Genomic DNA, 71,141 nt, shown 5'->3' with positions numbered 1-71,141 from the left:
CGTAAGAAGTGCGCTATTTCTTACACACCAGAATGCGTGAAGCTCCATCCGTATGCCCGCCACGGTCATGAAGGAAACTGGAAACACTCAAGGTAAGTTTCGGTATTTACTCAGCCTGTGCACTCAGCTCTTGGCTGCACTCCTAGTCTCCCGATTGGATCAGGAGGCGTGGTGTTTTGTTTTATTATTTTTTTTTGCGGTACGCGGGCCTCTCACTGTTGCGGCCTCTCCCGTTGCGGAGCACAGGCTCCGGACGCGCAGGCTCAGCGGCCATGGCTCACGGGCCCAGCCGCTCCGCGGCACGTGGGATCTTCCCAGACCGGGGCACGAACCCGCGTCCCCTGCATCGGCAGGCGGACTCTCTGGAGGCGTGGTGTTCTCGTAACGTACAGAAACAAGGGAGCAGTGTGCCGTGCGGGTTCTCACCGGCTCCACAAGATGATGCTCGTTCCTTACTCCCGGTCAGGAACGGAGACCACGATGCTTCTCTCCTGGTGTTTAGCATTATTCTAAGTCTAAGGTCAAATGCACGATGTAGCGTGCGCCCAGAATAAATGGTACTTTCTCACCTTTTGCCTCTAATGATTTACTACAACCATCCTCCGGCTCAGAGGTCAAAGAATCAAGGAAAGGAGACCTCCCTCTTCAACTTTTAAATGAAAATCTACCAAAAATATGTCAAGGTGAGAAAAGACATAAAACCACATCAATATATAAAGTACAAGATAAACGAACATTGTTGAATGCTCTTAATAAAAAACTGTCCATGCAGGGGGAGGCAGCCTCCTTATTCTAACCCCTTACGGACCGGAAAGAGAGGAAGTAAAGCTGTACTATTGGTGGCAGGGCAGGGAAAACCAGAAAAATTCTCACAATTATTTCCTATGAATAGCGTCATGGAACAAAACAAAGCTTTGAATACAGTGTGAAGTTTGAAAAGGAGGATGTCTCAAGGAACTCATAAGGCCCTGACCTAATGTCCCCACACAAGGGAGTAATGTTCACTGCAGGTCACGTTCAGCACGCAGTTTGTAGAACATCTCCCTAGCGGGAGTCAGAAGGTCACCTTGACCACTCATCTGACTCGGGGCATGACTGTGCGGGTGGGCCTTGGTGAAAGCCCGTGGGGTTGCTAAGTAGCTACTACTGTGTCACCCAGAGCAACCACACACAACCCCATTTCTGGAAGTACAGCCGCATCTCCAGGGGCAGTGGAAGACAGAAGACAGTTTCCCTTTACCTGCCTGATGTGACCACCGCAGAGATGCCTACGAGAAGTTCTGCACCAGCGATGGTGAGACACATGCATAACAAAGCCAATAAGGTAAAAACGTGGCCTTGAAAATACTGTTCACAAGAGCGAAGGCATATCGCTTTGAGGAAAAGAAAGATTTGAGATAGATGGCAGAGAAAAACGTTGGCCAGAGTTTGTAACTGATGAGAACCCTGTTTCTCAAAGAGAATAGCCATTACAAGGAGCAAGATCACCTGGGCCACCTGCTAAAACCGGAAGATTCCTTGGCCCAGAAGCACAAAAATCAGAATTGTGGGGGAGGGGAAGTGAATCAAGGAAATCTGCGTTTTTAACTGGTTTCCCAAGTGCTTCTTGAAGGAATACATAGTATGGGAAGGGGAGAAAGATGGTGTGGTCAGTCTTTATAAGTTTGGAGGACCACAGAGCACCCAAAAGGAAGGCTCTGAATGCAACCATAAAGACAGGATTCAAAAGGAGGAAAAGGTCAGGGCTAGAGTTACAGATCTAGGATGAATCTGAATTTCCTAATAAAATACAGGCAGATAATAACACGCAGAGGGCAAGTTTCTTTATATAGTCAATGTCCAGATACCTTCCTCTTTTGGAAGAACGCTTACTGTGTGGATTTTGGTGGAAGGAGGGCTCTACTTCTCGCTATCAGAACCTAGAAACCAGCTATTCCTGCCTCTACCCGTCAGTGGCTGGAGTGTGAGGATGTATCAAGACCACGTCATTAAGGTGCTTCTACAGAGGACTTTGAGTCTTAAAGGAGAGTCTCAAAGATGCAAGAAAGACTGAATAAATAATTCACAGCACTGACCTCCCTAGTGTCAAGGTGCCCATGGTGATACCCATTCCAGACTCTTCTTTGGGTGGGAACTTGACTTCTGCTGAGTCATTTTTCCATGTATGACATTTCAGCCTCACCCCAGCCCTGAAGCTATGAACTACTCATATCTTTTTCAATAAATTCCTTTTCTGCCTAAGTTTGTAAGATTTGGAGAACACTACAGGACAAAAATAGAACCTATGCTAACTTCCTCCGGACACTGGAGAGAAAGAAATACAAAGATATGAGACAGAGAAAGCATGCTCAGAGAGCAAAGGGTCAAAGGATTGCTTAAGATAAGGATTGAGGAATGAGCAATACCACAGAAATTAAGGCAGAGTTTACTGAAGAAAGGGTTTGCGAGGACTGACTCCAATTTTGCAAGAAGTTCTACCGTGGGTAAAATGCTATCGAACAGCACTGCATACTACAGAGATATCGCTCACGAAAGGAAGAGTCAGTCGCTGTGGCAAACTTCATGGCTGTCTTACTTTAAGAAATGGCCACAGCCACCCAAGTTTCAGCAACCACCACCCTGATCAGCCAGCAGCCGTGAACATCGAGCAAGAGCCTCCACCAGCAAAAAGATTACGACTCACTGAAGGCTCAGATGATGGCTAGCATTTTTTTTAACCAATAGTTTTTAAATTAAGGTATGTACATTTTTAAAATACATAATGCTACTGCACACTTGATATACTACAGTATAGTGTAAACAAAACTTTTATTTTTTTAGCAGGAATCTATGTATTTTTTAAAAATTTATTTTTTTCATTTTTCAAAATTTTTGGCTGCATTGGGTCTTCATTGCTGTGCATGGGATTTCTCTAGTTGCGGCGAGCGAGCGGGGGCTCCTCTTCGTTGCAGTGCATGGGCTTCTCATTGCAGTGGCTTCTCTTGCTGCGGAGCACAGGCTCTAGGCACGCAGGCTTCAGTAGTTGCAGCATGCGGGCTCATTAGTTGCGGCGCGCTGGCCCTAGAGTGTGCAGGCTTCAGTAATTGTGGCATGTGGGCTCAGTAGTTGTGGCACGCGGGCTTAGCTGCTCTGCGGCATGTGGGATCTTCCCAGACCAGGGATCAAACCGTGTCCCCTGCATTGGCAGGCAGATTCTTAACCACTGCACCACCAGGGAAGTCCCAACATAACTTTTAGATGCACTGGGAAACCAAAAAATTCATGCGACTCGCTTTATTGTGATATTCACTTTACTGCAAGGGTCTGGAATCGAGCCTGCAATACCTCCAAGGCATGCCTGTGCAAATTAGTATCTCAAAAAGTTATCTTGCACTATCTCTCTCCCACCTACTTCCATGAGATCATGAGCACCACTGAGCATCAAGAGTCTTCTTCATCTGTTACTCTACAACCTGAGCATCCTGCTTTGCACACAGAATGTGCTTCACACACATAGAAATAAAATTCATTCAAGTAGAAGGGAAGAAATCAATTGGGGGTAGTGGGGAGACTTAAGAATACAAATAGGTGGGTAGAAGTTCCTAGAGAAACTGGAAGAACTGGACTAATTATGTAGTGAGAGAGCCTATATTTAGAAATGTCAGACCCCTCTCAGATACCAGGGAAAGTCCAGAAAGTGGAAGAAAAGGCCCTTCTTATTGGTGAGAGGAGGCCATAGAGAAGAGTGACTATACAGAACCCCCATTCATGACCTTATAGAAGGGGAGTGTTTATTGTAGCTAACCTGTTCTTGTTCTACCTTCATGTACTAGTTTGTGGGCAGCAGGTAACCTGTCTTCTTACCTCTTGTATCTCCAGACTGAGAAATGGAATATTTCCTGCCATAAAAGGATGTCACAGTCATCAGCTATCGCAGCCACCACCTGACGTGAGCTGGTGAGCCCTGAGGGAACTCAGGAAGGAAAGAATACCTGTCATCTAGCAGCCATCGGACTGCAGTCATTCCCCATGGTGAGCCCTGAGGAAGTTCAGGATATGAAAACACAGGATACTGACCCTAGATAGCTGAGGTGCATTTCAAAGAAATGATTTCAGTGAGCCCAGACTCTTGCATCTTCCCATACATAGAAAAGCGCTAAATGCCTTAACTTGGGATATCTGGTTTTCTTTCATTAACAATAATCTTTTGTCGTTCAGACTACCCGCCCTTCATTGCAAACCTTCTATATATCCTGGCTCCCCCCTCACCTCCTTGGAGCAGTTCTCTCAGGGTTGCTTGAGATGCTGCCTCCTGGGCTTGAAGTCCTAAAAATTCCTGCCAAATAAAACATAATTCTCAACTTTTACGTTGTGAATTTTTTTTTTTAGTTGACAAGACCAAGAGGGGCCATGACCTAACCTGATGCTGTGACTGGTGAATAGCGCTCAGGGATCCTGGAATTGGGGCCAGATGCACTGATCAAATAGAACTTTTAGATTGTCTCTAGAAACTGGGAGGAAGGAAGCAAATAGATATTTGGTGACGAGAAGAACAGTCTAAGACAGAGACAATCATGCTCCCCCCCCCCCCCACCGTATTGCAGCTTCTCACACATTTCCCAGTGCCCTTGCAATTAATCAGGGCCATACAACTGGTTCCGGCAATGACTGGTTCCGGGCAATAAAATATAAGCAGAAGGGATGGGAGTCAATTCCAAGATGAGGCAGTTGAAAGGCCCTCACTTCCCCTGCGGGCAGTTCTGAGAAACAGGATGTGGTTTCCAGACAATGGGTCAATACAATGGTCAACTTGGGTCCCTGAGTATATAGAGCAGATGCCCCACTGACTAATGCTAGACATGTAATCTGAGTAACAACTAAGTCTTGTTGTTTCAAATCACTGGAATTTCAGGGTTGTTTTTAAAATACTGCAGCATAATTGATCCTATCCTAATCTGTCACATCTACCTTGCAATCTTCTTTTTCCCCTTTGATAAGATTGAAACAGAGCAGGACCCTGTGGGTCCCCTGGGCACAAAAGCCTTTCTGTGTCTGTGTCCCCCATTTCTTGATTATAAGAAATAGGCTTCATTCAACCTCCATGAGCTTCCCTGAGCTCCGAGGAGCAGGTTCAAACAGTTGCTAATCAGGGAAGGGAGGGGATGTGGAGACAAGGGAGGAACAGTCAAGAAACAATAGTACAGCCTTAGGGCAGGGTCCTGGTTCCCCTTAAGGGATACACAGTATCTTTGAGCTGTTTTGCAGATACTGAAACCTGACCAGGTGGGAGAAGTTAACAGCATGCTGCCCACAAGCACACAGACCCCAGACTAGTTGGAACCAGAAGGTTGATGACGCTGACTCCCAATTACCTCCCCACGAAGAACCGATCAGAAGAATGTCCACGAGCTGACCACGCCCTCTTTGAACCATCACTAGAAAACTCCTCATGACCCCCTCCAGGTTGGGACACACAGTTTTGAGGGCATTGGCCTGCTGTGCCCCCCCTTTGCCTGGCAAAGCAATAAAGCTATTCTTTTCTATTCCACCCAAAACTCTGTCTCCGAGATTTAATTCAGTATCGGGGTACAGAGGCCAGATTTGGCTTCAAGATTCACACTGTCCACATCTTTCATGGATGGCCCTCTACCTACAATCAACATTAGAGTCTCAAACTTGCCTAAAAAAGCTGCAAAGTAACACAGTGGTCATTCTAAGTCACTACCTACCATGCACTTGTGTCACCCCTCTAGAAAAGTTCTTCCAATAACAAAGAGAAAGCTTCAAACTCGGTATGGTAGGACAATGGCAGAGAAAGTTGAGAGCTCCTCTCAGGTTTTAGGGCCAGTAATCCAGGAGTCTCCTAAATTTTCAAACACATATAATTTCTTTTGATATAACAAGGTACCCAGTTCTCTACCTTGTTCTATAGGAACTTGGGCGTCTGTTAGTTTATAATCCCACTAATTCCTCTGTCTCCTAGAATCCCCACACCTTGCCCATTTTCTCCTGTGATCACAAAGAATGACAGATCACCCAGCCTCACTCAATGACTGTCAAATATTTCAGGGTGTTCTAGCCTAGTCACAGAAGGTCTTTGCCGCTTGAGGAAAATTAGGATTATGCTATAGGCTATGTAGGGCTCTGTATTTGGGATGAGGGATAAAGGGAGACATACCTACTGGTTCTGGGCATCTAAGATGCTGGTTCTCTGGCGTTCCCAAATCTAAAATTCCTTTGTAGTTGCATTTGACTATTTGCCTTCCCCAAAGCAGCTCCATTCCCAACACTAAGCCTTTAGAATCTTATAACAAAGAAGAATTCTGTACTGAAGTTATGTCTAACTTATTAATGAAGGGTATGGATAAAGGTCAGCTTTTGGACCTGCAAATGGTATTTTGAGTACTGAAAGGCGAAGGGAGAAATAAAAGGGGATAAACATGGAAAATGGGAAGGGGGCAAATATGGGAAGGGCATGTTCAGAAGGAGACCAGGAGTCCAGGGTGGATGGAGGGACAGTTGAGGCTCCATATATGAGGGTGCATGTGGGTGAGAGTTTGCAGGGCAGGAAAGCCATCAGCTATTTGCTGTTTATCACGTAAAGAGCAGGTAGGCGACTGTGGGACTTGGTTTACATATATCATCTCACTTAATCTTCCCATTAACTGATATGAGACTGATACCGTTACCTCTGCTTTACATGAAAAAACTGAGACGTAGGTGAATTTATCAAGCTAAGCAAAACCAACCCTTCCCTTCTCCAAAGTCTTTGCTTCAGCATTTGATAAAGTTTATTTGGTAGAAGTCCTAGGTGTGTAACATCGTTAATCTTCTCCTACCAATACAAAGCCCACGCCGTACCCTTCTCTAAGCTAAATCAGGTGTGTTCTTCCAAACTTCTTCATGGGAAAAATCACATTATCACACCTACAAAAGAAAATCTTCCACTTACAGCTACACGTGCCTAGCAGAGATCAAAACTGAAAGCTGGGATTCACCAAAACTGTTTCCAACCAGGTGATATCATTAAACCACCACAAACTTTCAGCAAATCATTATCCAAACCGAGCTGATAAAGGACTTAGAATTTTGAGTCATGTGGTATGGCAGCCCCTCATGGGATCAAGCCACAGACACTTTTCTGACAAATGGACTTGTTTTAGTCAATCATGTATAGACTGATGGAGTCATTCTGTGCCATTCAGAGAGGAAGCAGTTTTCAGTCATTGCTCAGCATAACCACCATGAAGCCCTCATTCTAGCAGATAAAGCCCCTTGATCCCTGCTCCCACCACCCGCCAAGTTAATTATTTAGTGAATTTTTTCAGTGCTGTGTCTTCTCTTGTCTGGCAAGCAAGTAAATAAACTTAGGAGGTTTTTCTTCCTTTATCGTTCTGGTGGACTTTGTTTTATTTGGTGACACACCTGATCACCCTTCCCCATCTTGATTATGGAGACAGGCTTCCAAAAGGCTTGCTGTTTTCTAAATTGTCAGCTTTCAAGAACAGTCAAGAATCTTGAATTTCCAATATGCATCATCCTGACTGCACATGTCCAGGGCAATTCAGGGGCTATCTCAGTCAGAAGTCTCTAAGATCCTGGCCTTCAGTCAGCCCAGAAGTATCCTGATTCCAATCATCTCTGAGAGTTGAAGCTGATGCTTTGACAATGATTACGTTAACTCCAAGAACTCCCAAGGACTAACTTTTCCTGCACTTACTTCTTACAGAGATCAGCCACAGAACTGCACCATCTGTTAAGAAGAGAGAAAAAACTCTTGGCTATGAACTGCTTTAATGGTGGGATGATATCCTGGAAGGGAACAGCACCTGCCCAGCACCCTCACTGATAAGCACAGTGTGGAACACCTGGTAGAGGATGGCAGGTATTCTAGCGCAAGTTTTATTCTGTTTTTCTTATTGATAATTTCCAAGTTCTTCAAGTGGGCAAGTCAATACTACCTGCAGAAAGCAAGAGTATACACTGTGACAGGACATTCATTCATTACGCAAACACTTGCCGAGGATCTACTACAAGATGGGTCCTGGGCTAGGCTGAGGGATGAAAATGTAAATAAAACGTAGAGGTTATTACCCTTAAGAAGATTAGAAGACCTCAGTCAGGTGTAGAAGCCTAACTAAGGATCTCCACAGAAGAGTCTTAAGTACACGACAGAGGTATAGCCTGAGTGCTGTTGGAACACAGCAGTAGCAACAAACACTGAGGTATGGAAACATTTAACAGAGCAATTCATAATTGAGTTGGGTCCTAAAGAACAAGTAGAGTTTGGCTAGATGGGGGATGCACGGGAAGAAGGTCTTGCTAGGTGGAGAGAAGAGCATGTGCAATGCTCTCGAGGATCAAAAAGTTTGGACACGATCAAGATTTGGCAAATTGTTTTGATTTACTGAAAGTGGGTGGGCTGGGGATTGGGGTTGTCATGAGGTCAGCTTATAAAGGGCTCAGAATGCTAAACTAAGGGGTTTGAACTTTATCCTGTAGGCAGGGGAGAGCTAACTGAAATTCATCAAGTAGTCTGTGGGCACTTCCAGCCAATATGAAGTAACAAACACCATCACATTTACCCTACCATCTTAAACAAGTAAAAACTATACAAAATCTAGGAAACAGTTATTTTCAGACATTGGACAACAGCCAATGCACAACAGTCATTCCTGAGAAAAGAGAAACAAATGAGCTGAGCCCTACAATAACCCCAGCATACTGTCTGGAGGAAATTCCCAGGTTGCAGGGCAGGGTTGAGGATACAGAACTGAGAATTCAGGGAGACTAAGGTGGCTGGCAGTCACAGGATGGAGTGCTGGAAAGGAAGCACTACACAGAGAGAAGAGAGCTGCATTGAGAGGAGAACACTGCAGAAGAGATTTCAGGGGGTTCCCCTCAAATCTTCAGCTGAGTACTGGTCGCTGCATGTGTGTGGAGAAACTACCCTAGTTGGGAAAAGAATGAAAAGGAAAAATAATCACTGAAGTTCACACAGTGCCAGGGATAGTCTGTATTCCTATAGCCAGAGTGGAAGCACTTTGCAATACATGATGCACTGAGTAGAGTACTCAGAAGGATATTGCCTCAGGAATAGGGAAACTTAGCGTCAGAATGAAGGCTTCTCTGGTTCTAGGGAACACAACTTAGAAGTCAGTCTTTAAAGGATTAACGTGTTTCCAAGTAACAGAACACAGAGCAAGGCTCAACAATATATATATACACACACACATATCCGTATATATGTATTTATGTGTGTGTGTATACACACACACACATATACATGCATACATACACACCTTGTTGTATATATAGGAGATACAGATATAGATATATCTATCTATATGCACATCACCTACATATACACAACAAGGTAAGATGTCTGACATTGAATAACAACATTTCAGGACATGCAAAGAAGCAGGAAAATATGACTCATAATTAGGACGAAAGCATCTTGATAGAAACAGACCCAAAAATAGTAGACAAGAACGTTCAAACAGTGATGTAAATATATTCCATATATTCAAGAAGGTAAAGAAAAATATGTGCGTGATAAGTAAAGATGTGGAGGATATAAATGAGACCCAAGTGAAATTACAGTACTATAAATGAAAAAAAATCAATGTCTTAGATGACAAATAAACTGAATGGAATTAACTACAGACACTGAAGAAGACTAGAAAACTTTAAGACACAGCAATAGAAACTCTCCTAAATGACACACAGAGAAGAAGAAGCCTGTTGAAAAAGAAAAGCAGCCTAATAAAGCATCAGTGAACCATAAGACAGTTTCAAAAGGCTAAGTATAATTTGAGTCCCCAAAGAAGGGAAGAGAAAAAAGGGGAGATGGAAAAAATATTTGAAGAAATAATGGATGAAAAATCTCCCAATTTGATGGAAGTTATGAACACACAAATCCAAGAAGCTATATGAACCCCAAGCACAAAACACATTAAAATAACTACACTAAGGTACATGATAGTCAATCTGCTTAAAACCAGTGATCAAGAGAAAAATCTTAAAATCAACTAAAGATACAGGTGCAGAGAAACAAAGTTAAGAATGATAGCAGGCTTCTCTTCAGGAACAATGAAGGACAAAAGATAGTGGACCCACATCTTTAAAGCACCAAAAGGAAGAAAAACTGTCAGCCTAAAAGTCTATATATCCAGCTTTCAAAAATAAAAGGAAAATAATGACTACTCAGACATATAAATGCTGAAAACTCCATTACCAGATTTTTACCGCAAGAAATGTAAAAGGAATTCCTTTAACATGGAAAATGATAGCAGATGGAAATCTCTTATTTCCAAAGGAATGAATGCTTACTAATGGTAAATATGTAAGTAAATATAAAATACTATTTTTTTATTTTAAATATTTTTTTAAGAAATAATTGTTGAAAGCAAAAATAATAACAATGTATCATGGGTTTTATAACATGTAGAAGGGTACAAAGAATGGGAAGGAAAACCGAAATAAACTGTTGTAAGATTCTTATATTTTTGTGAAATGGTATGATGTCACTTGAAGGTAAATTGTGATACATTAGACATGTATCCCCAAAGTCCTAAAGCAATCACTAAAAAAGTCAATAAACGTTATAAATCAATGTTATTGTTCATAAGCCAACAAATGAGAAAAAACTGAATCATAAAAATACCCGATTACTCAAAAATAAGGCATAAAAAGAGGAAAAGAGGAACCAAGAACACAGGTGATGAATAGAAAACAGTGGCAAGAGGATAGATTGAAACCCAACCATATCAATAATCATGATATATTATGTGCGAGTGGTCTGAACACTTAAACAATTTAAGGCAGAGACTCATATTGGATTAAAAAATCCAAGATCCACCTATATGCTGTCTACAAGAAACCCGCTCTAAATGTAAGGTTGTTTGTGCTCATCTCTGAAGACTGCACCAGCCCTAAAAAGCTGCAGCTCTGAAAAGTCACGCTTTTCCTCTGAAAAGTCATGGCCTCTGGTGAATATGGACTTTACCAAAGAGGCATGCCAAGTTTCACTGTGTTCTTTACAGCAAGCACTAAAATGCCACATTTTATCCCTGGCTTCTGGCTTCCTCGGTTCTCAAAACAGTCAACACTGGGACTTCCCTGGTGGCGCAGTGGTTAAGAATCCGCCTGCCAATGCAGGGGACACGGGTTTGAGCCCTGGTCCGGGAAGATCCCACATGCCACGGAGCAACTAAGCCCGTGAGCCACAACTACCGAGCCTGTGCTCTAGAGCCCACAAGCCACAACTACTGAAGCCTGTGCGCCTAGAGCCCGTGCTCTGCACCAAGAGAAGCCACCACAGTGAGAAGCCCACACACAGCAACAAAGACACAGCACAGCCAAAAAATAATAAATAAATACATTTAAACAAACAAACAAAACAAAAACAGGGGGTGATACTATATTACCCCTTTATTAAAAGAAAAAAAAAACGGTCAACACTTTCAGGAAGCATTCCAACTTAACGGCCTTATCAAATCCTGTTAGACATCAGGTTATGAATTACCAGAAACCGTAATTTGTGCCATGAATCTGATAATCCTTTTCTTCCCCCTTCCAACTAAAACATCCATATTTTTATTCATTCATTCATCAGCCAAATAGTTAACATGTATAAGGCAGCCACTTTGCCAGATCTGTAGACACAGGTATATATTGGTGAAACAAACCGCTGTAGTTTCAGTACCCATGGAGCTTAACATATAGTAGAGGAGACAGTCTGTAAATGAAAATATAAGTGCATGTTGTGTTAAGAGTAGTAATAAAAACAAAGAGAAAATATTAGGAGGCGGGTGTTAAGTAGAAAATGTGGCCAGAGGACTCGTCCTTGAGAAATAACACTTAAACCAAGAGCTGGGTAGGAGCTAGCCATAAGAACCACTGAGAGAGAGGTTCCGGGCACAGGAATAGCATATGTAAAGACCCTGAGGCAGAAGAATGGAATATGTTCAAGATGCTTGAAGGACAAGAACAGTCACCTGAGATGAAGCAGAAATGGTGGAACCAGATCATGCAGGGCTACGGTAAGATGTTTTCATTTTCCTCTAAGTACAATGGACAGTCATTAAAGCATGTTAATAGCAGGGTGACACACATGACAATTTCCATTTTAAAACTGTCTCCCTAGCCAGCCTGTGGAGAACCGATTATAATGGGACAGGAGTGGAAACAGGGCGAGAAGTTTAGGAAGCGGTCACTAAAGAAGAGGCAGGAGAGGAGAGGGGCTTGGGCCAGAGTGGTGATGACCGAGGGAAGTTAAAGGATTGGAGATGCGTTTCGGAGGCTGAACTGGCTGGAATATTCTGGCACCTTATATGTAAGCTGTGAGGGAGAGTGCAGAGTCAAGGATGATTCCAACTGGGTGGCTGAAACAAAAAGAGGGAGGCCTGGGGGTGTTACAAGTTTTGGGGTGGGAATCAGAAGTTCAGTTTGAGAATGAGGTTAAGTTTAAAAACTCTGAAAGCCATCAGTGCTTGCCCTTGCTCATGAGCCCAAACCAACTGGGCCTTTGAGCAGCATCTCTGAGAGTTCAGATCAGAAATTATATCTCCCAACTAAAGAACATGGATCTGATACTGCCTGGTGCATCTCTAATTCCAAATATGGCTTTCCCCACCTCTGTTGCTTTTTCCTCCCTCTCCTTGGGACTGCTCTGAATGACAGCCTGACTGAATTCAGGTGGCCCAGGCAAGGCCCACACTTCCTTGGGTCAATTTAATAACGCACACAGCACCCCAGTTATAAGATAGAGACAATCAAAAGCCTTCTGCAGGGTTTCCCTGGTGGTGCAGTGGTTGAGAGTCCGCCTGCCGATGCAGGGGACACGGGTTCATGCCCCGGTCCGGGAGGATCCCACGTGCCACGGAGCGGCTGGGCCCGTGAGCCATGGCCGCTGAGCCCGTGAGCCATGGCCGCTGAGCCTGTGCTCCGCAGCGGGAGAGGCCACAGCAGTGAGAGGCCCGTGTACTGCAAAAAAAAAACAAAACAAAAAAAAAAGTCTTTTGCAAGCTGAAGAGTGGGTCTAGCAGCCCATACGGTTGCTCCTTTGTCTTTCCAGCAAGCTGCATGACAGGTTTTACCAGCCTGATTATTTCTCGGTTAATCAATCTATCATTTCATCTCTCTGCCCCATTTAAACGCATGCCTTATATTCCACCATCCCCTCCTGCACGCAGAGGAAGCTGCTGCTAGCTTCTTCCCTGTACTACTGAACTTGCCCTTGACGGATATCAGGAGAAAGGAGACATTTCGAGACAAGGGCAGCCCATCTTCAATTCCAAAGAGCTGGAACTGTCACTCTAATGTGGGTGGACTTTAAAGTTTGGTGCCCCAAAGCACAGAGGAGCCTGCCGACCACGACACAGCCCCACCTTTCACACTATTCACTGGACCTGGAGGGGATGGTACCTGGGTCACAGGGTACCAGACGCACAGGCTCAAAGGCTTCAAAGCCCACGAGGACATGAGTCCATGGCCTAAAAGCACCAATAGAACGGTCAGGACCACACCCTGGCCAGAAAGCAGAGCTCTCTTCCTGCACCATGAGGGCTCCTGGCAGAGCACTTTCTCCTGGGAGCCACGACCCTACACCTGAACACCAGAAAAGTCAGTCAAGCCACTGGCAGAGGTGTAGACCTGGGCCAGCAAAGGAGGAAAAACACCTTGTTCTGGGGATCTTCTAACTCTCACTAGACCTGCCCGGTTGGCCCGTCTAGCTTAGGCCCCTCCTTGATGAAGCACTTTCATTGTACACTTGCCAGCCTGGCTGCCTATTTCTGTACAGTGAACAACTTTGTGGCTCCTCATGGGTTTGGGACTAAAAAAAACCATAGGTCAGATCAATCACCAAGAGATTTTTTTTTAAAGTCTGTAAGAGGAAAAAAAAAAAGAATTAGAAGCTTTATTTCAAGTTTGCTTTTTAATTTAAAAAAAATGTAGACCTTCAAATTAAAAGTTTTTGCCAACAGGTGGAGAATAGTTAAATTACAGTATGGTCACGCAATAAGTTCCTAAGATGGAAAAAAAATAAAGGACTCTGCTTTTCACAGTACGTTTTGCAGGGAGGAATGCTCAAAATTATATATATATATAATTAATTACAATCATGTAGAACATATATGAAACACGGTAATGGCAGAAATACTGTAAGGAAGGGTACCAAACTGTCTACAACTGATACCGTTTGACGGAAAATTGTATTGTTTTCTTTTCTAATCATTTCTACTATTTACCAATATTTTCCTGATAAATTTGCATTCCTATTAAGAGAGACAGAGTTATTTTACTTTTAAAACAAATTAGACATAAATTCTTCTGCTTGCCTGTCAACAGCCCACTTAAAGAAACAGATATAATTTAAATCTAAGTGTTTTAAAATCACGGTCAACAAAAGGTTAAGAGTGCTGCGCTACATGAAATCTTATTTCTGTCAATTACACTTAACTGAATCCAGGAAAACTAAACTTGTGGTCAAAACACTGGGATTAATATATAGATATATATATATGTATACACGTCTATGTATATATGTACGTGTAGGTATGTACACATGTATTTTTTACTTTTAATTTTGAGATAATTGTAGTTTCACGTGAAGTGTTAAGAAATCATACAGAGAGATCTCGTATCTGCTTCCCCCAGTGGAAACATCTTGTATCACACCAGGAAACTGATATTGGCACAATCCCCAGACCTTATTCAGATTTCACCAGTTTCACACACACTCATTTGTGTGTGTACACGTATATACACTTGACCCTTGAACAACGCAGAGGTCGGGGCACCAGCCCTCTGCACAGTCGAAAATCCATGTATAACTCACAGTTGGCCTCTGTATCCGTGGCTCTTCCCTACCTGAGATTTCACCTCTGCGGATTCAACCAACTACGGATCATGCGGTCCTATGGTATTTACTATTTTAAAACATCTGCACATATGTGGACCTGTGCGGTTCAAACCCGTGTTGTTCAAGGGTCAACTCTGTTTAGTCCTATGCAATTTTATCTTACGTGTAGACTCATGCGATCACTCCCACGGTCAAGGCTCAGAACGGCTCCATCACTGTTGCTCCCTTGTACAGCCATAGCCACCTACTCCCCACGCTACCCTCTAATTCCCGGCAATGGTGATCAACTTCTGGTCAACGAACAATCATTGATCCCCATGTGCAAACCACCATGCCAAGCCCTGGAGGATCTTTTTTTTTTTTTTACTTTTTAAAACTACTTTGTTGAGTTCTGACTGACATTTGAAACATCATACGTATGGGATGTATACAACTCTATGATTGGGGATAAATACATGACCATGAAACCATCACTATCATCAAGTCCGTTAACATTTCCATCACCTCCCAAAGTTCCCTCGCACCCCTTTATCATTATTATTGTGTGTGGGATAAGAACACTTAATATAAGATCTACCCTGTAGCCAATTTTATATATACAATACATACTGTTAGCTCCAGGCACCATGGTGTACATTAGATCTCCAGAACTTATCCTGTATAACTGAAACTTTGTACCTTTTTTTCACACACACACACACACACACACACACACACACACAATATATTTTATTTTTACAAGAGATAAATAGACTGACACCAAGCACTGTAAACGGATGACCACAACAAAAGCAACAATGATTGCAGTTACCACACACGCAACACACTCACACTATGTCATAATATTGACATTCAGTTCCCTAGAGGATCTTGATGCAAATATAAATGACATAAACAGGAAAGCCTAGTGGTTAGGAGTATGGCCGGGAACCAGACCAACCGGGTTCAGATCTTGGGCGTGCCACCTAGCAGCTGTGTGATCTGCGGCAAAGCACTTAAGCTCCCTGTGTCACAGCTCCTTCTTCGATAAAATGGGGCTAACCATAGAACCTTAGAGGGCTGTCGTGAGCATTCAATGAGTTGATATCTGTAGAGCAAGTAGAAAGCGCCTGGCGTGAACAGATGTATGTTAACACATGTAAGAGCTCACCACCCGGTGGAGAACATACAGAGCTCTCATCAGGTCAGCCTGTGTTAGGTGATGTAATATCAAGGTAAGCACGGCACAGTGGGAGGATACAGGAAGGAGCAGTTCCTCCTGGCGGTGGAAAGCTAAGATAGGCTTCACGGGAAAGAGATTATTTGGGTTGGGCTTTCAAGTATGAGTCAGACTTTAACAGAAATAAAAGGGAAGGGACGATGTTCCAGGCCTATAAAACGATGTGCTCTGTGGTCCCGAGGCATGAGAAGGCGGGGGCCATTCTGAGAGAGGCCCACAAGATTGGAACGAGAGGACACCATGAGGAGACTAGACGAGGGTCTGTGAGTGGGGTGAGAGGAGAAGGGAAGGACAGCAGCCACAGATGCAGAATGAGGGAAGGCCGGGGCTGGGTTTGGAGCGGGTCTTGAATGCCAGGCTATAGTTAGCATTACAGCTTTGCAATCCTGGAGAAGGCCAGAACAGAGCAGAAAGAAGACAGTCTGTCTCCAGAACATGGGTACATCAGGAGGGGATTAGAACGCAAGGGAAAGTACTTTGTAAATTACAAAACACACAAGCAATAGTGATTTATTAGGAGGACGGCCTGATTAAAAACTAGCAGCAGCCACGTTGCTTAGACAGTCACTATTCTTGTTAGATGCATAAAAACTTGGGAGTCTGGGGCACAGGGATTACAAGTGCTCAGGCTCACTCATGCCAGAACCTGTTTTCTCCCCGCCAGGGCAGTTTCTGCTCCAGCCAGGTGTTCTCAATGCCCGTCACCTCCAACCAGCCTTTCCCGGGGTTTCCAAAGGAAGCAGCTGTGCAGAGACTTCGGCAACTCCCAGTGTCTCCCCCGTCACTGGCACCCTCAGCTCTGTCATGGTGAGCCCACGGCGTTTATCTGATCATCCGGCCAAGGACCTCCTTCGGGCTCAGGACGTCCTGGTCCCCGAACCTGTGATGAGCTCCGGTTTCCCTTTGCCCTCCCCTGCCTTGGATGGAGCTTCGCCTCCTGGTTGTTTCCTGGGGCCTTTACCTCCCGTGTTTGCTGGGACTGTGATCTCCCGACCCAGGGCCCGTTCAGATTTCTGCCTTTTCACAACCGTATTCTTGCCTCTGGTCCCAGGATTTCCAATGACCTGTTGCTGCCTACTCCCAGGAGTGGCATGCAGGACAAGAATGTGTCTCCTCTTTGAAAAATTTTCTTAGTCAACCACCTTCTACTGGTTATTTTTCTCATTATAGAGAGGGAGGGAGGAAGGACAAAGAATCTATTTCACTTGCTTAAACTCATTGTACGGTTGGTTAACTCTACATAGAATGGGAAAAACAAAAGATTAATTATACCCTTTGGTAGCATCAGACCTGTTCCTCTTTGTTGTCATTCTATCCATGAGAAGAAAAAGATGTTGGAATAACTGGCGCTTGCTAAGAGGGTGGAAGTGGTGGTTTATAGTTTGGCTCTGAAAACTAAGGACAACCTCCTCCCCTCCACGCACTGCCCCCCCAAAATAATCCTTCCCTCTAAACAAGGTTGGTCTATGAACATGCCTTAAGATCACGAAGATGCCATGGACCAAGTCGTAGAAATAAATATTTCCAAGTACCCCTAAAACAGTATCTTTTTGTCCTCCCAATAAAGAGCAGTCCCCCTTCCCTATCTGAAAGATAGCACTCTGCACAGCATATATCATAAGTACAATCCCTTTTCAACCAAACACGTCAAGACGCTATCCCAAGCCTTCTTAGACCAAATTCACTTGCAGCCGCTAAATCAAATTTTCATGTAAATAAAGAAAACGATATCATTTGTAAAAAAAAAAAACACACACACACACACAAAACGACAAGGCAAGAATATCAAGACTGAGGAAGGGAGGAAAGAAACAGAGAAACAAAGAGGAGGAAAGCTTCGATTTCTCTCATGTCAGAGCCCAGGCCCAACAAATTCAATTATTTATGTGTTTAGAAAATGCCAACATCTTCAATTCCTTAAGTCTCAGAGCAAACCATTTTATACAGTCAGACTCTGTATCTTTCAGAGTTTTATGTAAGGGTGGCGTCCAGTCTATGGGTGATTTGAGCCTTTGCTTTTCTGACCTTCACCCAGGCAGAGGGCAAAGAGACGGCGAGAGGAAATTCAACATAAATGATGGCAGGGAAGGATGATTTATTCTTAATTTAATGAGATAGGATAACCTATTAAGAAATTAATTGTGACCCACTTTCACTGCAGCAGACACCTCAGTAAAGGACAACAGGTCATCTCCTTCCCCGACAAAGTCCCCCACCATCCACTTGCCCTATCTCCATCCCCGGGGATGGTTTTAGTTGACTTTGTTTCTGCACGAACCCGTGTTGGTTTTAGTTGACTTTGTTTCTGCACGAACCCGTGTCCCCTGCATCGGCAGGCAGACTCCCAACCACTGCGCCACCAGGGAAGCCCAGCAAGCCACATTTTAAACAAATTCCCTAAGAAATTCTAATCCAGGGTGTCAACACTCCTTGAAAAACACTAGGTCAAAAGAGACATTAAAACTGGAATACTTGGGTGTGGGAAGCAGGAGAGCTGAGGCTTCAGAGGAAAGAACCAGACCTCAGAAGCCTCCTCTCCTGGTTAGGGAGGTTGGTTTTTATCACACAGGCAGGCAAGGGCCACTTCAGGGTTTAAGCAGGGCTGTGACATGGTAAGAATGCCTCTCCCTTAAACTTCAGCTCAAAGCTCATGTGTCACCCTCTCCAAGAAAGCCTTTCCTGCCCCACCCCCAATCCGAGTCCAGCAGAGCTTCCTGCTCCTCTATGCATCCTTCTAACTCACCACCGACCTCCTCGTATGGACACTGTCCATTTACTTGTGTCACTGTTCTAACCCGCGCTCTGCCAGTAAACTTGTGCAGGCAGGAAGTGACCTGCACACAGTACCCAGCACACAGTAGGTGTCCTGTAAATGTTTAAGCAAGCAGACGATTGCATTCCATTTACCGCCACGTCACCACCAAATGATGATGTTCCACAAAGAAAGCGACTTCACTGCCCCCCATTCCTTGCTCACATGGCCTAGAATGCTTCCTTTCTAGCTGAAACTGGGCCCTATTTTTAAACCCCTCATTTATTAGAGGATATTAGTCTTATAGGAGTCAGAATGAAACACCAGGTGCCTGGAATTTTGGTCATGTTGTCACGGAGTTAACTCGTTTATAATTTTTATATTTCAGAAAGAACTGGTAATATCTTCAAAGTTCATGTGTGTAGGCCAAGCCCCTGAAAGGCATTTAAGGCACAGGGAAACTTACCAATAGGTGATTACAGCGGGAAAGCACGTGGCGTCCAGAGTCTTTTAAATCCTAAAAGCAAAACACCTGATTTCTATTCTGACCAACCCCCACCCCCACCCCCAAACAGCACCAAGCACCTGTTTCCATCTGGCCAGCGCCTCCCACTCAAGGGCAGATGGAAGGAAGAGGCCATGAGGATTTTAAATCCTGAAATTATGTTATAAAACAGACAAGTAACATTCCAGGAACTGGGAGTCGTAAAGATCACACCTGTGAGATCGCCCTTACGCGACACTCCTTCATTCTCGGCCAGAAAAACTGATATCAAGTGGGTGGAAACATGAGACAAAACTTTGACGAGCTAGTGCTTTCTCCCGGCTTACCTGCGGCCTCCCGTGCGCGTACAATTGCGTCCCATTCAAGAGGTGTCCACTTCACCCCGCAGCCTGGGTTCTTCCAGCTCGCTTTCATCCTCAGGACAGCTCCGTGCTCTACGGACCTTCCAATCAGCATGGCGTCTTGGGGGCTCATTAATCCTGAGGCCTGGGGAAACCTCAATGATGCAGCTGGGAGACAGGGAACCCTTGTTAAGGGTTTGGAGCTCCCTTGATAAGTGGCTCCCCAAGTCGCCTTCCACGGGAAGGACTCTGTCTCCAAGGCCAACGGCGCCACCAAGTCCGGCCCAGGGAGCCGGCCACCCTCCCCCAGCCGAACGCCCTGGCCCTCTAGGGCAGGCTTCCCGACCGCGACCCAGTAGGCGGGCTCTCGCCCACGCCCCGCGTGCAACCCCCACCCACCGGGGAGGGGCCGCAGCGGAGCCGCACCTGCCCCGGCTTGGGCCTCGGCGGGGGCGGGAAGCGGCGTGGCCCCCGGGCCTCGGCAGCCCGCAGCTGCCCCAGGCACCGCCCTCCCGAGTGGGCCTCGCCGGCGGCGGGGTGAGGGCGCGGGCACCCCACGCTCACAGCTTCGCACACCTGCCCGAGCGCGAGGCTTCATTAGGCGGCGCGCAAAAGCAGTCCGACGGCCGCGTGCTGGAGTCCAGGCAATGGAGCTCAGCTCGGAGCGCGGCCCGGAGCCGCGGGGTGAGTGCGCGGGGGCCTGAGGGGCTGGGGCCCAGCGGCAGGCCGAGGGTAGGGGGTTGGAGGGGAGTTGAGAGGGGCTGGACGGGGCGGGGGGGCCAGGGAGCCCACCACGCCGCGCCCCCCATCCTTGGCGTTCGGATCTCTGAGGATGAAGGGAAGAAAAGCAGGGCCGTGATTCTTCTGCTCTAGGTTCCCACACCCATCACCTTTCTTACCGGGGCCTATCACCCGGATACGTCGCATTTATTGAGCACCTACTGTGTACCGGGTTTGCTAGGCTACGAGCGCCCCTAAAATGCTGTAAAACCGGTGTGTCCCTCCTTCCCCATTTCACCATCCAGCCTCAGCGCCATAAAGGCCTGCAAACCCCCTTCACCAGCTTGTACCCTAGGAAACAATCTGACAAAGCGCCTTAGCCCATGACCTACAGCTTTCTTACACATCGTTAGAAAGTCATTCCTTAAGACAGCCTATCTCATGCAACTTTCATTAAAAAAAACAAAACTCGCTCTTAGTAGTGAGCATCCTCTTAAAAATGTTCCAATTTAGTTAGAAATGATAAAGCAGCTCCTTGAGCTGAGACGGTTTGGGATCTGGAGGTTATGAGTAAGTTGGGAGAGGAATGGGGGCGGGGTTGGTGACCCCAGGAAGGACTCTGTCTAGTGGTCAAGAGCACGGCGCTGTGTGAGCTTGGGCAAACCGCTCAACTTTGTCATCCACGTTTCTCCATATTAGAATGAGCTATACATATGCCTTCCTCACAAGGATTAAATGCATGCTGGACTAATCTTTGAAAGGTGCCTAGCGCAATGCCTGGGACATGGTAAACTGATGAATCAGTCATAGCTCAGAGAAGGACAGACAAGCTTGGAGGATGAGTGCCAGCCAGGTCACTCTTCCTTACCTGTAAAAGGAGGGCGCTCACCTGGGCCCGAGGCCCCTGAGTGAGGTTCTGCTTTGCAGGGAGGGGACGGGGGTGTGCATGAGGGAGAGGAGGGCGGCCGAGGACACAGTGAGTTCTGTGGGAGGTCAGGGTGGACATTCCTGTTAGCTCCTTTGATGTCCTCGCCTGGGCTCCTGGAGACCACTCCGTCCCGCCGCGTCCCTGCTCTGAGCACTGATGCCTGTGTCTGCCGCAGGAACGAGATCCAGTCTGAGAAACAGCAGTCTGCATCGATTCCTCTCCCTCTTCCCAGAGTCCACGCCAACATGTGTCCCCTAGAAACCCCTGAATAGATGCCTGTCCCTCAAACTCACATTCCAGGTCTCGGGGAGAAAACAGGGAACTCACAGAGAGTAAGTTCCCCCCAAATTAGGACTGCACGCCGTCTAGGTGCGCGAGCTCAGGCTCCTCGTGGCTGCATCCATTTGCTTTTGCGTTTGCAAGCTGTGGGATCATCTAATTTGACCCTCACAGTAGCAGAGTTAGGAAGATACGCCTGGAATGATTACCCCATTTGATAAGCGGACAAATTAAAGCTTCAGATCAAACAGAACACCCGTCGCAGACCAGGAAGCAGCACGCCCTCCTGGTCCAGGCTGTTCGTTCTCCTGAGCTAAGGTCAGCGGGTGCTGGCTCTCCACAGGTCAGGAGGGCGGAGACAAGCCCCCGGCTGCCAGGCTAGAGGAGGAGGAACCCCTGCAGAGTTCAGCCCCCCACACTCAGGAAGCCCCAAGTGAGGACGTGCCCCTCTCCTGCGCTGCTCCCGGGGAGAAGCAGCCATCAGAGGCCCCTGGAGAAGTAGCTGGGGCCGGTGCTGGGAGAGCCTGCCAGCGCCAGGGCTCGGGGGCTCTCCGCAAAGACAGAGCCCTGGGCCCGCCTAGACCCCAGCCTCAGGGGGAAGGGCATCCTCTCCCGGTGAGAGAGGGGAAGCTGGGGAAGAGACCCTACTCTCCAGCCACCGGTAAGCAGAAAAAGCCTAACGCCGTGGGTCTGGACTCCACGGCATCTCCCAGTGTCGCTAACCCAGCCCGGGCCACGTACAACCCAGTGCCTTGTGGGTCAGGCCGGGGCTCCTGCCATCTGGCCAACCTCCTCAGCACGTTGGCCCAGAACAGCCAAAACACAGACCAGAAGAAGTCCCCGGATGTGACCTGCCAAGGCCGGAAAAAGACGCGGACTCTATACCGCTCGGGTAAGTCCCTGAAGGCGAGCGGAAACCTAGGGGACCTGGCCTCATCTCTAGGAAAGCTGGGCTCAACAGAGCAGGCAGCAGCCCCAGGAGAGAGGAGTGTGGTTGGTTTGTACATCACCTTGGCCGGGTCCTCTCTTGACCTGTGCAGGCCATGACCTCTGACCTCAGAGGGAAAGGTTGGGTTTTCTCATCAGAACATGAAATTGGGCCCAGGGTAGAAGGGGCAGGAAAGTAAACACCACACAGTTCCCTGCCACAAAGCCTGAGAGACAGGAGGCCCCAGCCCAATGGGGAGCTTAGTCGCAGGGCTCTGGGGAGGCCCTCGGGTTGGGGACAGCGGTCCCCTCTGGAGGGTATCTGTTTTTCTCCTCTGCTTCCGCATCACTGGTGTTCATGCTCAAGCCAGTGTTTTCTTCTTCCAGACCAGCTGGAGGAGCTAGAAAAGCTCTTCCAAGAAGACCACTATCCAGACAGCGATAAGCGCCGGGAGATTGCCCAGACGGTGGGAGTCACCCCCCAGCGCATCATGGTAAGGGTACTTGCCCTCAGTCTTGGGGTGGGGGAGAACCCACGCGCCGGCACTCTGGGAGAGCCAAACAAGTACTCAGCTCCCGGACAGGGGCTGGGGTGAGGCCTCAGATGGGGCTGTGTTCTTGCCTGTTTCCACGCTGCCACAGCCTTAGAATATGGGAAGAGCAAAGTGCCTCAGAGGCCATCTCGATGAACCTCTCCCTGCCAGCCTGAGCGCTGCAGTGACCTCCTACAGTCACGGAGACATCATGGGACAGCAGGACTGAGCCTCAGGCTCTACCCTGTTTCTCAAGCTCCTCGGGTGTCTCTCCCCTACAGGTGTGGTTCCAGAACCGCCGGGCAAAGTGGCGAAAAGTGGAGAAAATGACCGGGAAGGAGAGCATGGACGCTGCTGCTGGCCCTGCCCTCAGCCCCGCCAGCAACCAGTGCAGGTAAGCCTTTCTCTTCTTCCGGGCCCATCCCCGTGGGCAGGAATTGGGGGCTAAGCTGGGATTCTGGGCTCTAGGGGGAGAAGGGACTGGAAGGCTGGGCGTAGGGAGTTGTTGGCTAATAGAGGGATTTTGACTGCATGAGGTTGGGAAGTTGCCCAGTGCCTTGTAGGAGGCACAGTTTGGAAATCTGGGTCCCTTTCCCTACACTGAAGCCCCAGTCTGAATCCAGGGACTGCCCGAGCTACAGTCTTCGCTCGTCTCCCTCTAGTTCTGCAGCCGGACCGCCACCTGCTGTGCCCGCGGACCGGGAGCCTGGGACCTTCGCTCAGGAGTCCCCGCTGGATCCCCTTCCAGGTGAGCTGACCACCTTCCAAGGGTTGTCTGGGAAATACAGCGGCGCGGGAGACAGCAGAGTCAAAGGGCTGTTTCCTGAAAGACCTGGGAGTGGCCAGAGCTCCCCACGGTTTCGTTCAGGGGGACCCGGGCTTTGTGCACTTGGACCAGCGCTGCCAAGGTTGCCCCCCACTTTCGTACTCTTACAACCCCCCTTTGACCTCTGTTCCTAGAGCCCCCCATGCTGCTGACATCTGACCAGACTCTGGCCCCGACCCAACAGAGTGAGGGTGCCCAGAAGGTGGAAGTGACCCCACCACTCTTCAGCCCCCCACCTGTCCGAAGAGCCAACCTTCCTTTCCCCCTCGGCCCCATGCACACCTCCCAGCTGATGTCTTTGCTGCTGGATACCCCAGGCAACGAGAGCAGCCGCAAGGATGGCCCTTGTGGGTCGTGGGGGACAAGGTACGCAACCTAATGGCGGTGGTACTTGACTTATCCTGGGGGAGGTACGGGAGGAGGAAAGATAGATGGAGCTTGGGAGGGGGGAGGGTGAGTGAGAGAAGCAAGGAGTAGTAAATGTGGTGAGGATTAAAAGGGTAAGTGGATTGGGGTGCGAAGGATCTAGGACATCACAGCAGTAGCACAGGAACGAGGATGAGAAGCTAGAGCAGGAGAGAGAACAGGAGGTGGCAGGTCTGGGGTCGTGGGGATGGGGGAGGGGAGCCTCGCTGCGCAGTAGGAATGGGGCTGCCCCCCGAGCCGCACAAAATACTCCTCTGGGGGCTTCCCTGGTGGCGCAGTGGTTGGGAGTCCGCCTGCTGATGCAGGGGACACGGGTTCGTGCCCCGGTCCGGGAAGATCCCACATGCCGCGGGGCGGCTGGGCCCGTGAGCCATGGCCGCTGAGCCTGCGCGTCCGGAGCCTGTGCTCCGCAACGGGAGAGGCCACAACAGTGAGAGGCCCGCGTACTGCAAAAAAAATAAAAATAAAAAAAAATACTCCTCTGTCTCTCTCAGCGTCACGCCACCCCCCGCCTGCTCGTACTTGGAGGAGCTGGAACCCCAGGAATATCAACCCAGCAGCCAGCCAGGACCGTTCCAGTTCTCCCAGGCTCCACAGAGCCAGCTTTTCCAACACCCCCAGCCCCAGTTTCCATACCTGCACCCCTTCCCCTTCCACATGCCCAGCTCCCTGACCCCTCCACTGCTGGAAGACTCTCTGTCTGCGTTGTCCTATGGCCCCAGCGGGGGCACATCCCAGGGCTACTTCCCGGGCCCTCCCTCAGGGCAGATCCTGCTGCAGCCACCCGCTGGGAACATGGGTGAGTCCGGGCTGGCACAGAAAGGGGCCTCTGGTGACTGAGGACGGTGAGAAGGGAGAGAGCCTCGTGAGCTGGAGGGAAGGCGTGGGGTGAGTGAATCACTGTTACTTACAGAAAGCCCGCTTGTCCTTATGAAGCTCTCCTTCCTCCAGTTTCTCGGAGGTTTCAGAGCAGAGTAAGACTCAGCAAGAGAGCTTTGGAGTGAGGAAACGCAAAGTTTAAAGTCCAGCTCAGCTCTGGGCTCTCCTGAGGTTCCTGGATTCTGAAACGGGGATAATATTCCCGTATCTTAGAGGGCTTGCTGAAGATTAGGAACCACAGGTGTGGAATACTTGGCACGGGATAGGTGGGAGCTGATGTGAGTATCCGATGGGCCACCTGGACCCTGAAATCCTGGAAGTGACCATCTTAGGAGGACTCAGTTCCAGCAGAAGGGGAAGAAAGATGCTGGTTCCCAGCCTCCTGCCTGCGCGAGAGGGCACTCACTCGGCCTGACCCACGGTCCCCTTTGTGTCACTGTTACCCAGACGTAGGACCTCGAGACAGGAGCCTGCCTGCTGCTGAGGGGAGACTCGCTCCAGGGTCCTAACCCGTGTTTCTGTGGAGCAGGGAGGGGACTCTGTCACAGAACACGTTGAACGTGGTTGGTACCCATCATCCTACTTACTCTTTGTTTTGCTCTTTGATCCCACAGGTACAGTCCCCTGGAATGACCCCTGCTTGCCAGACCTGCCCTTCCCCAGTTCCTTCTGTCCACCAGCTCTGGGGGGCCCCCCGGGAGGGGACGGCTACTTCCTGGATCTGTTTGCAGCCCCTTGTGCTCAGGCTTCGAGCAGACAGTCTTCTCCAGGCCTCACCCGGCTTCCTGAAGGGACCAGGCCCAGCGCGGAGCCCCTACTCAGCAAGGCCCAAGAGGAGCTGCCCACCGCCGCTGTGGAGCTGCCCTCAGCCCCCGAGGAGGGCCGAGAGGAAGACCAGACCGGCCATGGCCCCTAGTGCCGGGGCCGAGGAGTGAAGAGGCCCCCCTGCTGGGGAGGGTTGGGACGCCCCAGAGTAGACGGCGGGTGAAGTGCTAGGAAAGCCTGGAGTCTATGGATGGGGGTGGAAGTAGGGCATTTCCCCCTCTGTGGACTCATCTTTCCGGACACTGATTTGGGAAGGAAGAGGCCTGGCCCTGCCCTTTTCCCCACACCTCTGGATGGTGGCCCTGAAGAAAGAGGGTGGCCTGTGTCACCTCCGAAGTTTGTATCCGTTTGTTTTCTTGCCTCGCTACGCAGACGAGCCACAGTGTCCACTGGAAGCAGTAAACTAGTCTACCCTTGGGTTTCTCTCTGTAATGATGTGTCTCCCCGCTCACGCCAGTGAAGAGCGCCGGGCTCGTCTCTGCTTTCCACTCGGCTGACCAGCTGTGTCCCGGGCGGCCCGCGTGAGGTCCCCCCCATGGGGCAGGATCCGGTGGAGGCTGGCATCCTCCCGTCTCCTGCTGGGGGAGGAACTGGGCCTCTTGGACTGCGTCTTTGCTCCTGCCATGAAACCATGTTCTAGCCCCAAACCCAGAACTGAGCCTGAGCACACCTGCGCCGCGGCCCTTCTCTGGAATTAGGGCCCTGCAGGGATAGGATTACCGAGAGAAGCCCCGGGCTATTTAGGTTAAGCCTCTAGAATTGTGAACCATGACTGATATTTCCAGTGGTCTTTCTTTCTGGAGTGGGGGGGGGGCGGGGGAGGGAATGAGGGGCCATGGCTGGTCTGGTCTTCCTCTCGGACCACCTTACCGTGCATTTGACGAGTGTACATCGGGTACCATCCTGGACCTCCAATGCTACGATCATTGGAAAATACACACTTTTTTTTTTAAAACATGTATTACAAGCAATTATTAACTTAAATCCATCGTACTAGTTCTAGCGTCATGGCTCACGAGAACCGAAAAGGAAAAGTATTTAGAAATGGAGAGGAAGTGTCTTAGCTACACAAACGCATGTCCGGGTATCTGTGTAGGGTTTTAAAGACCAACAGTATTTAGTAGCTTTGCACTACTATTCTACAGCCACACAAGGATCCTAGTAGCCTTAATTTAGGGATTGCAACATATACGCTGAAATAGTGTCTTATATTGTGATGTAGCTAGGTCTTTTAAAATATACGTCTCTCTTTTGTTTTCACATTTTGTCTCATGACGCCCATGAAATTAGCAGCCTAAAAACAGACGTAAGGGGAAAAGATTCTTCTATGTAAGGGGTAAAAACAACAAGTGTTCAGTTCCGTGCTGTTCCTCCTCTCTTGCCATCAGTCACCACGGCATACTGCTGCTTTCAAGGCCCTACAAGGAGGCTGGATATTTTCTCCTCCAGATCTTAACTGATTTGGGTTCCTGCCACTCCGATAAGTAACGCCTGGTATGGATAGCAAAACAGTAGATATCTAAAGCCAAGAATTTAAGGGTGAAGGGCTTTAAGATCTGTGCTTATATGCAACAATTAGGTTTAAAGTGTTAGGCAATCTAATAGTATACTGAAAACAAAATAAGTTCATTGAGAATGAATGATAGACCAAGCAAACAGAAAATGGTGAAAACTTCTTAGAAGCGTAGACTCCTAGGCTGACAAGTCCAACCACCTGGCAAATGCAGGAATGATCTCTGTACCACCACTGATAGAGGATCACTCAGTCTTGATTTTCTGGGGGGGGCTGCAAAGGAGGGGGCGGCTAGCTCCTTTACACAAGAGCCTACAGAATGTTTGAGAGCTTTAATTATTATGAAGTTCTCTCTTCTACTAGGAGGAAGTCAATATTGTTTAACTGATATGAGTTTTGCTTTCCACGTGCTACAAAGAATAAACCTAATATCACGAAATCTGAGCACTGTGTGTCGTTCCTCAGAGCCTTGTCTCAAGTGGCCCCGTCTCACTCTTTACCACCTTAAATTCCTCTCTTCAAATGAGTATGAGTTTGTGGATGTTCCTTTTAAGAGTGGTGCCAATGGGACAGGATCGAAAACTCAGAGATAAACTCACGCACCTATAGTCAATTAACCTACGACAAAGGAGGCAAGAATATACAATGGAGAAAAGACAGCCTCTTCAATAAGTGGTTCTGGGAAAACTGGACAGCTACGTGTAAAAGAATGAAATCTGAACACTCCCTAACACCATACACAAAAATAAACTCAAAATGGGGACTTCCCTGGTGGTCCAGTGGTTAAGAATCTAACTTCCAATGCAGGGGACGTGGGTTTGATTCCTGGTCAGGGAACTGAGATCCCACATGCCATGGGGCAACTAAGCCCACGTGCTCTAGAGCCTGTGCACCACAACTAGAGGGCCCGAGTGCCACAACTACTGAGCCCCTGTGCTCTGGAGCCCACGTGCCACAACTAGAGAGAAGCTCGTGCTGTGCAAAAAAGATCCTGCATGCCGCAGCAAAGACCCAATGCAGCCAAATAAATAAATTTTAAAAAATAAACTCAAAATGGATTTAAGACCTAAATGTAAGGCCGAATACTGTAAAACTCTTAGAGGAAAACAGGCAGAACACTGACATAAAAAGCAATATCTTTCTGAATCCACCTCCTAGAGTGATGAAAATAAAAACAAAAATAAAACGGAACCTAATTAAACTCAAAAGCTTTTGCACAGCAAAGGAAACCATAAACAAAACGAAAAGGCAACACACAGAATGGGAGAAAATATTTGCAAACAAAGCAACTGACAAGGGGCTAATCTGTAAAACATACAAACAGCTCATGCAGCTCTATATCAAAAAAACAAACAACCCAATCAGAAAATGGGCAGTGGGAATGTAAATTGATACAGCCACTATGGAGAACAGTGTGGAGGTTCCTTAAAAAACTAAAAATAGAATTACCATATGACCCAGCAATTCCACTACTGGGCATATGTCCTGAGAAAACCATAATTCAAAAAGAGTCATGTACCACAATGTTCACTGCAGCTCTATTTACAATAGCCAGGACATGGAAGCAACCTAAGTGTCCATCGACAGATGAATGGATAAAGAAGATGTGGCACATATATACGATGGAATATTACTCAGCCATAAAAAGAAATGAAATTGAGTTATTTGTAGTGAGATGGATAAACCTAGAGTCTGTCATAGAGAGTGAAGTCAGAAAGAGAAAAACAAATACCGTATGCTAACAGATATATATGAAATCTAAAAAAAAAAAAAAAAAATGTCATGAAGAACTTAGGGGCAGGACGGGAATAAAGATGCAGACCTACTAGAGAATGGACTTGAGGACACGGGGAGGGGGAAGGGTAAGCTGGGACAAAGTGAGAGAGTGGCATGGACATATATACACTACCAAATGTAAAACAGATAGCTAGTGGGAAGCAGCTGCATAGCATAGGGAGATCAGCTTGGTGTTTTTGACCACCTAGAGGGGTGGGATAGGGAGGGTGGGAGGGAGGGAGATGCAAGAGGGAAGAGATATGGGGACATATGTATATGTATAACTGATTCACTTTGTTAAAAAGCAGAAACTAACACACTATTGTAAAGCAATTATACTCCAATAAAGATGTTAAAAAAAAAAAAAGGGCAGAGGATCTAAATAGACATTTCTCCAAAGAAGACTTACAGGTGGCCAAAAAGTACGTGAAAAGATGCTCAACATCACTAATTATTAGAGAAATGCAAATCAAAACTACAATGAGGTATCACCTTACACCAGTCAGAATGGCCATCATTAAAAAGTCTACAAACAACAAATGCTGGAGAGGGTGTGGAGAAAAGGGAACCCTCTTGCACTGTTGGTGGGAATGTGATTGATACAGCCACTATGGAGAACAGTATGGAGGTTCTAGCAATCCCACTCCTGGGCATATATCTGGAGAAAACCATAACGTGAAAAGATACATGCACCCCAGCGTTCACTGCAGCACTATTTACAATAGCCAAGACATGGAAGCAACCTAAATGTCCATCAACAGAGGAACGGATAAAGATGTGGTACCTATATACAATGGTGTATTACTCAGCCATAAAAAAGAATGAAACAATGCCATTTGCAGCAACATGGATGGACCGAGAGATTGTCATACAAAGTAAGTCAGAGAAAGACAAATATATGATATCACTTACAGGTAGAATCTAAAAAAAATGATACAAATGAACTCATTTACAAAACAGACTCACAGACTTTAAAAACAAACATGGTTACGAAAGGGGAAAGATGGGGGGGAGTGATAAATTAGGAGTTTGGGATTAACGTATGCACATTACTATATATAAAATAGGTAATCAACAAGGACCTACTGTATAGCACAGGGAACTCTACTCAGTATTCTGTAATAACCTATATGGGAAATGAATATGAAAAAGAATGGATATGTGTATAACTGAGTCATGTAGCTGTACACCTAAAACTAACACAACATTGCAAATCAACCGTACTCCAATATGATTAAAAAACAAAAGAATGGAGCCAGAACTGAACCTTACTTGGAGTTCTCATCAATTGCACTGTGCAGTATGACTGTTTACCTCCATCACATAGGACTTTCTCTTCAATTAATGTTGTCTGGAGAGAAATGGGCCTTTATTTTTTTAGCCAGTTCATATTCTTGATCCAAGACAAACTTTTTGTCAACTATGACCCCCTAGGTCATTTTAATAGAAGCTGTTTTAAAGCCGTTCTCTCTCATTTTGTATTTGTAGAATTGACATTTTGAATCTAAATGTACAAACATTTATGTTGCTTGTTTAGTTTCATTTGGTTAATTTTAACCCATTATTGACACTGTTAAGATGGTTTGGAGTCCTTATATAGATTAGCCATATTTTTGCAATTTTTTTCTCCCTGTAAGTTTGTTCAGTATGTTTTAGGAATTTTATGACCAAGTCATTCAAAATTAGTAAACAGGATACAAGCAAGTACAGAACATTTTGACGTAACTCCTTGAAAATATTAATGAGCACTTTTTTGAGTAGAGAGTTAAACTAGCTAAAATCCTCTTTCACTATATTATCATCCAGGGCCATCCTTTGCCGTTTACAGGATTTTAGAAAAGGATTTTGAGAAAAAAAAAAAAAAAAACTTTGCTGTATGACTCACTAAAATCAAAACATATTCTCTTTATAGCACTCTAATAATTTAATATTCTTGGAAACCTAACAACATAATAAATAAGACTAGTTTGGCATGGCTCATTCATAAGGAACACCTATTGTCTTTTATGATTATTTTAATCTAAATGTTCAGAAACCATCTTTCAATACTCTCTTCCAGTAATTTATGAGAATTTTACATTATTCTCCTTTAGTTTCTACAAATCATCTCTTTGAAAGTTAGGACAATTGCCTCTTTTAAATCTTAGAGAAAATCTTTTAAATCTTAGAGATCTTCTCCTGTTCTGCTCTGGAAGAAATATATAATTAAATATAATCTATAATTAAATATAAATCAGCTATAAGACTCTTGTTTGGGTTTTGAGACCATCCTGTGTTTTTTTGCCCAACGCTTTTAATTTCTAGAATGTTGTCCTTTCTGGAGAAGACAAAAATAAGAGCCATATGTTCTCGGTATTATATGTTGACGTTATAATGTGCTCCTTGAGAAGTACATTTATCTTTTCCGTGCTCTTCCTGTTCCAAGTTTGGTTTTATTATTGTCATTGCTAGTCTTACTGTTAGTATTGGTCTTTAGCATGTTTTGCAGCACTGAGTTTCTGGGGTCCACACCTTGAGATATTACCCTTGAAATTCCAGGATGTGCCTCCTTTTAACTTGTACATCTTTTCAGCCCTTTTAAAATCTGAGCTTGTAGCCACAGTGTTACCTTTTGGATGACTTCTTCCATTGCTCATAATAATCACCTGGGATTAGACCCGCAGAATGTCATAGTTCCACATGCCTCTGAGCCAACCCCATCTGGAAGGATCTTGAGCTAGAGTTAGCTATAGCTTTTGTTTTGGATTTGGTGGGAGTGAGGGAGCAGACACTGCATGCTGGAGGGCCATGGTCAGGCGACTTCTCTCTTTAAATCACAGGGCACGCACATTTCAGCACTCCTCCTCCATCACCCTCCCCCCGTGCCCCCTCCCCACAGTCCCCATCCTCTTGATGTGATCACCCTCCCACAGTGCAACAGTGTGCAGTTGGCGGGAGTAGAATCCTTCCTTGCAGACTCCAGAAAAAACCCTTTCTACGCCTCCAACTTAAGCGTGCACTCTCACAATTTTTCCACTAGATGGCGGTCCACCACCACTTTAACTGTGGCCTTAAAGTATTCTGGTTGTTTACGATAAGAAAGCCCATAATAATTCTTTCTCTCAAACGCCCTAGAGCCACTGAGATCAGGTTCAAAGATATTAAAGTCCCTTGGGTTGCTGCTTAGTTTGCCAGATAAAATATAGAGCGTTCAGTTAAATTTGAACTGCAGATAAACAACAAATAATGTCTTTAGTATAAGTATGCTTCCTGCAGTATGGGGGTGCCCTGTATTTTAATTTGCTAACTTTGGTAGCCCTAGTTGCAGCACTTTGCTGGGGACAGCTACATCCACCATAGCTTCGCACTTCAAATAGATTGTCCAGGAGCCAGGAATTGGGCTCTGCATCTCTACTCAACTTTCTTGCATTTCAGGCTCTGAACAGTCCTGTTCACTTAGTATTTTCCTCCCTCCTGCCATTATTCAGGCTCCACACTTGTCTAAAAAAACGCTCTAAAATCTGTTGGAATCCTATTATATTTTCTGTTCCTGTTAGCCACATTATTAATTAGTTACTTATATATTTCTGAGATAGTCCATTAGAATGTATTTTGAAATGCATATTTTAACGTCATTTGCGCCGACAGAACACAGGAAAACAGGCTGCAAAAGACAATTTGGCTTTTGTTGATTCCACTCCAAGTCTGAAATGGTCTTGATTAAGAATAAGTCTGATTTCCGGGAAGTGAAGAATCTCCTTCATTCACCCAGAAGCGGTGTCATTTTAGGGCCCAGGGAAAGTCTGGGTTATTTAGGGTTCTTATATTTGTAGTTTAGTTTATAATGTTCTTTCAAAAATACCCTCTCATTTGAGTCCCGAGAAATGAAAGCAGACACTCCTTCCATCATTCAGTGGCAGCAATAGCAATAAAATGTCCTTCCAGGCTTCAGGGAACTCACAGTCTTGCTGGGGAGTCAGACAACACAAATGACCAGTTACACTGCAGGAGGGTGATGGTGTGCAGGACCAGCCATGAGAACAAGGTGTGACACACGTCTAAAAGTTGCGGCAGCCATGTCTGCTGGCGCTAAGAAAGCTTCAGAGTCCAGGGCATTACTCATAAAGGAGAGTAGAATTTGGATAAGCAGAGAAGGGAGGAAAGGGTATTTCAGGCAAAAGGCATAGTGAGTGGAAAGCCATTGAGACTGGAAAGATGATTAGGGAGAAGGTCGGAGTGGCTGGATTTGTACGTAGAGAGGCCAATGGAGGGACTGTCGTCACTGAGGCCAGTAAGGGACAGAGGGAAAGGCCCCATATCCCATACTAAGATGCTCGAGCTGTATTCTTTGGGTGATTAGAGAGGCACTGGCATTTTTCACTCAAGCATATGACTTGACATAATTCAGGTTTCAGAAAGACAAATGGAGCACAAGATTGGAGGGCTTAGAGAGGAGATGCAGGGAGACCAGACAGGGCTATTGAGTTAGTCTAAGTGAGAGGTGATGAGAGGCTAGAGAAAAGTAAAGAATGAAGAGGGACAGATCTGAGAACTATTTAAGAATCAGAATCACTATGAGAAAAAACTAGCTGAAAGGAATCAAAGAGTAAGGGAAGTAGACAAAGATGTCGGTAATTAAAAAATGCTGTTAATTGAGAAAGGAAATAATGGGGACGCAGCAAATATGGGGAAAGGGAGGCCATTTAGTTTGTGTGTGTTGAGGCTTTAGTTCCTGTGTTCATCTGGGTGGACATGTCTAGGGAGACAAATATGGAGCTAGGGTCTGTGAGAGAGGTTAGGACTAGAGGTCACTCCTGGGCTTCTTCAGCATAGAAAATACGAGTTGAGGTCAAGAGACCATACAAAGTGGCTCAGAGAGCACGTAGAACAAAGGAAGTGATCTTAGGATGGACTCAGGGAAACACCAACAAAGGAAAGAAGTGTGAGGCAAAAGAAAAGGCGGCATTGAGATTGGTAAGGGATGGCTGAGCAGAGGTGGAAAGAGCTGGAAGAGGTGCTGGATGGGGAAAGATCAAAAGTCCAGTTGGGTCAGTAGGCCTGGAGAGGAGCTTGGACAAATAATTGTGCACATGAGGTCTCATGATCTGAATTTATGAGGTTTCAATGATTTCCTAAGGATGCCGTAACCGAGAGGTCTTTTGAGTTTATTTTCCACTTCACCAAATGCAGATAGAGGAGTCTTGCTTCCTGGATGTCCATATATCACGTAAAAAGCTGAAAGATCCTTAATAGGTAAGAGGCTATCAATGATAGCCAGTTTTGTGTATGTTTTATGAGACCACAGGAGGCACTGAAATAGCTTACTTACTTTACTCAGAAATTAGTCCTTAGACAAAATATTAATGATGGTGATAACCATTTACTTAGCATTTATTGTGTGTCTAGCTCTTTAATAGGGAATTTCATTTCACAACAACCCTATAAGGTATTATTCATTTGACAGGTGGAAATCTGAGACACAAGAGAGGTTTACAAATTTGCCCGAAGTCGCAAAATAAATAAATTTTGGACAGGATGCCAAGTATGTCAGGAGGTGCCAATTTCAAGAAGCAAAGTGTTTTGCTTTAGAGGAGACAAGAAAGAAGGTCAGAAGGAGGGGGTCAGTGTGTGATCTCGATTAGATCTAGAATAAAATCCCTCCAGAGACCCTCAGTCTGTGCTTAAATAACTTCAACACTCAATACTGTTTGATTTAAAAAAGAAGGAGGGACATCGTTGTGAGACGTAAGAGGGAGAAGAGAACACTGGTAAGAGGGAAGCGGAAGCTGCAACTTCCAAAGATGGAAAGGGAATCGGAATGCATGAAAGGAACAGGCCTGGAGGGGAGGAAAGTGGCTACAAGGGGCCACGTGAGAAGAGGGAGGTGAGGCTGGATGGCTAAGGTGGGTCCAGGCTTATTACCTGGTAGCTAATGAGAGGGGTAAAGAGAATACAGTCAAATCTGAGATTGTTATAATGCACTCTTCCAAAAAGATGCAGGTGAAAAGACTGGGAGTACAGAGACCCGTGGGGACATCATGCCAGTGTCCCCGAATGAGGTGTTGAGACTAAAATGGTGGTAGGGGAACAAGAGTGATGCTAGGAGGAAAACAACAGAATGTGACTGTCTGGGTAGGAAGGAGAGAATGGCAAACTGACCTCAGGTTATAGAGCCCAGGCCTCTAGGACAATGATTTATAAAATACGGAGCTGGCTTCTGCCTCCGCCTTATAGCTTCTGCATCTTCATGTGTAGCTTTCACACGTTGTCTCTTAGTCTCATTACTCTGGTCAAGTTGCCTCAGGTACATTCATCCATGCACAGTTTTGTTGTCTGAGAATGGAATTTCCAGCCACACAGATTCCACGGTCCTTTCTGGCGTACTTTCGCCCCACGGCTGCTGTGTCATCCTTTCCGTCTAATTCTATCCAGGGTACCCTTCTCTCCAGCTTGGCACCCTTGTCCCAATCCGTATTCCTGTAGCCACCAGGGGTGCAATCTGTTATTCAGAGCCCCCCTCCGAGCCACAACAAGCATTGCATCTTCCCAAGTGTCCCAATTTGCCCACTTCTTTACCTTCCTGCCCATTATTCATTTTGGTTTGACTTTTCTGCCACTTACTATAACTCTTTGTTATTTGCATCAGTGAAATCAGGTACATTTTCATACCCAGTGAACTAAAAGGTCTCCCCAGAATCAATTCAAAGGACTTAACTGTCAAATGTTTGAAAAATATTTTATACATCATTTTCTTTGATTCCCAACTGGAAACTCCTTCATCTTTTTTTCCCCTTTTATTTGTTAATGCCAGTATCATTTGATTTCAAGGAGGAAGCCCAGTCTCTCTGCATAGATTCCAACTTCTATTAAAGATCCTCTTGTCCTTTCCTCCCCTAAAGCTGAACACACAGATAGATACACGCACGCACGCATGTACGCACGCACGCACGCACGCACTCCTGAGACTCTCCAGTTCTTAGGGCCCTGCTGCGTAAGGATGACGAATGGCCGCAAAAACCACTCCTTATCTTTCTTTCCAGTCTGTTGCCTGGCCAGGCTCAATCCAATCCCTAAAACCTGCCTCTTAATCATTCCACAAGTCTGACCACCAGCTCCTCTCACTTTCTCAGAAATCATCTGCCTGCACATGTTCTGTTTACTCAATCTCCGCATTTCATGGCAAGTCACCCTCAGCCCTTTGTGAGCAGCACACACTCAGCAGATCACGTGCTTACATCCTAAAGAGCAGGCAGTTCTGATTTGCAGTTTACAACTCACGGGCCGCGTGGCCTTCTGCAAATCATGTCCCCTCACCAGGCTCCACTGTGACAGTGAAGGGGTTAGACACAAAGATCTTTAGGGCTCTTTCCGCTCCAACAGTGGACGACTGTCTCAGCCCCACGGGGTTGACCTCGGTAAGGAAACGCTCTAGAACTGGCTGGAAGAGCCTCACCCACGGATCCCTCTTTTCCTTCTGCATTTGCCTTTTCTCCCGGAGACGGCTTCTGTGATGGCTGAAGTCTCTTGCTGGATTCGTGACTCTCGTGGACTCTCCCATGGTCTCCCACGGTCAGTCGCCCTCAGCCACTTTTCCCAGCAGAGTCCGAACTTTCTCCCTGGAGCCCTGTGGCCTGTGAACAGATTCAGAACCTCCATCTCACTCGGTGCAAACTGACTGACGCAGCCCCTGCTCTACTCCTGGCTTTCCATTTGCATTGTTCACAGACAACTGCCTCTCTGAATCGCTCAGGTAAACTGCCAGGAGAATATCTGTCTGCCCATTGGTGCCTGGGGAACTCTGCGGGCCAGGCTCAGGCCCCTCCCTGCAGCAGGCTCTAGCCCTCAGGGCCAGTGACTCATGCACCAGGCAGCCGGGATCTGTAGTCACTCCCTCTGAGCTCCCTCACCAGTTTGGAAAAAGCTTCCAGCTCACACCGACACAGCTCCTTTCCTTCACAAGCTCCGACTCACCTGTACTCCCCGAGTCTTCTTTGTGCCGCAGCCTCGCTTAGGGGACCTTCCCTGAGAATTCTGCAGACTGAAGGCATGCTTTGCTTCTTCCTCTTCCAAGGAAGAGGAGAGTGAAATTTCCACTCCGTAATTGTCATTGAAAATGGGTGGGTTGGAAGAAATCCGTCAACAGCCATTAAGTATAGAGAATGTTCTCAGTCTATTTGAATCAAGACTGAGTCTGGCACCTGCTTCCCTTTAGCTCATTTGCTTGTAACCTTTGGCCCCCTGGCACACCTGATTGAAGAGTTAGAAGATTACATTGAACAACAGGCTTTGAGCTGCTATAATCATGCAGCTCCTGAGTCATGTTAACAGCAAATGCGGCTCTAAGGTAACTGAACTGTGAGTGATAGGGCAGTCACCACCACCAAAAGGTATTTACGCAGAGGTTTGGAAAACCGTGTACAAACACGCACAAGTCTCAGTGATGTGTCTCGGGGTAGGTGGTAGGTGGGTGAGGAACGATCGTGTCTATAAAGGGCTCCCGTACCAAAATATTGCATTTCTAATTTGACCTCATCAACGAGAAGAGGTTATGATAAGGGCACTAAATACCTTAAAGCACGCAGACAATTATGGGTAGAGCAACATGGGGTCCAAAAGGATATATCAGGGGGATAAATATGTGTATAAAAGAAGGAGAGCCAGTGAATGTAATTTCTTTACATTTTCAAAGACTTTTAAACAACTTCTATCCCAAAGGCTAATTAAAAAAAGAAAAAAATCAGTCATCCTAGGACCAAAATCCTCGTGTCGTGGATACAGAAGTTGTTTAAGAGAAAACAAAATTAGGGAGAATAAACACATCTCAAACTGTGAGCCTTCCGGATACTAACGTGCAAGCTGATCTCATTAAAGTCATTATAAATGACTGACAGAGCAACTACTGCACAATAAAAAGCTTAAGATCACAGTTAACTCTACGTGAAAAGTTGATGGTGAAAATAAACTTTACAAAGTAGTACTCTAAGTTGTGAGTAGGTAGAAGTGACAGAAGGAAATTCAATGTGGTCAAGGGCCCAAAGGAAGTGATTCAGCATAGATCTATAGGATTGTAAGCTCCAAGCTTGTTACAATTCAGCAAAGGAGCAATGAAAAGGACTGTGGTTTATGTCTCCTGAAGACATTATTCCTACCTGGTTTAGCTCAAAAAATCCCAACAAAATACTGTATATTCATATATGCCTCAAATACAGTCTGTCCAAAAAGTGTTAGTTAATGGTTGTTTTCAGAATTTCTCATAAGAAATTGCTAAGTTTCTAACACACTGATGCCAAGCAGGATTAAAGAAAAAATTGAATTAAATTCTGGAACTCTGAAGAAGGAAGGGACAATAAGTAGAACTGTGCCCAACTTTCTGAAACCTAAAGTATAAAAAAATTAGTAATTCAATTCAGGAAAGATTACTCATACCTAAGCTGTCATTGTTTGTTTTTAAAACCAAGGATCTAAAGACAAGTTGAAGCCAATTGTCTCTTAATTTCCCAGATTAGGTGAGAATAACCTGATTAAACAAATATATATTAAATCCCTAAAGACAGTTTCGGTCTTATAGAAGTCAGCTCTGAAGGTGCTCAGAAAGTCTTAGCAACTTCAAGCAAGGAAGCAGTCATTCAACTAAAAACATTTTTTTACATGTGTATCATTCAGACGTTGGTACGTTACCTCTCTGGGAAAATAAGGGAGAGTTTGCCTGGAAAATATAAGGCTGGATATGGCTCTGTTTGAGCCATATGGCCAGCGTTCAAATACTGGTGTGAACAAAAAATTTGGATTATAATTACTGTTATTGCTATTAAGAAGAATCCGTTGTTAGTTTACTTAGAATACATACATATATCACATATTAATAATAAAAAGCTAGCTTTATGAAAAGAGTGAAAAATCTCCAGCGACCTTCTCCGAAGTCATCCCTATTTTCGATTTTTTTAGCAGTGTCAGCCTGTTTAGGATAAATTAATACTAACCCAAACTCAATTACTATAGTGATAACTTTTCTAAGGATTAAGCAAGCTAACTTACATTTGAGGATGGATTAAAAACAAAATGTCTTATCAGAAGTGGTACTACTGTGTCATATCATCATTAATTGGGTACAGGACAAAGTTTACCATATGATTCTTACCTTTGTACAAAGCTGAAATGCCATGCTACTTTCAAGGCCCCCTAAAGATAAACCAGAGTCGTGGAATGTCCAGGGAAGAACCACAGTGAGCCCACTTAAAAGATGATGCTACCACTGCTGTATGAGGGCTCAATATGAGAAAAAAAGGTAAAGGGTGATGTTCTTCAACTGAGAAAGGCAACCTGAGGGGAGACACAGAATCATACGTCATAGAGTTGGATGGGAGTCTGGAGGCTAATGGGTTCGATCTTGAATTTTACATTGAAGGAAACTGAGACGTGGACAAGCTGCATCGTGGCCGGGCGGTGACTGGAGTTTAGGTCTCGTGACTTGGATTCTCAGACTCTTTCCTAGAATCTAGGATTCTAGGATTCTACCCCATGCTGCTTCTCACAAAGAGGATGAAACAGAGGTAATGATACCGTCACAATAACTCAAGTCAAAATATAAACTCATGAATGGTCAGAGTAGGATTTCCAAATCCACCTAAACTAGCTTAGACCTTAACTTGTGGGTTCAGTAAAAAAGAAGGTTTGAATGGGGTATTCATCACCCATCAACTCATTTTAATTCCTTATACAACCTCTGAGGCCATAACAAGCAGAAAAAGTGCCCAAACTCTGAGGAGTCAAAGAGAGTCGACTACTACCATAACCCAGGTACCACCGTGGTCCTTCATGACACCTAAATCAAATAGCCTGGAATCCTCATAGGATTCCACGTTCTGAACCTTGTTCCAGGGTCTGGGGAGAAAACACTCGGAGAAGTGCCAAGTTTATTAGAGTGAGAGAGGATCGCCCTCACACAGCCACCAATGGATCCCAGAGACGCAGGCACTGACCTCGCCCTGACAATTATGGGATGTCTCTAGGGTTGGAAGATATCTTAAAAGGTCACCAGGTTAACCCTCCCAACTGATGTGTTCATCCCCCTTAAACAGCTCCCTCCAGTGGGCTGAGGTCAGATTCTCTTTAACACACGGCCGTGATGGAAACTCTGGTCACTGGAATTGGTACTCTGGAAGCAGAGAACGTTTAAGGACTGCAGGGTAGTAGAAGTAAAGTTCCTTGGCTTAGGCCCCATTGGTCCCTTTTCCTATGAGAAAAGGTTCCCAGAGTCCAGTGCAAAGTCCCTGAAAATCCCCCCACCAAGCACAAAGCACAAAAAATGGAGGCCTGGGACTAGCGACTGGCAGCTCGGTGTCATCCTTGGGTTTCAGAAGGTCTAGTTCCTGGTGCACAGAAGGCCTCTGTGGCCAGATTCTGGGGCCAGCCCTGTGCAGGAACATCTTGTCCTTAAGCTCAGGGGATTCCTCCCAGAAAACAGCTAGGTCTGCTGTTCCACCAGCTGTAGTTTGGCAGTCTTGACTCGGTGGGCTTCCTTCAGGTTCCGTGCACGGACCTCTGGGTTGGAAATGAACTCCACTTGCTGTACAGGGAACCAGCCTTGCTCCCCATCGGAGAGTCTCACGCCCTCCAGCCAGCCTATGGGCACAGGGTGGGTGGGAAGAAGAATTACCTGGAAAAGACCCACAGTAATTTCCCCCAGACCTCCTTCCCAGAAATTCTTCTGAACTGTAAGGCTGATAGGACTGGAGAGGCCGCAGCCTGGGAAATCCAGCCGCCCCGTGCACTCACCCTGGCTGCTGTAGGTCTGGCACAGTCCACAGCTGCCTGTTCCTGAGCCTTCTCCACTCTTACCCGTTGCATTGTATTCTCCCCAAATACATGCTGAAGTTCTAAGCCCAAGTAACTCAGAATGTGGTCTTATTTGGGAATAAGGTTGTTGCAGATGTAACTGGTAAAGTTAAGATGAGGTCATACTTGAGTAAAGTGTGCCATTAATCCAATATAATTGGTATCTTTATGAAAAGAAGGAAATTTGGACACATACACACACACACACAGAAGGAAGAGAGAGAGCTCGGAGTGATGCTGCCACAAGCCAGGGAAGCTGGGGCCACCAGAAGCTGGAAGAAGCAAGGAAGGACCTTCCCCTAGGGTCTTCAGAGGGAACATGGCCCTGCCAACACTTTGATTTTGGACGTCTAGTCTCCAGAACTATGAGAGAATACATTTCCATTGTTTTAAGCCACCCAACTTGTACTATTTTGTTAGAGCAGCCTTAGGAAATGAAGACATCCACCCATAGTGTCCCACCTTCAATGCCCAGCCTGCTCCTCATGGATTCTCCCTCTTACCATCACTGCTTTGCTGAGTCACCATCACCACGTCTGCCTTCTCTAGTGCCAACTCATCATTCTCTCGGGGTTTGTAGGCTCGAAGGCACTGTACTTGTGGGGACTCTTTGGAAGAGAAGAGTGTGACAGAGGTTAGGAAAGGTAGGCAACTAGAACATGAGAAAGGACTTGCAGGGGGAGCTTGGGAGGACTTGGGAGAGAGAAAGTTTGGGCTGTTGAAAGTTACACACAAGAAAGACAATTGGAAAAGTCTTCATCTTCTACCAGGGAACAAAATGGTTGATAAGGAAATAGAAATGCCGGACTTGAAATGAATCAAAAATTCTATTTCTCCAGCAAAGATGGAGAAATAGGTTGTGACCACCTTTTAGTGACTCATTATTACAAATAACTGATATTCTGCTAAAGACCCATCTTCCCACTGAAACCTTCCCTGATTGTCCTCAATGGATTCTAAACTCCTTTAAAACTGACTGTCGAGCTTCCCTGGTGGCGCAGTGGTTGAGAATCCGCCTGCCGACACAGGGGACATGGGTTCATGCCCCGGTCTGGGAAGATCCCACATGCCGTAGAGCGGCTGGGCCCGTGAGCCATGGCCGCTGAGCCTGCACGTCCGGATCCTGTGCTCCTCAACGGGAGAGGCCACAGCGGTGAGAGGCCCGCATACCGCAAAAACAAAAACAAAAACCAAAAAAAAACTGACTGTCTATGGCAATCCATTTATCTTTCACCTAATTGTTTCATGTTTGTGTTCTGCCTCTCCACCTAATTTGCAAATTCTGAGTCTGTGACTCATTCTTCATTCTCTTCATGGTACAAGATGTGGGACTAGAAGAGACTTATCCAGTGGGGTTCGAGGTATGATCTAAGCAAGGCACTGAACACCCTTCCTCATCTATAAATGACTGAGTTGATCAAGGAAATTCTGGGTTTTTTGTATGTCTATATCTTCGTGAGTGAGGAGAAATTTCCACAGTTTTGAAGCTCCAAATAAGATGCCCCAGAGTACGCCTGACCCACAGCCGTCTATCGTACTTGGGTTTATGGCTTTCTGCTCTACCACACTGCACTGGCTCTCTTAGAAAATAAACAGAACACTGCACTGTTATCTGTACTTGTATTTCCAAAGCTTATCCATATATACCATTCACAAGATCACAGTAAAGGAGGAAGAATTATCTTGCCTTCCTTACCTACTGGGGAACTGAAGCCCAGCAGACGGACTGAACACTGAGCAGAACTCCGTTTACAGCCTGGTTCTCCTATTTCCTTTTACAAAGTTCCTTGTATTTGTTTGTTCTTTTGAGTCACTAAAGGCTCAGTGTTCCTTTGAATTCAGTTCCTCTTGGATATGAATTAGAGAATCCTTGCTGGACGACAACTGTGGGGCTTACATGAGACCGAGAAGTCCATTCTTAGCATGAATGCAGACACTTCCTAATGTGTGTGCCTGTGGTTGCCCATGAGTACCTGAAAGCCTGGGGTGAGGGCAGTGTCTCAGGTCATCCTGTACAGGAGGAGTTGTGGTCAGGACAAATCTACTGTGTTGCTATCCTCCCCAACCCCTACTCCAGATGGACTCTCTCCCCCTATTTCCCCAAGAACTTCAAGTCAGTAAAATCTAAATATCTATCTAATCTACAGATATTTTAAAAGAGCAAACTATTGCCCAAGGCAAGGAATGTATGGTGCTGGGGAGGAGGCACTGCCATGGTGATGAGAACTTTAAGCAGATGCATCCCAGGTGTTTAAGTTCCAGTGACCAGCCCTCCACTCTGAAATTCTGGACAAAAGTAATAAACAGAAGCCTCCCTGAGTTACTACCCAGCGTCCTAAACTCCTGCATCTAAAGGAGACTTCTGACCCCACCATTTTTCTTTCCCTCTTAGACCTTCACTCACCATAACACTCCAGAAGGTCCAACTCCTCTCTTGGCATGGCCAAGGCTGAGATCCAGCGAAGTTTTTCACTTCTAGAAAACAAAGCAGGGTCATTGCTTCAACTGCAGCTCTGGTGGGGGGGGGGGCGGGTATAGGACAGGGGCCAATGATAGGGAAGGGAAGGTTCCGTGGGAAAGACTTGTCTAGTTCAAAAAGTTGTCTAGTTCAGTGATATCCAGGACAAAAGTCAATGGGACTCCCCTTGGATGGAAATTTGACAGGATCATGAACTATATGTTCATGTGTCTTATCATCCTTTATCTTTCCCCCTCTCTTTCCAAGCTTATCTTCTTAATGGCATCTCGTATCTTTCAAGTAGGGGCATAAAGTCAACTGTCAATTATGCACATGTAGATTTGCCATTTTGGGAAGTGTACTAAGCAAAATATTCATCTCAGTTGAGATTCCCGCTATCACTTTGCATACTTTTTGACACTCTTCTGCCTACCTTCCTTCAATCAAATATCTCAGAGATGAAAATTATTCTGTAATCATGATTAGATCAGGGAGATATATCTACTATTGTTTTGGTCATGTAATATAATCCAAGCCTAATTTTGTAATTATCTGAAGGTTTTTGTATTACCTTCACCTCTGCTTCCAAACATCCTGGAGTAATTGAGAGCTGACAGTATTACCGTTCCAGGAAGATGCTGCCCAAGTGCTACACAAAGAACACGAGTCTGTATCTGATGACTTGACTTAGGTGACGTTTTGCACCTGTACCAGCCCCTCTGTTCCATAAGTGAGGGCAGATGTTTTTTTAGTTTTTTGTTTTTTGTGCATGTGGTATGCGGGCCTCTCACTGCTGTGGCCTCTCCCGTTGCGAAGCACAGGCTCCGGACGCGCAGGCTCAGCGGCCATGGCTCACGGGCCCAGCCGCTCCGTGGCATGTGGGATCTTCCCAGACCGGGGCACGAACCCGCGTCCCCTGCATCGGCAGGCGGACTCTCAACCACTGCGCCACCAGGGGAGCCCGAGGGCAGGTATTATTGATCCTACCCTGACGTGTCTTCTAAGGGACAAAAATGCAAAGTGTCTACAACATAAGGATGTTCATACCACTAAGTATCTTGTCAAACTTTTTAAAGAAGAGATTTCTTATATCTTTTATAACAGCAATAATAGCTACAATTGTTCATTAAGGTAGATACTGTGTACCAGATTTTATAGGTATTATTTTTAATACTCTTCACAGTGTTTATATGTGTGAATGTATTTTATTATTATTAATATTAAAAAGATGAGCAAATCAAAATTCTCAACGCTATGGATTTCTGCTCAGCAGAGGACTGGGTTGGAAGGTGGGAGCAAAGAAAGCGGAAGCCCCCCCAGTGCTTACCTTTTTCATGTCTTATTCACATCTATGCCCCACCAGCCTTGGGCACTGAGGAATGTCTGGCTTATACACATTCAACTGTGGACGTCAGTAATCCAATTACACAGACTTTGCCCTTCTTAGCATAATAGACGCTAAGCCTTGGTAGTGACAGCGACTTTACACCCTCTCCCACCCAGTCTCCTGTAAGTCATTTATTAGCTCTAGAAGTTTGGGTTCAGGACGCTCTATAGATGCTCCCCAGTCCAGAATGGACTAAGCGGTACTGTGGCTGTTTTCTGGACACATTTTCTGCCTTGGTCCCACTTCCTTGCCAGGCTGTCCTCCCTCCCTTCCCCCCGGCTCCCCTGCCCAGCCCCATCTCACTGAGTCTCGGTGCGGAAGAGGAACTCAGCCTGGGAGCCCTGTGCGTTGTCCCGCAGGAAGAGTCGGAAGAGGTTTTTGTGAGGTCCATGCAGCTTCATTTCACACTTTTCCCCTCGGACGGAGGAGAAGGGAGCGTGGTCAAATACCAGGAAACGGCTACCCCTGCAAAGTACAAGGCTTTTCAGCCCAACTCTAGGGTTATCATGCTTCCTCCACCCTCATATCTTTTGCCAATTCAAAATCCCTGGCCTTAGCATCCGCAGCCTGCAAATTCTCATAAAAACCGTAAGATGGTGTCAACTTGCTCCCAGAAGAGATTTGTCAATGGCTTGGCAAAGCACATATCCAGTGCAATGGATGCTTTACCGCTTCAAAGAGATGAAGAAACAGAGCCAATATAAAGTTTCTAAGCCCCTCAGGACAAGAGAAGTGGCTAAGTATCGATGCTAGGCTAGTAGGCTGAGCCCAGCCCAAAGAAAGCACAAACGGACTGATCTGAAAATGGGATAAGCTAATTTGCTGCCTTTTGCTCTGTGTCTATAACATGGTCCAGGTCCTGCCAGGCGATCTCGGGATATAATTCGGTGGGATCCCCTTTTTTGCTCTGGACCATTTTCCTCCTCTCTGGGTCATGACCTGGCCTCCACGGGATGACACTGAGAAGCGTTCCTCTATAGGCACATGACCCTTCCCTGTCCCTTTAGTGCTTCCCTCCCGCCTCCTCCCATTTCCCCCTTGTGCTCTGGCTTCCCATTCCAGTCACTGACTCTCGGGGCCGAGACAGCAGCAGACAGTCATTGAAGAGGTGCAGGTGGACTGGGCGTGCGCTCAGCTTCCTCCGCAGCCCTGGGGAGACGCTGAACTCCAGGGCCGTCAGCTCCCCGCTCTTCACCAGCCAGCGTGACTGTGAAATGAGCGGGAATATCTACAGAGCAGGGAAGAGAAAGAAGACGGTGTCACAGACGGGACAAGCACGAGGCTTTCTCCCGGGCCTGCCCCCCTCACCATGCCTCTTCCTCATAAGTCCCGCCCCTGACAATCGTCTCTTTCACATCTTCCTCCTTGCTCATGACCCATCCACTTAAACTCTGTTTCTCTTGGAACCGTCTAACTACCACTGTCTACTGCGGCGTGGCTCCCACGTCCCCAGCTCAGGCAAACGGAAGGTGCCTATGGTCCATCCCAGGAGAGTGACTACACGAGCAAGCTCAGCCCTGGAAGCTGGAACTGAAGAAGAGATGGGAGAACCCGACTGGGGCATGTGAACAAACAAAGCAGAGAACAGTATGCTATGTCTCTTCGACGTTAAAAGTTGAGGGTGGTTCTGACATCCGTTCTTTCTACGATGATAACCAGAGACAGGAGAGAAGCAGTCAGAATCAGATGTGGGGATGAGAATAAAGAGAACCGGTGGGGTCTGCCTAGAGCTGGAGTTTGGGTAGTGATAAGGGTATTGAACAATAATTAATATGTAGTTAAGGGATTTTCCCTCTCTTCTTGGGAGGTAAGGATGGTATGTGTTCTGAGTTGAAATTTGAATGTGGAATGTCTATTTTAAATTTGTATTTGGATGAGAGATTTCGGCTCTATATTTGGATTCAATTTTATACTGCTTTGCTTAGACTAGACGCAGACGTAATAAAATATTGAATAATTCAAGTACCAAAAATGTATCTTTATAAAGGCTTACATTGATAAGTTCTCTCTCATCTGCCCAGTTCCCAAAGGCACCCTCTCCCCCTCAGGTAACCACTGTCCTTTATTTCTTAGGCACCTTTCCAGAGTTTCTTTCCGTATACACAAGCCAATGCACATACAGATTTCTACCCTACTTCTTCACCAAAGGCAAGATACCATATAACACACTTAGGGCTGCATCTCCCCTTTCGCACTTAACAATATATCGTGGAGACTGAAGTAGGCATTTGGGCATCCCAGAAACAGGGCAGAACAGAAGGTGTGCAGAGATCAGGTTAGAGGCTGGGATGCCGTGAGCAAGATGGTTCTGTGATAGAAGGTGACCTGTGGGATCTGCTTCCCGGCAGGGTGGGGACCCAAGGGACTAACTTACTCTGCACTCAAACTCGATCTTCTGGCTCAGGTAGATCAGCTCCTCCGTCCGTCGCATCCGCTGGACGTTATTATTGCAGTCTCGGATCAGCTGCGTGTTCAGCAGGGTGAAGAGAGAGGAAGAGATCCCTGTTAGGGGCTTTGGTTTTGTGTCCCCTGCAAGAAATCTGGAAACTGGCTGTGATTGGCTTTAGTCTTTGCACCAGCCTGGAAGGGAGCCAATACAGCAAGACGCTGAAGCTCTAGGACTACGGTATACTTTGTAGAGACCTGACAGGACATTCCTGGGCCGCGTGAAAGTAAGATTTAATCTGGGGATCGTGGCAGGAGAGCATAGTCCCTTGGCATGGAGTGTCGTTGAGGCTGTGGGGTGTGAATGCTTGGAGGTTTGGCGGGTGCGGTGAGGTAGCTGAGGGGCCTGTACTTTCTGGAGTCATGGGCCGGGGCAGGGGAAGAGTTCTCTGTGAAGGACAATCCCGGGGTCCGAGTAGGGGTTGGTAGCTGCCTACCTCCTCCAGGGCGTGGTGTGCCTTTGTGGCCTCTGCTTCCTCCGAGGAGCCAGGCTGTGTTCTCTTCAGAATGTTCTACAGAACAAACCGTAGGCGGGAGCCAGATGGAAAGAAGGGATGGGCAAACAGGAAGAGGCGATTGAGGGTGGGTGAATGGAGAAGTTCAGGAACAAAAGTTTAGCAGCAAATATTTCTGAGAAAGGAGAGTGGGAGTGGTGATACGGGAGACCGCTCACACTGTCCACAGCGGGTGGGAGAGTGGCAGGAGAAAGGACCGTCCTTTGGATTAAGGGGGGCCGCTCACACTGTCCACAGCGGGTGGGAGAGTGGCAGGAGAAAGGATCGTCCTTTGGATTAAGGGGGTGGGCTGAGGTGGGATCTGCTCTACCTGGAGCAGTAGCTTGAGACGGGTGATGCGCTGGAAGGGCAGAATGAGAAAGGACTTGAGGGAAAGGCGTTGGCAGATGGGGTCACTCTCCAGCTTCTCCAGGACCTCTCGGAAACTGCTGTTGCTACTCCTGTGTGGGCAGGGAGCCTTGGGTGAGGAGGGGTTGGCGAGTACTGGGGGACACAGTGAAGGCGTGGGGAGTGGGGGCTCGGTGGAACGCCTGTAGGTTGGGAAAGAATGGTGGGGTCCAATGTACAGGAGCCCCAGATGTGATGGCTGAGGGCGTCTGATCTGGAAGCGGGGTGGGCTTGAAATCACAGAGCAGGCACAAGAACGTGTGCTCTCGGGGTAGCCCTCTGGGCTGGGTATTGGGGGTCTGGTGCAAGGTCACTGCAGGGCCCACGTGGGGACGGGATGGGGATCAGGTCTCACAGCAGGCTTTGGAAGGTGCGTTCCTGGTAGGTCTGGTTGGTGACATAAGGCAGGTAGACCCGGCGGAAGTTGGGGGCATGGCTCAGAACCACATCACACACTTGGAAGGTGAAGATGTTGCCCTCAAAGTTCTCTTCCAGGTCTGAAAGGAACCTGTACAGGATTAAAACAAGTCTCATCAGACTTGTGGGTCTCAAGTGAGGAGTCGGCTGACCGCTGCTATAGCTTGAGCTTGTTACTTCTTCCCTCCATTAGCCAATAACTTCTATTGACTGTCCTTAGCTCTGCGTTGCTTGCCATGCACTAGAGTTCTCTCCAAGGCTGCTGCTCATTTGCCCCTGATCTAACTCTCTGGTCCTAATATCCCATTTCTTGTTCTTCTTTTCATCCTGTTCTGGTTTTCTGATCTTCAGATGTTTCCCACGTCATCTCCAATGCTCTGCATGCCCACAGCACATGCAAAACCTCAACCCAGGAAGCATTTCTCATTCGTTTACCCATTACTGTTCCCAACCACCCACTCACAGTCTCCTCTCTTTGCTCTCTCTATCCCTGTAGCCGCTGGGAATCATGGAGGGAGCAATGAGAGGGTTCTGAAAAAGGAAAAGCCAATGAGAGGTTTACAGACTAAAGAGAGTGAGGCTGAGTGAGTGGTATTGGGGAGAAGGGGAAGCTCACATGGTGCTGACGTCACGCACATCCTGTAAACGAGAGAAGAGCCATTGATGATACTGGTTGGAAAGGGTGGCCCGGAGCTGCTCTGAATGTTGGAAATGATCCACGGCTATATGTAGACTGCGCAGGTAGGACGCCTCTGACACAATCAGCTCAAATTTGGCCTAGGAGGTTAGGGAGGAGGAAGACTAATTAAAAACATTGAATCCCTGGCGTATGTTAGCCACTGTGTAGTATTTCAGGGGTAGAGCGGTTAACAAGACAGATCCTTTTAGAGCTCACAGTCAACACCAGAGTCCAACCTGATATCAGGGAGGAGAGAGAAAGAACCTTTGAAGCTGAGGGAAAAACATGTGCAAACCCTCAAAGGTGGAAGAGAAAAAGATGCTTTCAAGAAACTCAAATAAACTGAGTATCCTTGGAACCAAGGCTACCAAAGCAGTGGCCGGAGATGAAGCTGGAGAGGCAGAGAGGAGGTCTGGAGGATTATGTAAAGAAGGTAAAATAGTTTAGACGTAAGACAGTGGGGTAATGAAAAGAGGCTTTATGTATGGGACTAACTTGATCTAATTTGTTTCCTATTGTATAAAGATATTTCTGAGCACAGTATGAAGAAAAGATTAGAGGGGGGCAAGAGAGCCACGTTAGGGAAGCGTCATAGTAATTCCAGAGGAGAGATGAAAGTCTAAATAGCCATGGGGATGGGGAGAGGTAAGCCAATTTCATAATTATATAGGAGAGAGATTTGGAAGGGCTTGTTTATTTGCTAGAAACAGGGGCTGAAAGAACAGGAAGAGTCAAAGCTAATGCCTCAGTTTTTGAGTTTAACTGGGTGAATGACAGAGTTCCTTACTGAACTAGAGAACTCTGGAAGAGGAACAGATTTATGGGATGAAGGTAATCTGAGGTTTGAGGAGCAACGGAAGGAAGCAGGATGTTTGAGAAGGAGATGGCGCAACTGTGGTTTAATGGAAACAGCCCAGTTACTGGGAAGTTCCAGCAGGAGACACAATGACTCACAGCCCTATTCTCTATTCTTCATTCAAGTATGCAGCTTCAAGACAGATGCATGGACAGGAAAGAGAAAGAACACACACACACACACCGTGGTGGTGACTTGGATAACTAATGACATGGCTGGAGGCCGCTCACACACGACAACACTGAACCAGGACACTGAAGGTTCATTTGCGTCCTGGCTCTGACATTCGCTGAGTGTATCACTTTGGGTGGCTCAGGTACCCTCTCTGAACCTCAGTTTTCTTATCTGTATAGATATAGTGACCCTCTCCTCACAAAGATGTTGTGACAGTCAAAAGAAATGGAGTCAGTGAAAGCACTTTTTCCCAGAAGTGCTCATTCAGGAAAGGCACATATGTGTATAAGTATAGAGGCTTTTCTTCTCAGAAATGTGAGACCAGGGCTGGCCTAGGAGCCCTGGTGGACTTCCTTGAATTCTGGAGTTGGTGAAAGAGAGCTAGGGTTCAAATCATCTGCCCACTGTTTGGTCCATAAATATGGGCAGACCAGTGATTTTCTAAATATCTTCCATATGCTTTAAACGTTGAGGTCAGCACAAGGCCCCCAAGTGTGAGCTTCAAAAAACCTAAAAATGTATATCTGTTTGGCTTGGTAAAAGCACTGTTTATCCATAAGTCCTTACGGCCAAAATTTAACTCCTTCCCACTTCTGAAAGAGGGAGGATATGGCACTAATGTGTGTATCAAACTATATACCAGATACCATGCTAAAAGCTAAATAGGTGTTGTTTCATTTAAACCACACAGCAACCCTGAAAAGTAGTCATTATTATCCTTGATTTTTAGATGAGTAAACTGAGATTTAGTGAAGTTATATACCTTGCTTAATGTTACACAGCTAGTAAATGGTGATCCAGGATTTAAACCCAGGTCAGCCTGATTTGAAATTAAAGTAGCAAATGTTTTGTATACAGTGTTAGGAAATGTTCTAATCTCATTATTTTACAAGTAGCTGTCCAGTTTTCCCACACTTATGAAGAGACTATCTTTTCTCCATTGTATATGCTTTCCTCCTGTGTCATAGATTAATGGACCATAAGTTTGTGCGTTTATTTCTGGGCTCTCTACTCTGTTGCATTGATCTATGTGTCTGTTTTTGTGCCAATACCATACCATTTTGATTAGTGTAACTTTGTAGTATAGTCTGAAATCAGGGAGCATGATACCTCCAGCTTTGTTTTTTTTTCTCAAGATTCCTTTGCAATTTGGGGTCTTTTGTGGTTCTGTATAAATGTTAGGGTTATTTGTTCTAGTTCTATGAAAAATATAATGGGTATTCTGATAGGGATTGCATTAAATATCAACTCAAAATGACTTAAAGGCCTAAATGTAAGACCAGAAACCATAAAACTCCTAGAAAACATAGGCAGAACACTCTTTGACATAAATTGTAGCAGTATTTTTTTTGATCTGTCTCCTAAGGCAAAATAAATAAAGGCAAAACTTTTAAAAATGGGACTTAATTAAACTTAAAAGCTTTTGCATAGCAAAAGAAACCACTGACAAAAAGACAACCTATTGCAAATGATATGACTGATAACGGTTTAATACCTAACGTATATAAACAGCTCATAAAACTCAATATCAAAAAAGCAAACAACCTGATTAAAAAATGGACAGAAGAACTGAATAGACATTTTTCCAAAGAAGATATACAGATAGCAAACAGGCACATGAAAAAATGCTCAACATTGCTAATCATCAGAGATATGGAAATCAAAACTATAATAAGATATCACCTCACACCTGGCAAAATGGCTATCATCAAAGGTCTACAAATAACAAATACTGGCAAGGATGTGGAGAAAGAAAAGGGAACCCTAGTACACCATTGGTGGGGTTATAAATTAGTGTAGCCACCATGGAAAACAGTATGGCAGTTCCTCAAAAAAATAAAAATAGAACTACCATATGATTCAGGAATTCCACCCCTGGGTATATATCAAAGAAAATGAAAACACTAATTCAAAAAGACTCATGCACCCCAACGTTCATACCAGCATTATTTACGAGAACCAAGATATTGAAGCATTATTTACAAGAGCCAAGATATTGAAGCAACCTAAGCGTCCATCAACAGAGGAGTGGATAAAGAAGATGTGGTATATATATATACACACACTGGAATACTACTTGGCCACAAAAATAATGGAATTATGCCATTTTCAACAACATGGATGGACCTAGAGAGTATTATGCTTAGTGAAATAAGTCAGAAAGAGAAAGACAAATAGTCTATGTTATCACTTGTATGTGGAATCTAAAAATAAAACAAACAAATGTATATAACAAAACAGAAACAGACTCGCAGAGATAAGAACAAACTAGGGTCACCACTGGGGACAGAGAAGAGGGGAGGGGCAAGATAGGGGTATGGGATTAAGAGGTACAAACTACTATGTATAAAATAGATAAGTAACCAGGATATACTGTACAGTACAAGGAAATATAGCCATTATTTTATAATAACTTTAAATAAAAAATCCAAAAATATTGAACCACTATGTTGCACATCTGAAACTAATATAATATTGTAAATCAACTATACTTCAGTAAAAAAAAATAAAGTGGTAGACATTTTTGGATTGATTACTATGTACTAGGAACTTACCTTTTTTAAAATATTTTTTTAATTGAAGTGTAGCTGATTTACAGCATTTCAAGTGTACAGCAGTGATTCAGTTGTACATATATATATACACATGCACATACAGGTATATACACATATATACGCATACACACACATATATATATATATACTTTTACAGATTCTTTTCCATTATAGGTTATTACAAGATATTGAATATAGTTCCCTGTACTATACAGTAGGTCCTTGTTGTTTATCTATTTTATATATAGTAGTGTGCATCTGTTAATCACGAGCTCCTAATTTATCCTCTCTCCCACCCCAGGTAACCATAAATTTGTTTTCTATGTCGGTGAGTCTATTTGTATGCATATACCACATCTTCTTTAGCCATTCATCTGTTGATGGACAGTTAGGTTGCTTCCATGTCTTGGCTATTATAAATAGTACTGCTGTGAACAGGAACTTACCTTTTTTTTGATTCTCCCAGTAGCTCTTTGCAACCCAGTTTTACGAATGAGGAAACAGAAACTTAGAAAGATCAAGTAATTTGGCCAAAGTTAAATAGCTAGCAAATATTAAAGTGGGCTTCACATCCAGGTTATTTAAGCCAGAACCTAAAATAAATACTTAAACATTGTTCCATAATGCCTTTCCATCGTGCCATACTATCTTCCCAGGAAGAAAGGTTTTAACCCATATTTTAGATTGATTATTAAGATAAGCTCTCCACGTAAAACATATTAATGGTAGTAACTTAACATCAGACCAACAGCCTTTCCTATGGTCTTGCTATTGGAAGTAAGGACCAAGCAGAGACTGATGGTCATTCAAAAGCCTCTAGAAGACCAAAATCACAGGACAGCTGCAAGGGCCACTCTTCAAGGGACCCAACAAAAAGCCCCTGCATGCTCCTTGGTTGAAGAGGAAAACTTTAGTGTAGACTGAAACCCTGGTTGAAGAAGGAAATTTTGGTCTAGCCTGAAGCTAGACTAACTAGATTAACTAGATTAACTCCACACTCCTCCCAACAAATTCAGGGGCATGGTCACTTTGTACGAGCTCAAACCAATAACAGGGAGGAGTTAATGAACAATGGCATGAGGAGGTAGAGAGGAGGGAGAGCGGTGACATTCAGAAAGCAATTCAATGGGGATGACTCACTGTCACGGGGTGCACGTGTGTGTGGTGAATACGTGTGTGTGGTGAGTATGTGGTAGGGACAGCCCGCTCATGGTGGCGGAGGAGAGTAGGAGATAAGGACGAGAGCACTTTGCTTCCCTCCTGTAGCCTCTTCCCCTGCCCCACCTTGCCCTGCTAGGTACCTCCTGGAGTTTTTGGTCTTCGTGGGTCATGGAGAGCAGCACCGTGCTATTGCGCACCACGGGGATTTCCTGCCAGAGGGAGCCACTGGAGGCCATGGAGAGGCGTTTCAGGTAGGACTCCGAGGACACCAAGGCCTTTCGGGGCTGCCGGGGGGAGGCGGGCCCCGGTGCCTCTGTCAGGCTGTCCAGCCGCTGCTGGCTCTGGATCTCCTTGTTCAGAAACACATCGCTGTACTCCTGGTAAAGCAGCTGAGCTACAGGGGTGAAGAAGCAGGGGAGAGGGAGAGAATTAGGGAGCTGCGGAGTTGAGGTGCACGAACAGAAGCCACCGAGCTGCTTCTGGCTCTCCCGGCATCCCTCTCTCCCTACAGATATCCCCGCCCCACGGCTGATGGCCAGGAACCCCTCTCCAGTCTTGGGCAGAACACTCGTGTGGGTCCACAGTTCTGTTTCAATTACTCACAGGAATTGATGAGCTTGGAGCAACGTCTTGAAAAGCCCCCCATCACCTCCTTTGGCTTCTTCTCCCTGTGGAGTCAAGAAGGGCTCCGTGGTGCTTGCTGGCCTTCAGACACGGAGAAGCCCCAGGTGACTACAGATAAGACAGTCTCTAACCACTGAACGTCAGGGCCAAATCCCCTGGAGAGGCAAGTTGGAGCCTGACCCACTTCTGGGTAGTTTGAAGCTTCTTTGGATGTCAAGCTTTTTTTAGGGGGGTGGGGTTCAGTTCATGGGGCCAAGTGGCCTATAGAGGGATGGGAGATTTGAATCAGTTGACGGAAGCAGATAGATAAAAAGTCTCCCTACACCCTGGAAACCTGGGGTCTGTCTCTTCCCCTCCTTAACCCTGGAAAAGACAGGGTCCCAGAACCTTTGTCAACTAATGAAAATCTCAGTAGCCTAAGAAAAAAGAGTAAAACTGTATCCATTAGGACAGAGGGTGACTCACCGAAAAACAATGGCATCTGAAAGGCTAGGGGATTTTTCCACGGCTGGACCTCCTGTGTCAGAAAATGGAAATGGGTAAAGTAACTGGGACTTCAGAAGGGGCATTCAGAGAGAGCCAAAGAACATAAGATCTAGAGTGGGAGATGCAGGCATCGGTGTGGGGCGTGGGGGGTGGTAGGTGGGTAAAAGGGCTCAACTGGGAACCTGTGAGAGAGGACAGTGCCGAAGTCGAAAGCATTTGGGGACAATAGTACCAGGTCTGTCCCCGTCCCTCATGTCAGAACGTGAACTGGACAAGTAGAAGATGCCTTCTCTTCTACTGGAAGGACATCAAGCAGGTCTTTGTAACTGGAAAGTAGAGGCGGAGTGGGGCGGGGGAGGTTCAGAACAATCTTGGGGAAAAGAGATACACAATAAAAGCACCCCATGGTTGGGTGATGGATGGAGACAGAGGGGAAGGAGAAGAAAGGGCAGCACCGTGAGCTCAGAGAGGGTCTCAAGGACTTTCCTCTGCATTGGGGCTGTGTAGGTGGGTGAGCGAAGCCAGCAGGAGGCTGGGGGACAGGAGGCGGATGAGGAAGGAAGGGCTGGAGAGAGCTCGGCCCGACACGAATGTCACCGCGGTCCTTGCCCCTCACTCACCTTTAGGGCCCTCGGGTAGGATGGAGGGTCTGCGCAGGCCCTGCCGGTGCCAGTCCTTGTGCTTACTCGACCCCTCACTAGGGACCCCCACCTGTCCACTGCTGCCCTCCGCTGGTCTCCCCGAGTCCCGTCTGTGAGGCCAGCTGGACGCCTTCTCTAGATGGGGATGGCTGGGCTTCTCTGGCTGCCTTGTTCGGCCTAGATCCGACCTCCTCAGGCCATTGGCTCCTTCCTGGGGGAAGGTCCTTCTGAAAGATCTTCTGGCAGGGACCTCAGGCTCTTCCGAGGTGGGTCCCTGGACCTCCAGAGTCCAGGGGGCGGTCAGGAAAGGGGGACTTACAAGAGCTGTCATGTTACTGAAAGCCATGCCAGGGGTCACTTCACTCTTACTCCTACTGGTGGGAGACGAAGAGTCTGTCGATCTGCCCGTGGCCGGAGGCCAGGAGACACGTCCCGCAGAATGGGGAGTGGAGATGGTCCGCTCTTGACAAACTGGCCTGGTCCTGGCCTGACCCTCTGAATCTCCGAGTCCCCCCTGGGCGAGCCTGTTCCTCTCCCTGGACTTTGGGGGTAACGGTGGTGGTTCAGTAGGAGGGTTCGCAACAGGGAGAGGAGGGGGGAGAGGGGGGAGAGGCCTGTGGATCCTGGAGCTCCTCAAAGAAGAAACAGGAGCAGGGTGTGGCTGAGACAAATCGGGAGTTGGGGGTAATGGCTTGTTGTATCTTTGCCTGGGAGAGAAAGAGGTCTGAGTATGGTCGGGGGTGTCCGGGGTAGAGGGCAGGGGTCGGTGCTGCCTTGCCACAAGGGGGTCAGGAACTCGGGGCAGTGGGCCTTTGGGGTGGCCGTGCAGCCCTACACCTAGGGCCAGCGGAGGATGGCTATACCGTCTCTGCGTGGGGACCACGGCAGAGCGAGGGCCGTCTCCCTCCACCGTAGAGCGGACGCGCCTCTTCTCTGGGGCAGGAGGGGGTGGAGGCTCACGGGTCCCCTCATCTACGGAGACAGTGGGCGGGGAAGGGCCATGGGCAGGAGATCCTGGGGCAAACGCCGAGGGGTGTGTGGAGGCCCACGGCTGGCTGCTTTGGGGGCTGCCAGGCCTTGCTGGGTTTGAGGTCAATCCTTGAGAGTCCTGCCCTGGAGCGGGTAGCGAACTCGAGGATCCCGGAATGATGGTACAGTCCCTTCCGCCTTTCCTGGCCCTTCTTGGGATCACAGAGCCATAGATGGCAGCTTTGGGGGGTCTCTGGGGCAACTCTGAGTGGGAGAAGGAGAGTGATACTCCCGCCAGGTCCGGAGTCGGTTCTGTCCCGTGAGAGCCCGGGTAGGAGTGGCCCCTCCGGTGCTGGGCCGCCCCGGTGCGGTTGCCTGGGGGACCCTGAGGGCTGGCCTGGCCTGCTGAGGGGAGGCCGTGGAGGGCAGCTGCAGGGCTCTCAGAAGCCCCACAGGGAGATGGGCTGTCGGTGGGTCGAGAGGCTCCAGAGGTTTCTGGAGAACATGCAGCAACCCAGGGCTCCCTCCTGCGGAAGGCGACTTGGGGGCCCGCAGAGGATGAGGCAGCCATGCCGGGGGAGACTTCAGGAGGGCTGGGAGGGGCTGACGCTGCTGTCCTTGGAGGGGTCACAGAGACCCCCTCCTCTCCCCGGCTGGATGCTGTCCCCTCCCCCAGCTCAGAGCCCACTCGCGGGTTGCACTGAGCTGTTTCTTGGTCAGGCGACTCCGCGGCAGGAAAGGAATGAGGTAAAGAAATGAGCTGCTGGGACCGTCCTACTAGCTCCAGGGTAGGAGTCAGAGGTGCAGGGGACGGTTCCTCAGCCCTAGGCTCTGTCTGAGTCCCAGAGATCCTGGCTGTGGGACAACAGGCATCTGGAAACAAGTCATGGGGAGAAGAGACCTCAGGGGCTACCAGCGCCAGTGTGGCAGGAACATCACGCTCTCCTCCTTCCTCTGTAGGCCTCTCTTCTCCCCCTGCCCCCAGGGCATCCCCACGCCCACTGCCCACGTCCTCGCTTGACCCTGCCTTCTCCTCCTGCCCCTCTACTGGCATCGCTTTCCCCTGTAGACCCTGATCTTCTTGCTTTCCAGCGACTTTCACTGATTTCCCCACTAAGCTTTCATTCTCCTCATACTGGGCATCCACGTTACTCTCCTCTGGCCCCGTCAACTCCCCGCTCTCCTGTTCCTCTTGTTCTAGATCCCTGTGGCCGTGAGCCCTCCAGTCCCGCCCACCAGAACTCAGACCTCCCAGTTCCCCACTATGGCCCTTGCCTTCTCCTTGCTCTGCAAGCATCACATCGTCTTGAATCTGCTGCCGTTTTTGTCTCTGTTCTTCCTCTGTTCCGCTAACCTGCTCTCCCATCAGCTCCCCCGAAAGCCCATCAGAGCAAACATCCTCCCACAGAGTCCCCTCCCCCTGAAGTCCCCATCCCTCCAGCTCCTCGGCCGTCTGGAGACACATGGCCCCTTCTCTCTCTGGACTTTCCCGCCTGGTAGGTCCACTTTCCGAGTCCTGCGGCTGGTTGGTCTCCGCAGGGTGCTCTTCACAGCAAGGCCCACATCTGGTCTGGGCAGAGGTGTCTGGGGAAGTTCCCTCCTCTCCTTCGGCTTGTCCGGTTTCCAATATCAAAGAAGTGAGCTCTGGTTTAAATTCCACCTCCATGCTGCTACCCAGTTCACCGGCTATTGAGGCCGTGTCTAGATATTCACCCTGGCTGGGGCAGGCCCAGAGCTCCAGGGGAGCTGGCGGCCTTGCCTGTCTATCCGCTGGGCGCTGGGGCCCTGCCTCCTGATGCTCTGGGGTGTCACAGGCCCCAGCCATCAGGCTTTCCTGGTCGGTCTCCACATCTGCAGAGGCTTTGACGGGAAAAGAGGTCATGCTCTCAGTCGCACAGTCATTCACATCCCTTGCATGTCTCTGCTGGGTCTCCAAGAGTCCGTGTCTCTCCGCCCACTGATAGGGTGGGTCCGCGCCCTCTTCAGCTTCAGGCCCCAAGGCAGGGGTCTGCCTGCTTCTCATGGGAGCTGCCAGGATAGTACTGAACTCCACTCTGGCAGGAATGGGGGTCGCCGCTCCGTGTTGGGGCCCCTCAGCTTCCATCAGGGCTGAATCCTAGAGAGGAATAAGAGACAAACTTTCTATCCCCTCTTCTGCTTTTATTTATCAGAGGGACAGACCATAGAGAACAAGTGTGTGATGATTTCTTTGGTGCCATTTACTGTCATTCTTTGAGACAAAAAGTACTTCACAAAATAAGCAATAGCCTCTATAAAACTTGTCACTGATTTATTCCTTTAATAAATATTTACCAAGTGACCCTCTCAGTAGTGAACAAGGCAAAGACTGTATCCTCATGGAGCCTGCAGTCTTGCGGGAGAGACAGATGATAAACAATTACATTAGGGCACAAGACCGTTGTCAAAGGGTACCAAGCATTCCCAGTGGTCATTACCCTCTAGATTGTATTATGTCGTAGTGTCTCCCTGTCTACTCTCTGGGCACCAAGAGTGACTCAGTTCCATGTAACTCCCAGACACTGTGAGTGACATACCCTAGATCTAAGAGTCCAGAGAGGCAGTGTCTGGAGGGTATCCTCCACCTAAGCTGCAGAGGGGATTAAAACAGGTCTGGCCATTACGGCCAGCATCTGAGGTACTACGGCATCGTGTAATCTCCTTTACAGAGGGTCTGGATTTCACTCATCTTATTTTCCACAGTGTCTGGCAGAACCTGTAACTAATTAACAAAAAAATTGTTTTTCAATTATAGAGGCAGCTGTTGGAAAGTGGAACGATAACTAGACTTACTAGATGAGAACCAGAGCAGATACGATGGGTACCCACTTCAATGAGGGCCATCAAACTGTGTACCCCTCACTATCTTACTCTCCCCTTCTCTCCACCAACCGTGTGAACTCTTCTCATTACTGCCCACGTTACTGACCTTCCACCTCTCTTTCTCACCTTGCAAAGAATTTACAAACCAGCGGAGAGGAACTGCTTCAGTTTCTTGCAATTCAGAGAGACCCACACTTCACTGTGTCCACCCTCCCCCTCTGACAATGCAAGAGCATCCCTCCTCTCTAAGTGCCACCTTCTTTAGCCTGCCTTTTCAGGACCTGATGCCGTGGATTATCTCATTCTTTCATACCTTCACCTTCTTTGTTGGAAGCATCCCACCAGAATTTAAGCATGTTCATGTCTTTCTCGTCTTTCCACTGTGTAAGTGGAATTCTTCACATCTGCGGTCTTCATATCCTCACATCTCACCTACCTCTAGCTGGGCTTCAGTAGCCCCACTCTGCCCATCTCTCCTACAACCTTAACTTGTTAACTCCAAACAAGACTCTAGGGATGCTTATTTTGGTGGTTCTTGCCAGCATGACACTACATTGGACACAAAATTGACATTAGAAGTACTCTTTCTTGTTATTCGTGAGACATTTTCCTGATGTAACCCCTTAAGTGTTCCCCAATCCTCTACCTGGGTTACTGTGCTCCTCTTTGTAGCACGTATCAACCAGAGTTCACTTTACTTCTCCTCTGTAGCATTTATACAATTATAATTATATAGTTACGTGCGTATTTTGATTTACCATCTATCTCAGACAAGAGGCGGTAAGCTTCACGAGATCAAGAACAATGTCTGTCTTGCTCAACTGTCTACACCTAATACACAATACCTGGCCCATACTAAGCACTCAATAAATATTTTTCCATCACAGAATAAAATCCTTATTTCCCTCCTGGCCCGCATTCCCCATATCTAATCAGCCACCAAGTCCTGTGGACCCCGCCTCCTGAGTATCCCTCGAGTCTGTCCACTTCTCTCCATCTCCGCTGCGACAGCCTGGTCCACCCTGCTGCCCTTTCGTACCCAGGCCACTGCACATGGGGCACAGCTGGCCGCTGGCCTCCACACGGCTTCTCTTCCCCTATTTCCCAGGCATTCTCGCCCCAGCTCCTGAGTGATCCTTAAAAGCCCCACTTCTAGTTTAAATTCTTCAGTAGCTTCCTGCTGCCATTGGGATGAAACCCAAATATCCACTGTGGGTTACATGCCCTCCACAACCTGGCTTCCGCCTTCCTCTCCGGCAGACTCATCACCTGTCAACACCTGTCGGTTTTCAGTCCCCTCGGCGCACCTCCCTCTCTCACCTGTAGGCCTTCACATGTGCTGCTTCTCTACTTGGAATCCTACTCTCCTGCTCAGAGAACCCTTTACTTCTCACACTCACTGCACTTGTAGTTACAAATTTAGTGTCTATTTTCTAGGTTAAACCATGAACTTCACGAGAACACAGACACTGCCATATTTAACTGCTCAATCCCCTCTGCCTGGGGCTTACCTGTCCCTCAACAAAGATTCACTGCATGGATAAATGAAGAAAGGAAGAACACAGAGTTAAAAGAGTGTTGTCCAACTTTTAGTTCTACTTTTTCTTGCATCCTGATAATTTTCACACAGTTGTAGAAATCATGTAATTTACTTGAACATTCATTTTCTTACCTTTAGAAAGGGGATAATGCACTCACTTTCCAAGGACTTCTAATAAAGATTAAACACGACAACGTAAAAAATTAAAAAGTGCATTGATAAGACTGATGGTAATAGAAATGTCAGGGATTGTAAGTATTGTTGGAGAGAGAGAAAGAGAGAACGTGTAGGAGAGAAATACAGGATTTCTGAGCTGGAAGGACTTTTAGAGACACATAGAAAACTTCGCCTAATTTACAGATGAGGAAACTGAACTCAGATAACCTACACACTTGCTCAAGTTTCCTAAGCAAATGTACAGGTGAACTCAAACCAGGGCCTTCTCACTTCAGTCTACCATAAGCAACCAGAAGTCCAGCTGTTAGAAAGCTGGCCGGTCACTAGTGCAGAGAAGACCCTGGGGGCTTATAGAACTCACAGCTGCACCTGGACTCACACCTTTCCTGTCTGGTCTAGGCTTAAAGCGGAAACCCACTGCCCCAAAGGCCTGCTGTCCTGTGATAATGCACGTGCATACACACTTGCATAAACATACATACATACACACACACACTAAACCACCCTTGCAGGGACTTCCCTGCTGGTGCAGTAGTTGGGAGTCCACCTGCCAGTACAGGGGACATGGGTTTGAGCCCTGGTCCAGGAGGATCCCACATGCTGCGGAGCAACGAAGCCCATGTGCTGCAACTGCTGAGCCTGGGCTCTACAGCCCAGGAGCCACAACTACTGAGCCCACATGCCGCAACTACTGAAGCCTACACACCTAGAGCCCGTGCTCCACAACAAGAGTAGCCCCTGCAATGAGAAGCCTGTGCACCGCAGCGAAGAGCGGCCCCTGCTCACCGCAACTGGAGAAAGCCTGTGCACAGCAGCGAAGACCCAACGCAGCCAAAATCAATAAAAATAAATAAATAAAATAAAACTAAACCACTCTTGCAGGTTCTACGCAGGAGAGCATGACATCACCACATGGGTACTTCCCTAGCCACCCTGCAGCTGTAGTACGTGACAAGCTCCTGGTCACCTCATAGACACAGATACCCATCTCTATGGGGTAAAGGGCCGTGTCTAACACAAGCGTCCTTTTCCAGTTAATTGACACAGTGTGTGATGTGGCCCCTACATCCAGCCCTAAGTACAAAACACTATAATCACTACAGATGATACTGCTGTGACGTGACCCTGTTTTCCCAACCACGTGTTAAATAATATACTTGCTCACCGTAAACACTTTCTGAAACTTGGCTCCCACCTGCCTAAGGAGACCTTGTGATTAAACCCGTAGCCTCCCCTCCCTGGCACGTGTACCGTCCCGGCCCTGTACTCATAGACGCTCTCATGTCCTCAAAACGAGCAGCCTCTAAACACACCAGCGTATTTCTGCTATATTCAGGTTACATCCACAGACAGCACGTGCTACACGAACGTCTTCAGTTCCACTCTAGTGACACCATGTGTGTCTGTCTCCTGCAACCCCACTGACACTATTTCTAACATTACCTTTACCCTTTTGGAAATACTGGTGGTCACCGGCTCGGCCCCCATGTCCCTACACGTGGTCCTGTCCTATAATCCTATGACAGTCAAGCATTATGAGTCTAGAACGTGACAAAGCTAAAGGAAGTCTGGAAAACATGGTTTTGCTCACGTAAGGGCATCAGGAGAGAGGTTTGTTTTGCACTTCCCACTTTGTAAGAGTCACTTCCTCATCGCCTTCTGCACGGGGGGGTGAATAATCATTTTTACCTGAGCACAGGCAAAGACAGAGCGTGGTACCACGGTGATCCGGCCTCCCTCCAGACCAGGGTCATTTTTGCATCTGCTGCCCCTGTTCACATGCGACTTCTTTCAAGGCAAAGCTCCAAGTCACCCCATTGACACAGCGTGTGACAGAATTCAATAGTCCCCTTAGAGCCCCCAGTACCTTAGCTCTTGTCCATTTCCAGTCACCAGACATCAGTTTGTATTTCCAAGATATCCCTCCTCCTTGTCTCCCACCCCCATTACACTGCTTCTTCTTCAATCCAGCGTCAAGTGTCATGGTCCACATTTGAGGACCATGCTTCCTGGATTGTCTAGCAGTGTCAGTTTCAAATATTCTCACTTACACCACAAGTCACTGAGATACTCCTGAGGTTACAATACTCCTGCATTTACACTGTATCGCCTATATGCTATTTTAGGAAAATACCCACCAAATCAAAAGAAATGTTCTCATTTTGATTTCAAACATAAGATCACCACATAGATGGATGCCACCATTCACTGTTTCACATTATTGCCCTCAGTGCTACAAAGACATCAAAATAAGAGTAGCTTTCTGGACCGCTAACTGCTAAGACCTGTGTTCTACCCATTTCCGGAAAGCCCTATCATCCGAGTGAAAACTGTAATAAGCACCTCTATCTACCCCTAATGTCTGAAAATATCACATCATCCACTGCCTTGTAGCCCTGATGGGCTCACACAGACCATCATTAGTGGCAATGCTGAAATATACCCCACAAGCCCACCTGTGGCCCTGGTGCCACCCACACAGATGTGAGTGTGAGTGACCGGTTTGTGTCCTTAACATAGGCCCTGACGGTCACCTTGTCCTGGTCCACCTTGTAGACACTACACGTGACCAGCTCCTGTTTACTCCACAGACATGGTGAGTGACTCACCCCTGTCTACACCAGATTCTGTAAATCATCTGTTTGGGTTGACACCACTTGAGTGACACTTGAGTAACACTGATCCTGTTCTTGTCCTACCACATAGTGACTGACCACACCAGACACCATGAATGACATGTTCCTGTCTATCCCACACACAGCGCGCTTAATGCAGCGACTGGCAACCCCGGAGAGACCACGTTGTGGACAGCCATACGCTCTAGGGACCCCTAATCTATAAAGACTCTTGACTATATTTAGAACCACTGTATCCTTTTGATAAGAGGGATTCCTTCCCCCACCTCCTGACTTCTCTCTCTTTCCCACCAAGACAATGACAGACCTTCCTACTGCTGGACAGCCTCACTCAGAATTGACACCCCACATCCTTTCCCCTCCCCAGCCCCCCAAGAATCCCCTCGACGGACATGGCTCCAGTTTCAGGCCCACAGATTGGTTAACGAATGACCCCCATTTTGCCGGGGCCCAGGTGTAGATAAACCAGGAAGTCTGAACAAAGGGCCACATTAGGAGCTGTTTAGCCAGGAGCTGAGATTTCTGGGGTAGCCAAGGATGCAAGACCCAGGACTGCAGTGCGGGAGCAAATGGGGGAAGAAGCTACAAAAGAAAGTCACTCTCCCTCCCTTGTCTGTCAAGAGTCTCAGCCAGAGTTCACTCCTCACTCCTTGGGAGACAGGAGGGCAAATCTGTCTTGGGAATCCCAGATCCAGGAAGGAGAGGAGGGGCCGAGATCTGAGAAGCCAGGGGCACCCACCGGGATGGGCTCTCCTAGGACAGTCTTGCTGGGGGGAGGTTATGAATAATGCTCAATACTAGACCTCAGCAGGGTGTTCTAGCACCCCAACTCTGAATAGCTCTCTTCCCACTTCCCCGAGTTCTGAATGCAATGTTGTGATCAACGTGAAGCTTTGGAAGCACTCCCCATATGTGGGGAAACCGGGTGGAGGACAGGGCAGGAGCGGTTGTTTACAGGTTAAAGCACCTCGGCTAACAGGGAAGAGCTATGTACTCAGACATACACAGTATGCGAACTCATAGGAAAGTAAGGGAAGGAAGGCCCAGGCCTGGTTAAGAAAACAGGAGGCAACAAAACATCTCCAGGCAGGGAGCACGTCCACAAAGGGAATCTCAGTCATTCCTTATTATAGGGGTTAGCTTTCCCCAGGGCCTAGACTTAGAAGAGCGAGCCCTCATTACCGGCCCGCGGAACACCTAGGGGCAGGGTGCCCGTTCGCAAGGCGGAGACCAGGCCGGAAGCAAATTTTTCCAGGCAAGAACCTTTCGTCCAGCTTCCCTCCTCTTCCAGACCAAGGTACTCGGTCCTACACCCCGAGCTCTGCCTCTCTGCCCAGCCCCCCCTTTCCGGAGCCTGCGTCGTCCCCGGACCCAGCCGGGGCTGGCCCCAAGGTGAAGGCCTAGATTCCGGCGCTTCCCGCCACTCCCTGACCTCCGCCGGGGCTCGACAGCCGCCCGCCCGGAGACGGGAGCTGCGGGGGAGGAGGGCACCCACCTGGGAAGTGTCACATGCTGTCCTGGCCCAAGAGTCCCCTCGGGTCCCCGGCGCCGGCCGGCAGTCCCCAGCGCAGGCCCCGGCTGCCCAGCCGCCCCGCCCGGCCGGGAGGGAGGGATCTGGTTCTCTTCGGAAGTTTCAGGTGAGGAAACCAGGGACACACCTTCCTGGAGGAGGGCCGGGGCCCCTCCGCGCCGCAGCCTCATTGGTGTGAAGGGAGCGCCCGCGTCAGAGCTGGGAAGTGCTGGCCGGGCCGGGAGGGGAGCCCGGGGCTGGCGGGACAGCGGCCGGCGGGGGCCACCCGAGGGCGTGGGACTAGGAGAGCGGAGCGCGGGGCCTCTCCTGGGCCCGGCTAGGTCTCTCACACCTGCCTGGGTGTTTCTTCTCCCCAGTATTTCTTCAGGTCTTTACCTGAGCCGGACCCATGCCGATCTTTCCCCTGTTGATGTTCATCTCTTGGCCAGTCTGTGTCTCTGAACTTCTGAGTTTCTGTGTCCGTCTGTATTTGCATGCGCATCGTCAGGCCTCCATGTTAATTTCTCTGCCTTGACGGCTACCTGTCTCTCCCTTTATGAGGAAGGGTGTATCCTGCTCCCTCTCTGCCTTTCTCCCTGCGCCGGCCCCTCCCTCTTCTCCTTCCTCCCTCTGACTCCCTAAGAGGGCGTCTCTTAGGGCCTGGGAACGTGCATCTCTAAAACAGCGTGTCCAGGTCTTTCCTCCATGCATTATCTGAGTTCATGTCTCCCAAGGTGTGTGTTCCTCCTGCATTCTCCCCAGGACTTGTGTGTGTTTGTACGTAAGTATCTAAGCCTATGTCTCAGGCCTGTGTGTTTTCTCACGCCTATATATATTTTTTCTGATATTTTCAGGGAAACCTTGTGTTCTCCTGGTCTCTGAGTCCAAGGCTGAGTGGGTCAATCTTTTTTTTTTTTTCCTGAGTGGGTCAATCTTTATGCCTCTCTGTAGACTTCAAAGAATGCCAAAATATTCTACGCTGCAGACACACACACACGCACAGAGTAAGAATCCCTCATGTAGGGGACAGAGATTTTTGGTATGTTCATCTCACTTAGATCAGCCCCCAACCTCACTCGTTACTCCAGTCAAGTAGACTCTTAACGGGCTTTCTGGCTGTTTTGCTCTTAGGACTGCCATGATCTATAAGCCCAAACAGCTATTCGGTGAGACCATTTCCAGATTACTGTGCCCATTGGCTGCTGCGCTGATCCCAGCTGCGTAGGCCTAAGAGTACTTGGAAGGGGGCTTTAGCGTAGAATGTCATTAAGGCAGAATGGTTTCCTTTCCAATAGGGTCCCAAAGCAGCTCTATATTCAAAGAATGCACTGCTTTGGCTGTAGCACTCCAAGGAGTTAAGCCCTCAATAGCCCAGCAGCCCTTAGCCTACTCTGAGCTGCTACGTAAGGCGTGGGAAGCCATGGGGAAAACCAGAAGTAGGAGTTCAGGTACGTAAGGACAGGCCTCACACATGCCATTAGCTCAGCAAGAGGATAAGGGTGGGGAGTGCAGAAAGTCAAAACTTTAAGCTAGAACTGTCTATTTCTCAGTTGCCAGAGAGAATTCAGTCCAGGGTGTGAGAGAGCCCTTGACTTCTAATGGCTGAGCAAAGTAAGCAAACTCCTGATCTTTGGGCAGAAGTGACCGATCTCTGCTGTTTCATACTGCCTCCTGGGAGTGGGTACTGTGGTCACAGGTGCCGGAACTGCCTTCTAAACCACCCTGGCTATCCTTTCTGCTCCACTGTGGCTTCCCTTGGTTCTCCCTCCAGCCCTTTGTTTTCTGGGAACGTGAAGTCTCATAGACTTGAGCTCCTCTCATTCTGCCAGCTCTGACCTATCAGCGTTTTTGTTTTCTTAAGTCACCGCCCCTGATTCAATGATCTTGGGGTCATTGAGAGTTAGGCATACAAGGCTCGACCTGACTTTTCAACTAGTAGTGACATGTAGGAGAGTTAAAACTTACCACTTAGGGAGTTGATCCTTCCCACGGAGCGCCCCTGTCTGCAGGGTGTTTGCATGTGCGAACCGTCTAGCGCCCCAGCCTTCTCTTGCCTTCGCTTTGCACACTGGCGTTCTCTTCTTTCTTCTTTTCCATTTCTTGATGTTTGCTCTTGATGAGTGGGCTTCTGAATCAGGCCTGTCATCCTATACCAAGATCTTGATATCTTATTTGGGCCATTTCCTCTGTAAAGACCAGAGAGGAGAGAGAATGATACAGTAGAAAGAGGATGGGATTTAGATTCACATGGGGTGCTTTGGGCCAATTTGAATCCCACCCTCGCCACTTGCTTAATGCAAAAAATTGGCATATTATCTTCCTGTGCTTCATCTTCATCTTTCCAGGCCTCATTATCCTGCTGTCTTAAGTGGGGATAATATCTAATAACCCCTGCCTCACTGGGTTGTGGTGGTGAGTCAGCAAGGTAACGTATAGGATCACCTCAGTGCAAGTGTAGAAGGTGATTGGTAATGGTTTCCTTTCGTAACAGTGCCTGATAGTTCTGTATGTTGAATGAATAAATGTACAATATCAAGGTGATAAGAGACGGGAAAAGTAAACCCATTCAAAGTAAAGTTATTTGAAAATGAGAGCTGTATTCAGTGGGGGAAAAAAGTAAAAGGTTCTCGTTTGGGGGGACATGTTAATTGCAGACAGTGCCCTTGAGATCCAGCCATGGTGCAGGAAGGACAGAGAACTGGCCTCTATAGTTCTAGGTATTGGGAGCAAAGGGATTACAGTGACCTTCTTTGAAGCAGGGACTCATCAGAGTTCTCCCTGGGGCTGTCACTGCCCTGACCCGATGCCACCATCCCATGTTATTGGCTGTGTGGCCTCCCACTTGGTTAACTGACCCTCCACGGATCCAGCACTAGTTCTTTGAATAGTACTCTGGCCTTTCTGATTCTGCTTTTTACCTGATCCCGTGACCCACCTTTGAACCTTTCTGAAGTGATTTTGAACTCAGTTCTTTTCTTAACTTGGCCAACCATGGTCTGTCTATCTTTCTCCTTTAAATCCACCCTGACTTGGCCAGTGTGGTTCTTAACTATCCTGTTCTATTCTGATGAACATGTTTTTCTTTCTCATCCTTGGTTTCCCTTTATGTCTTTCCTCGGTTTCCCTTTATTTCTTTTCTCAACCTTTGTACATTGGTGCCAGCCTAAATGTAATGTAATTGCCTCATTCTTTTTTTCATTCGTTGACTTAATAGTCATTTCTAGAAGTCAATATACAAAAACCAACTCTCTGCCCCCAAAGAGCTCTCAATCCAATGGAGGAGAGAAACAAGTAGCAAATAATGATAGCAGAGTGTGATGAGTATTATGCTGATATCTACACAAAGGGTGACGCATAAAAGAGAGAGCACTGCTTGGGGAGCAAGAGAAGCCTTCAAGGATAAGGTGATGTTTGAGTTGACTTGCCTTTAAAAAGTACACTGTTACATGGTGGAGAGGAGGCTAGAGTTAAGGCATACCAACAGTGGGAATGGAATATGCAAAAAGAGAAGCACAAGCACATTCTGTTCAGGGAAGAACAGATAGTGGGCTTAACATGAAATATGGTAAAGAAATGGCAGAGACAAAAAAAGAAGTGGTAACTATGTAAGGTGATGGATGTTAATTAGCTTGATTGTGGTGATCATTTCATAGTGTATATGTATATTGAAACATCAAGTTGTACACCTTAAATATATACAATTTTTATTTGTCAATTATCCTCAATAAAACTGAACAAAATCCTTTAGAGGAGACGCATCTCTGGAAGCATAAGGTCCAAACTCTCAGTAGCTTGTATGGCCTTCAAGACGTTTCATGGCCTGACTTCTCACTCTCCCCAGGTCTCTGGAGGCTCATAGCTCTTGAAATTTCTCCTATAGGTATATTTTTAACTTGGGCACATATATCATAGGAAAATATATATGCCTCTGCATCTTATTCAATTAAACCTCTTCAAAACGTCTGGGAAATAGTGTCTGAGAGTGACCACATCTTTCCACAGAATGGTTACAGCCTTGGAGAGTGCCAACAGTTATCAGGTGACAGCAGGATCCTATCCCGTATTGCAGTAAGCAGTCCCTGGAAGTGCTATTATTCGTATTGTCTTACTTTTTTTGAGTGTTTCATTTGGGAATGTTTCAGAAGTTCTCCCATCCCCAAATCTTGGAAGATAAGGATGGAGATAAAGATGGTGATGATCTCTGTTGGCAAAGAGACTAAAACCAATGAAGCCCATTTAGTGGAGTTCTGGCTCTATCGCAGTGGTTCCCAAACCTGGCAAATCAGCAAAATATTTAGGGAAGATTTTTTTTCTTTGTTATTATTCGTTGGTTTGTTTTTAAGTGTCCCATGTGATTATGATGAGAAGCCAGATTTGGGACTCTTGATATAAAAGCAATGGTTCTTCACCAGAGGCTTTTATCATAATCACCTGGTAAGTTTTATGAATTGACTGTTGCCCCAAATCTATGGAGTTTCAATGGCACAGGTTCAAGCGGAACTATTGGAAAATGGCTCCTCGCTGGTTTGGACGCGTGACGATAATGGGGACTCTCTGATCTACAGCAATGGTTTTAAAACAGTTTTTATCTGACTTGCTATCAATCAAAATATTTCAACAAGTATCCCCAGTATGTGTTTTATTCATTTGTAAACAATATACATGTACTTCTTTATATTAATGTGAAACCGACATTTTCAATAATGAGATGAAAACAAATATAATGAAAAGTTCTAATATTTTCATCCCATTCTCCCACTAGATCCACTGAGCATCCTGTTGTGTGGACCCCTGATAGAAAGAACGGGATCAGTGCTTCCTTAACTGGACCTCAACTCTTATTTAGATTTTATGATCTCCTGTAGCTGTCTAGAAGCAGAATCACACCTGCCCAACCCAAGTAAGGCACTCTCACTCAATTATTTCATTCATTCAGTCATCCAACATATATTTCTTGTGTTCCCGTTATGTGAAAGGCATCGAATGAGAGGCTGGGGATATCGTGGTCCACGTGGTCCTTATAATGTCAGCTTATATTACGACAACACATAAACACTAGACAAGTGATTACTTAATAATTACGTTATTATAATCTTAATGGGTACAAAAGGTATATATGTTTAACCTAAGAGAATAACTTTATCTGGAGAGTTGGAGAAATCAATAGTTTGGAAGTAATATTTCAGCTGAACTCTGAAGGATGAATACAAATGAACTAGGAAAAGAGGATGGGAAATAGGGTTTCAGGAGGAGGTAAAGATTTGAAAACCCTGAGGCGGGAAGGTCATAGGCTCATTTCAGGAACTGAAGGAAAGCTGGAGTGTTTCAGATCTAGGGGTCAGGGTGGAGGGAGGGACATAGGCACAAAATGAAACTGATGCTGTGAGTGGAGACCAGAAATTACGGGGGCCTCGGGGACCACATTAAAGATTTCAGTCTTTATCCTGAGGGCAAGGGAAGCCACTGAAGGATCTAAAGCAGGGAGGTGACAGGGCTAAAAGTGCATCTCAAAATGATCACTTAAGAATATAATAAATTATCTGTAATCTTTCCCTTCTTATCTTTTGACTGT

The 71,141-nt window shown here is 47.0% G+C and overlaps 2 protein-coding genes across 2 annotated transcripts; one reads left to right on the top strand and one right to left on the bottom strand.

Moving 5' to 3' along the window:
• Positions 1-20,234: 20,234 nt before the first annotated feature.
• On the top strand, positions 20,235-26,455 carry NOBOX (NOBOX oogenesis homeobox). The gene is made up of 8 exons (XM_079932056.1): positions 20,235-20,349; positions 21,936-22,484; positions 22,907-23,013; positions 23,334-23,446; positions 23,715-23,800; positions 24,013-24,244; positions 24,799-25,103; positions 25,798-26,455. Exons 1-8 carry the CDS (start codon positions 20,313-20,315, stop codon positions 26,097-26,099), a joined length of 1,731 nt encoding a protein of 576 aa, XP_079788182.1. The 5' UTR covers positions 20,235-20,312; the 3' UTR covers positions 26,100-26,455.
• A 13,733-nt stretch (positions 26,456-40,188) lies between these two features.
• On the bottom strand, positions 40,189-65,896 carry ARHGEF5 (Rho guanine nucleotide exchange factor 5). The gene is made up of 15 exons (XM_079931960.1): positions 65,555-65,896; positions 55,876-58,981; positions 55,235-55,286; positions 54,749-54,813; positions 54,286-54,539; positions 49,337-49,497; positions 48,659-48,811; positions 48,227-48,356; positions 47,839-47,913; positions 47,331-47,420; positions 46,027-46,184; positions 45,260-45,421; positions 43,516-43,586; positions 41,615-41,719; positions 40,189-40,898 (listed from the first exon to the last, which is right to left on the bottom strand). The coding sequence occupies exons 2-15, from the start codon at positions 58,967-58,969 to the stop codon at positions 40,741-40,743; spliced, it is 4,728 nt and encodes a 1,575-aa protein (XP_079788086.1). The 5' UTR covers positions 58,970-58,981; positions 65,555-65,896; the 3' UTR covers positions 40,189-40,740.
• Positions 65,897-71,141: the final 5,245 nt, after the last annotated feature.

This window comes from Stenella coeruleoalba (genome assembly GCF_951394435.1).
Source record: "Stenella coeruleoalba genome assembly, chromosome: 9".
Lineage (NCBI taxonomy): Eukaryota > Metazoa > Chordata > Mammalia > Artiodactyla > Delphinidae > Stenella > Stenella coeruleoalba.
Note: the sequence above shows the minus strand (reverse complement) of the source record. Positions and strands in the feature narration are given on the sequence as shown.

What these genes read in the sequence shown, in the direction of transcription:
- NOBOX (XM_079932056.1), top strand. Translation starts at nt 20,313, where the DNA reads ATGGAGCTCAGCTCGGAGCGCGGCCCGGAGCCGCGGG. An exon ending in TCACCCCCCAGCGCATCATG is followed by an intron (nt 23,014 to 23,333) that starts GTAAGGGTACTT and finishes TCTCCCCTACAG; the next exon opens with GTGTGGTTCCAGAACCGCCG. An exon ending in CCCGCCAGCAACCAGTGCAG is followed by an intron (nt 23,447 to 23,714) that starts GTAAGCCTTTCT and finishes GTCTCCCTCTAG; the next exon opens with TTCTGCAGCCGGACCGCCAC.
- ARHGEF5 (XM_079931960.1), bottom strand. Translation starts at nt 58,969, where the DNA reads ATGGAAGCTGAGGGGCCCCAACACGGAGCGGCGACCCCCATTCCTGCC. An exon ending in GTCTCAAGCTACTGCTCCAG is followed by an intron (nt 47,914 to 48,226) that starts GTAGAGCAGATC and finishes TTTGTTCTGTAG; the next exon opens with AACATTCTGAAGAGAACACA. An exon ending in GACTCAGCAAAGCAGTGATG is followed by an intron (nt 40,899 to 41,614) that starts GTAAGAGGGAGA and finishes CTGTGCCCATAG; the next exon opens with GCTGGCTGGAGGGCGTGAGA.